The sequence below is a fragment of the Chrysemys picta genome, chromosome 1, assembly GCF_011386835.1.
Source record: "Chrysemys picta bellii isolate R12L10 chromosome 1, ASM1138683v2, whole genome shotgun sequence".
Lineage (NCBI taxonomy): Eukaryota > Metazoa > Chordata > Testudines > Emydidae > Chrysemys > Chrysemys picta.
This window is the reverse complement of record NC_088791.1, coordinates 81,929,379-81,990,326: the sequence shown is the minus strand read 5'-3', so window position 1 is coordinate 81,990,326 and position 60,948 is coordinate 81,929,379. Positions and strand designations below refer to the sequence as shown.

Here is a 60,948-nt window from a genome sequence, read left to right as displayed (position 1 = left end):
AGATCAGATCAGAAAATGAATGTGCCCTCCTGTATAGGAGTATTACCATAGTTAAGATTGCACATTTCCTGATTTTTGATTAACCATACAACCTAATTATTGCATGAACAGTTTTTGGGGGAGTTAATTTAAAAATATTCAGGGAAGCATTTTGTATATCAAAGGCTGCTGAATACTTTCAGTGAATTATATGCATTACTTGAGAAATAGCAGCTTATGTATTTAAAAACTTAGTAATGCTCAAGGGGGAGACACAAAGTCTCTAATTATATAATATACTATAAGAAATATAATTGAAAAGGTTCTGCAGCCTTTGATACATGTCGCTTGTCCCAATATTTTTCATTGCTTTCCACTATTTCACTGCCATAACAGTCACTGTGACAGTGATGCTAATCTATATTTATAGATCTAGACATTGGCTGTGGGGGGAGGTGGTAGGTGCTTTGTGTTGTGTTAAACCACTGATTTAAGTGACCAAATGTGGGTTCAGGGTCCAAGCCTCAGGTGCCCATCTTGGATCAACTTGGCTACTACATTGTAAAAACTCTTTTCCTTGTTATTTGTGTTGCTTATTTTGTCAGCATACCTTCATTCTAAACATTTCTCTTTTCAAACAGCATCCTGATCTTCCTAAATTGCAATTCAGGGGACGAAGGAGTATTGTTAGATACACATGACAACTTTCACACCTCAGCCATTTCAGCTGTAAGTCTGTTCCAATTAAGCCTTTATAGTACTCTTTATCAGCAGGAAACTTGTATTTTTATTAACTCTTGTTCAAATAGCAAAAGCAGCTCAAATGTTCAAAAAATGACTTTTTACCTTTATGGGTAGAGACCAACCCCAAGGCAATTGTTTCATGACGTCTGAGCATCTGAAAGTCAGGGGTTATAATGGAAAGTAGTTTGAATCTTAAGTGTAGTGATTGTCACTTCTCTGGCTATAATTCTTCCCGTGTCTTCAGACACACAGCCCCAGATTCAGTGGCGTGTCACATAAACTTGGAAGATAGCTTACACCTTCTTCTAGCCACCTTAGCATGTAAATTCCACAAACCTAGGCAGAAAGTAGTCCAGTCTCACCGTTATAAATTGGTGTAGTGCTATTGAAATCAATGGAGCTATGCTAATTTATACCACCTGAAAGACCTGACCCATTCATATGGCTGGATTCCCATATATTCTCACCCACTGATAAAACTTACACTTCACTGATGTGTGTGTGGGGTTGTCAGAGGAGACAGCTATACCAGCTCAAGGCTTCCCTTATGCAGAGGGAATTTCTGGCTGGGGAGGTGTGGCCAATTTCTGCTTCTTGGGTGCTGGTGTGGCATAAAGGGAATAGAGCAGGGTGGAGAATCTGGACAAGATTTGTGGATTGAGGGGGAGCAAACTGACCTTGCTAACCCCTCAAATTGCAGGGGGGACAGGGTGGCAGCCAATCACACCTCTTCCCTGGAAAAAGAGAGAGAGGTTTGCAAGGTGTTTGGGGCTTCCCCCCCCCCCCCCTCAGAAGATGTCTCTTGAAGGGTGTTCATGGGGCCTTTCAGGAGCCAAAGGGTTTTGGAGGTTCAAAAGTAGCTGAAACTGAGTGTCAAATTCTTCTAATTTTTCATTCTTGGGTTAATTGGAATCTAATACCTCATCAGAATTCAAAGCACATGAAACCGCAAGAGGCAGATGAAGAAAAGACATGGCCAAACCTATTGCAAAGCAAAATCAACTTTTGTATGGCTCTCTATTGACTTTAAATGGGACTTTGAATAGTGGTGTGAACTATCTGTTTGAACGGAATGCGTAAGTATCATAAGAAAACTTATGAAAAGCAGTCACTGTGCCTGCACAGGATCTGCTCCCCACCATTAAATAACACAGCTGGCTTAGCTTTTCATTTATAATACTTTCAACTGGAATTTTCTCTTAGAATCATTCATGCTCTACCATCCAGTGTTGTCCTTTTCCATTTTCCCCTCACCCTCCGTTTTCAGTGGAACTGAACTTAATGTGCCTCTTTCAGGTTTTGTTTTGGTTACACCTAGAAGGAGGCCAACTGGTTTTGAAGTCACCAGGACCTAAAGCGAACCCTTGTCTACCGTTCACACAAGCCTCAACCCTCTTCTGAGCTTTGAAAATGTTTAGATTACTTTTTTTCCCTGTGTGAGAGCTTTTATCCATCACTACACTTTCTGCTTTCAGCCAAACCACTGAGGGGAAGACATTAAAAAGAGAGGGCAGCTGCAAAGCAGCAGTTGCATAAGGGTCAAAACGGCATTGAAAGCGGAACCTCCTTTTGCTTCCCCAAAATACGTTCAGTCATGCAAAGGCAAATGTTTGGTAGTTTAAGGACTCGGTTTCTTTATTTTCTTGACCATCCCGCAGTAAAAGTGAGTTCATTGGGTCTCTCTGTAAAGGATCCAAAGGGCAAATAGTACCATTGATTTTGGACAAGTCTGTATGTCAACCAGGCTGTTGTTGGAATAATTTTGTCTTATTATGATGGTTCCAATAAAAGAAACCACTTGCACTTTCAGAGGGAGGAGGCTGTGCCACGTGAATCAGAAAGAAATCTCATGGATAGTGCCGCCAGTCCCCTGTATTTCCACAACCAAGCCAGTGAATGGCCAGCCTTGTTTGCAGTAATAATTCATAGCATGTAGCGCTTTACATCTTCAAAGCACCAGACAAACATTAACCAATCAATCGTTGCTACAGTCTTGTGAGGCAAAAGTTATCCTCCATACATGTAAAGAAACTAAGGGCTTGTCTACACTTAAAACGGTGCAGCTGTAGTGCTTCAGTGACGATACTACCTATGCCAATGGGCAGGGTTCTGTCATCGGGGTAGGAAATCTACCTCCCTGATAGGTGGTTGTTAGGCCAATGGGAGCATTCTCCTGTGACCTAGCGCCGTCTACAGCAGGGGTTAGGTCCATTTAATTGCATCACTCAGGGGTGTGGATTTTTCAAACCCAGGAGTGATATAGTTATATCGACCGAACGTCCTAGTGTAGACCAGGCCTAAGAAAAGGAGGTGAAGTTACTGGCTCCAGGCCATGCAGGGAGGCAAAGGCAGAGCTAAGGGGATTCTTCAGTTCCAGGTCTGTATCCAGCCCACTTGACTTTAAACATTTTTGGTACATGACAAGTCCTAATTTTCCAAGGACCTACCATGTTATCAGCTATTTATAAGAAACTGTAAATAAAATGTATTGGACATTATTTCTTACTAGGTTTTTTTTTCATTTCAATATTTGTAATCAGAACTGAAAGGACTGAAATTTATATTAAAAATAAGTTGGACTATATTGCTGTCACCAAGGATATGATACTAAAACTTACTTATTTGAGCTCTGGCTATATTCTCCATTCAGTATGTGACATACATCTTACCCATTCCCACCCTTGTGTGTTACACTCAGATGCTGTGTAGTGTCTAAAATTAGGCTGTTACCTTTGAGACAGGGACCATGTTATGCTTTCTTGATTTGCTCTGTAAAGTACGTAATACGTCTTTGGCACTGCATATAAATAATTTAAATCTGTTATTCTTTGTCTTGATGCCTTGGATGAAATCCTAAGCTCAGTGAAGTGAATGGTAAACATCTATTGATTTCAATAGGGTCTTATCTTTAATAGAATTGTTGCTAGGGGGACACTTTGCAAAAATACGCAGGTCCAAATCATAGCTGCTTTTTTATGTTTATCATAGATATACAAGGTGGGTGAGGTAATATCTTTTATTGGACCAACTTCTGTTGGTCCGAAAGATATTACTCACCCACCTTGTCTGTCTAATCACTGCTCTACAGCCAAAATGCTTCTGAGATAAATGTAGTCAAACTTTACTAATTCTGGGTCACTGAGAACGAAAATGATGCTTAAAATTGTTGATTGGCTCTAGTTTTCAAGATATACTATTGGGTCAGTATATACGACCCTTGACTTGGGAATGGCGGAGGATAAGTGAGTTATAAAGGGAAGGGATCTCAATTTAAACCAGAAATGACTAAAATACATCTTTGACTGGATCTATGAATAAATCTATGACTGGGTTTGGACAGTACTTGCTTTTTAGGCAAAACAATGAATGATGCAATCTGAAGCTGGTATTGCGTCATACATTCTATGAATTGCATCATGTTATTCCTAGAAGTCATGGATGATGGAATCATAACGAAGCTTACATCACTCTGCTGAACAAATTGCCCTATATCAGCTCTAGAAATCATACAGTGTCGTGCTCTCTTATTTGTCAGTGTTTGATTTTGCAAAGGGACACATTTCTGTTTAGCCAAAAGGAGCAGAGATGCCTCGTACTTGTGTGAACAGTGCAGATAACTTCTGCTATGTTTGTGGTGAAGTGACTTTTGCATCACAAAAGCACAGTATAACCACTATGGTTAAGAAAGCCTATCACCTTTATTTTGGCTGCAAAATTGGAGATCAGGACAAGAGGTGGGCCCCACACATATGCTGCAACACTTGTGCAACAAATCTTCGCCAGTGGTTGAACAGGGAAAGGAAATCTATGCCCTTTGCAGTGCCAATGATTTGGAGAGAGCCAACAGATCATACCAGCAATTGTTACTTCTGCATGGTGCCTCCAGTTGTGAAAGGTGTGTCAAAGAAGAAAAAGTGGACTGTGCATTATCCAAACATTCCATCAGCTATACGCCCAGTACCCCACGGAGAAGGACTGCCGGTTCCTGATGCACCAAAATCATTCTCACTTGAGTCAGACGAGGAAGAGGATGAAACTTCTGGTCCTAACCATCAATGTCACAGGACCCACATTTTCTCCCATCCTCCTCCTCTGAACCACACCTCATAACACAAGGTGAACTGAATGACCTTGTCAGGGATTTGGAACTACCCAAGAGTAAGGCAGAGCTGTTGGGCTCCAGACTACAGCAGTGGAATCTCCTGGCAGGTGATGTTAGGGTTTCCATGTTCCGTGACCGTCAAAAGGATCTTGTCCCATTCTTCTTCATGGAAGGTGATCTTGTAGCCTGCAACAACATCGATGGTGTGATGGCAGCCCTCAACATCATTCACGATCCAGATGAGTGGAGACTATTCATTGATTCGTCGAAGACAAGTCTTAAAGCTGTTTTACTGCATAATGGCAATGTTTTGCCATCAATTCCAGTTGGTCATGCAGTCCATATGAAGGAAACTTATAACAACATGAAACAACTTTTGAGGTGCATAAACTATGACCAACATCAGTGGCAGCTTTGTGGCGATTTGAAGGTTGTTGCTCTCTTGCTTGGTCTGCAGACTGGATACACAAAGTACTGCTGTTTTCTCTGCGAATGGGATAGTCGTGCAAGAGATTCCCACTACATCAAGAAAGATTGGCCATTCTGACAGTCATTGGAGCCTGGGAGGAAAAGTGTTCAGCATCCACCACTTGTTGAGTCAAGGAAGATTTTGTTACCACCCTTACACATCAAGCTGGGTCTGATGAAGAACTTTGTCAAGGCCATTGACAAAACACAAGCAGCTTTCAAGTACCTCGTGGAAAATTTCCAAGATTAACTGAAGCTAAGATAAAGGAAGGTGTCTTTGTTGGTCCTCAGATTCATGAACTTCTTCGAGATGATGCATTTGACCATGCACTGCGTGGCAAGGAAAAGACGGCATGGAAAGCCTTCCAGTTACTGGCAATAAATTTTCTCGGAAACAACAAGGCTGACAACTACAGGTTGTTGGTGGAAAACCTCCTCAAGGCATACAAAAGCCTTGGTTGCAACATGTCACTAAAGATACATTTTTTGCACTCTCGTCTAGATTTTTTTCCACCGAACTACAGAGCAGTGAGCGACGAGCACGGCGAGCGATTTCACCAGGACATTGCAACAATGGAGAAACGCTATCAGGGCAAATGGAGCCCATCAATGCTTACAGACTATTGCTGGACAGTGACAAGAGATGCTCCATTTAATGAATACAAGAGACAAGCCAAGAAGCGCCGAGTAGATACTGAATAGGACTAAACTATGTACATAATCGTTTTTTGCCTTTTGTTTCATAATAAATTTTATTTATATAACCCTTTTGCTGATTTTTAAAGTGTTACATAAACAGGACAGGTGAAATATTATCATGTAAAGCAACCATAAACACATGAAAAGACCTAGGTTTACAATTTATGATTAAAACTCTCCTATCTACACAATATACATAGACATAAAATGTAAAAACATAAATATCTTAGAAACAGTAGCCAATCAGTTGTTTTAATTGTCATATTTGAATTCAGCACATCAAAATACATAATAAATAGCACATTTTATCTCTGAAGCAGACGACGTCTCAAAAATTGTAGACCAATGTAACCTGGGTCCAACACATCTACAACCACACTGCATATCATAGAAATGGCAGTCTGGACTAACCATTCCACCTAGTACAATCAGAATGGTACTACTACCTGTTTCCTGCTGGCACTCCTCCAGTTGAGAGGCTCTGCTTTAGATCTACCAGCTGCCCTTTGTAGCTTTTCTATGTTTCACTCTGTATGTGAATTGGGCCTTTATTGCTTTTAGGGAGAGCTGCCTGGCACCTTGTACTCCCCCTTGACTACACAGCTGTCAGCATCTTTTAGCAGAGGCTTTTATTTGGATTTTCTACTAATTTATTTTGCTTTGATTGCTTTTCTTAGTGTAGCTGAGCAAAGCCAAACCCCTCTTCAGAAAACATCAGGTCAAAATAAGGATGAATAGGTCATATTCATAATATATTCCTTGAAATTCCAATCAATCCGACATCTACATTATCTGGTAAGTCTGATCTGTCCTGTGTTTTAAAAAAACAAAACCCCTCTGCTTCTGTTGATTCCCCATCAGGCAAGAAATCAAGACTCTAATTATCCTCCTCATGCACTGAAAGGATATGGGATGGCTGCAGCAAGAGAAATATTTTCCTCTACTTTTACAATCTGAAGGAAATGCAATCTAAGATTTTTTCCCTCTTCCTCCAGAAAAACATGGGAAAATTATCCACCAACAGAACTGGTAAAACAACACCAGTGTATGTTCTGGCTGGAACTGGCTCTCCAAATTTCCACAGGGAAAGGAATAAACACAGTTTAGATGTGTTACAAAACAAACCAGATTTTTGGTGAATAAACCATCTGACAGAATTTACATTCAGAGAGGGACACAGGTGTAGGTTCCCCCAGAAGCACCAGAGCAGGGATCAGTGCATGAGAAAGGAGGTAGAAAACAATGGTGGTTTTACACTGCATTTCTGCCTCTTGATCAGGAGGGATACTGTAGGCTGAGCCAACCCCAGTGCAAGTAGAGTAACCCAAAGTCTGTTTTAAAATGTATTGCAGCAGACAGTGGCCTGCCAAGGGACTTCACTGCTGGCCTGGATTGCCAGGGCCCATCAGGCCATAGGATATTACAGTTGTTAAATACTGTATTTGAAGATGTAGCAGTTAAAGGTTGATTTTTAAGTAACTATTCTCTGTAAATGTTTCTATGAGCTACGAAAATCGGGTTGTTTAAAAAACTTGGCACTTCTACCTTCTATCCAAGGATCTGAAAGCCCTTTATAACCCCCAATGAAAGAAGCTTCACTGTGTCTTTCTGAGATAGGTAGGTATCATTCCCCTTTTAGGAACAGGGAAATGTAGGCAGAGAGAGCTCGAGGCTTGCTGAGGGTCACTGAGGCAGTCTGAGACTGGGCCCTGGAATAAAGCCCTGATCTGCTGACTCCCAGTCCAGTGCCTTAATTGGATTTTCCCTTCTTACACTAGTTTTCTCTAACAAGAAATTGATGATAAAATCATGCTGCATGTAACAGATTAGTGTCATAGATTGCATCTGAATCTGCCAACCATATGGACCTAAGTACAAAGCCTGAATAGGCCCAGACTTTCACTTGAGTTTTCACATAATTTTTAACAATCAGGCTAAGGAATTATTTCATGGTAGATTTAGTATTCCAATATCTTTGAAATTAACCTCATTTTAGGGAGGGCCAGGGAAAGTAGCCCTTGCACACATGCACTTGTAGGGGTAGGGCACAAGGAGCCTTCCTTTTCCTTTCCCTTTCCCTTTCCCTTTATACCATCGGTGCAAGGGATGGGTTGTTCCCTTCTTGTACTCCAGGGCTCTAAATCACCAGAAAGGGGGCAGGGAAGAGACAGAACACAGCCCACACTCTCTTCTCTGCAGCGGCCCACAGCACTGGCCAGGAATGCTGAGGGAAGCAGGCTGCACCGTCATAATGGAATGCTGGGGAGCTTGAGGAGGGGCACGCATGAGGCCCAATCTCTCTGAGATCCCCTGGGTGCAGTGTGACCACACCACCCCCATAAGGAATAGGGTGACCACTGATGTTGGCTGGAAATAAGGGAAAACCATGTGAAAAATAAGGGACAACTCTTTATTTAAGGACATTCTAGGGAAACACCATTTCCTTTAGCATATCCTGTTTTCCCCCATAAGTGTATATTTCTACTGCTTTCAAGTGTACAATGAAATGTTTTAAAACTGAAAAGTACCATTTTATACAATGGAATACATCTTAAAATAAAGGGTGGGTGTTCACTCTAATTAGGGAGCACAATCAGACCCTAAAATTAAGATTAGCTGATGACTATGAATAGGCTAAACCAGAAAGTAGGGGCAAGCTGCTAGGTACCCATCACATTACAGGCAGTCTCCATGAGGGACCCTTTCTTTGAATTTACTGGCCCCAACCCCAAAGTTATTAACTCCTTGATGTGCTGCAAATCCTTTCTATTTCCCCAGGCATTTGGAGAGGGGATGGTGGAGGGTGTGAGCTTGATTGCTATGTCTTCTACATCAGTGGTTCTCAAGCAGGGGTATGTATAGATATTTGCCTAGTTTTACAACAGGCTACATAAAAAGCATTAGTGAAGTCAGTACAAGCTAAAATTTCATACGGACAATGACTTGTTTATACTGCTGTACATACTAGACACTGAAATGTAAGTACAATATTTATACTCCAATTGATTTTTTTATAATTATATGGTAAAAATGAGAAAATATGCAATTTTTCAGTAATAGTGTGCTGGGACACTTTTCTTATGTCTGATTTTGTAAGCAAGTAGTTTTTAAGTGAAGTGTAATTTGGGGGTACTCAAGACAAATCAGACTCCTGAAAGGGGTATAGTAGTCTGGAAAGGTTGAGAGCCACTGATCTACATAGCAGTCATAAGGGGTCTTGTTTTCAATAGATCTCTTTAGTGAGATGGGCAGTCCTTTGTGTACTACTCCGGAAAATTAAAGACCAGATTCACTGGTTTAAGCCAGGTTAATAGCTGCTTTGCATCATCTTAGTAGTACAAAGTGGCTGGAGTTTATCAGTGAATCTAACCCTAGTTGTACAAAGTCAATAAAGCCTGGGTGTGTCTGTGTCTTACATTTTAAAAAAATCTAAAGAAATAAATATAACATGAATGTTTATGGGGGTGAGCAGAGGGCAATGACAGACAATCTAACAGCTGTTTAGTGGACTATGTGAAATGAGTTCATGATCCCCATCTGGTTTCTAGTGGACCAGTGGACACAGTAACTACTACAGTCTGGCAAATAGAGCTGGATGGGAAACGTTTTTCCCATCCCATTAATATTTTAAGAACATAAGAACAGCCATACTGGGCCAGACTATCTAGCCTGGTATCCTGTCTTCCGACAGTGGCCAATGCCAGGTGCTTCAGAGGAAAAGAACAGACTAGATAATCATCAAGTGATCTATCCCCTGTCGTCCACTCCCAGCTTCTGGCAAACAGAGGCTAGGGATACCATCCCTTCCCATCCTAGCTAATAGCCATTGATGGATCTATCCTCCATGGACATATGTAGTTCTTTTTTGAACCCTGTTATAGTCTTGCCCTCACGACATCCTCTGGCAAGGAGTTCCACAGGTTGATTGTGAATTATATAAAGAGATCCTTCTTTTGTTTGTTTTAAACCTGCTGCCTATTAATTTTATTTGGTTGCCCCTAGTTCTTGTGTTATGGAGTAAATAACACTTCCTTATTTACTTTCTCTGCACCAGTCATGATTTTATAGACCTCTATAATAGCCCCCCTTAGTCGTCTCTTTTCCAAGTTGAAAAGTCCCTGTCTTTATTAATCTTTCCTCATATGGAAGCTGTTCCATACCCCTAATCAATTTGGTTGCCCTTTTCTGTACCTTTTCCAATTCCAATATATCTTTTTTTTTGAGATGGGCTGATGAGATCTGCACACAGTACTCAAGAAGTGCGTGTACCATCAGGGCCGGCTCCAGGCACCAGCCGAGCAAGCTCGTGCTTGGGGTGGCAGATTCTAAGGGGTGGCTTCCCTCTAATCCTTTTTTTTTTTTTGCTTTGCCGCTCTGGCCGCCCTGTAGGGGGCGGCGGCGTGGAGGAGGGGAGCACTCTGCTGGGAGCGGGCTGCGCACTCCGTCTGCCCCAGCCGGTTACAGGTCTGCAGCAAGCCCAGCAGGGCAGCCTGCGTCCTTCCCTGCCCGCTGACCGGAGCGGCGCGGAGCCCTCCCGGCAGGCGGTGTGGCGGGAGGGGCCGTGTGGTGAGTGCCCGGCTGAAGGAAGACCTGGCCACCCCCCTTCTCTCTCTCCCCACATTCCCTCCCCCTCCCCCACGCTGCCCGGGGCACATCTGCAGTGCCGGGAGTCCCCCCTGCACCCACGCTCCAGCCGCCCCATGGGATTTTTTTGCTTTTTTTTGCTTGGGGCGGCAAAAAAGCCAGAGCCGGCCCTGTGTACCATGGATTTATATAGCGGCAATATGATATTTTCTGTCTTATTATCTATCCCTTTCTTGCATTTATGAACATTGAGTTTCATCTGCCATTCATTTTGTTGCCCCATCACTCAGTTTTGTGAGATCCCTTTGTAACTCTTCGCAGTCTGCTTTCGACTTAACTATATTTAGTAGTTTTGTATCATCTGCAACTTTTGCCACCTCACTGTTTACCCCTTTTTCCAGATCATTTATAAATCTGTCGAACTGTACTGGTCCCAGTACAGACCACTGGGGGACACCACTATTTACCTCTCTCCATTCTGAAAATTGACCATTTATTCCTGCTCTTCATTTCCTATCTTTTAACCAGTTACTGATCCATGAGAGGACCTTCCCCCTTATCCCATGACAGCTTACTTTGCTTAAGAGCCTTTGGTGAGGGACCTTGTCAAAGGCTTTCTGAAAATCTAAGAACTCTATATCCACTGGATCACCCTTGTCCACATGCTTGTTGACTCCCTCAAATAATTCTATCAGATTGGTGAGGCATGATTTCCCTTTGCAAAAACCATGTTGACTCTCCCACAACAAATTAAGTTCATCAATGTGTCTGGTAATTCTGTTCTTTACCATAGTTTCAACCAATTTGCCTAATACTGCGACTAGACTTACTGGGATGTAATTGCCAGGATCACCTCTGGAGCCTTTTTAAAAGAGCCAATGGCCTGGCTATTAGGCTATTCACCTGAGTTCAAGTCTCTGCTCTAAATCCAGCAGAGCAGGGATTCAAATCTGGGTCTCCCACATCCCAGCTGAGTGCACTACCGCATGATTTTTAGCTCTTCTGGGGTTTTGGTCTCTGTCTCTGGTTTTGACCAGAGATTCTGTTTTGGAACTGAGAAACCTTTCCTGATGAAAGTTTTCTCAAACCCCATTAACAGTTTTGGTTTTAACGAATCAACATTTTCTGACAAAAGGTCAATATTTCAATGAATCTGACATTTTCTGTTGAAAAATTCCGAACCAGCTCTACAGGCAACCTTCTTGTCAGCCTCATCACAAAAATGATATGCCCCCTGAGTGGGGCACAGGTGGGGTACATGGTCTCTGTTTAAACAGACAAATTCAGTTTCTGGTGCTGTCAACCCAACACTTTTCATCATGTTTTAGTTTTCTTAAATCAGTTACACACTACAAAAATACACAATTAACTTTAGGTCTTAAAGTAAACATATATGAAATAAGCAGTAGAAATCCTGGACCACATTTTTGCTCTGTTACACTTGTAAAATCCCATGACTTGTAAAAGCAGGATTTGCCCACCATGTGTTAGTTATGTATAATAAATAATCTGGTTAATGAAAACACATTTTCCCATTATACATCTTTAGGAAATTTCAGATATAGAGCAGAATATTCATGAATAGTCACAGGTTCACCTTTAAAATGTGCCCTCAAAGCACATTGGAGTTGAAGCAGACAGGATTTTGATTTAGTTTAATCTTGAAGAAGGTATTTCCTGGCAATCTTTTCCTGTGCACTCTATACTTCCATACATGGAAATGCAGTTAGCATAAGTCCAGACTCCCTCGTGAAGGGCTAGTGTCATCTTTATCACAGGAGGTCAGCACCACCTCTTAATGAGAATGCTCACTGAATGTTCAATTATTCAGATGTTCATCGATATGATGAAATTACTTTTTATGCTGAGAATACTCTGCAGTATCTTCTCTCAGGAACCCACCTCGGTGAACACAGTAATGGTAGGGCACTAAAAGGAAGATTATACACTGAAATAAATGAAGTTAAATGACTGTTAGACATTTGCGCATAACACTATTTGCATGTGTGGTGCTTTACAGAAAGAATCAGATGGCAGATGACAGAACAAGGAGCAATGGTCTCAAGTTGCAGTGGGGGAGGTCCAGGTTGGATATCAGGAAAAACTATTTCACTAGGAGGGTGGTGAAACACTGGAATGCGTTACCTAGGGAGGTGGTGGAGTCTCCTTCCTTGGAGGTTTTTAAGGCCCGGCTTGACAAAGCCCTGGCTGGGATGATTTAGCTGGGAATTGGTCCTGCTTTGAGCAGGGGGTTGGACTAGATGACCTCTTGAGGTCCCTTCCAACTCTGATATTCTATGATTCTATGATTCTATGATCTGCTCAGAATCTTGTTCTTTAAAGTTCTTCACCTGTGTAGAAATGAATTCTGGTACAGAGCTGGGAAAATCACTTCAGTGGGCCTGGTGTTGTTTTGCTCTGGGCTAGGGACTCTGGGGTTTTATTAATGGGGTGCAGATGAGAAACACACACAGTTCAGTTTTGATGCATATTATACATGGTGCTAAGCTGACCCTTGACATTTGCAGTATCCGTACCTTAGTCCAGTATCTTACGTCAGATCACGAACACCACTTCAAAGACTTGTGGCTTTGCTTTAACTTTGAACAGAGCGGGTTGCAATTTTGGATCTGCATAGAGCATTCAAATCTGGATTTGTGAGCTTGATGTGTCATTTTTTCCCTCCGTGTCTCTCAGCAGTTATCTCGTTGTATCATCTTGTTATCCCATGGCAACGATGCAATTAAGAGCCTTGTGACCGGCTTTGGAGAGGGAAGAAAAAAAATCACTGCTGTTTCTGAAACTTCTGAAGGGCAACATGGAAACGCATTTGCTTCAGAATGTATTTATCGTTCTGTTATTTTTAAGCTAGTATTTTATAACTCTCCGTTAACACGTCAAAAATGTTACTGTTGCTCTAAGTTCTAAATTAGAATTGATGAACGTTTCCTCACCCCCAATATGTGTCCCACACTAGTCAAGATGAATCTTCATTTTCTTGATGTGTAAGGAATATATTCCTTCTCTCACACATTGGAAAACTAGTCCTTTCCTAAGGTAAGTGTTGAGTACTCCTGCTATGTAATGGAGGTGCCAGGAAGTATACAACAGGCAGCCTGCCAATACGTTATCCACCATTTATTCTCAGGGTGCCTGGCACCACAGCTAAAGCAGGGCAAGATTGTGATCTACCATGTGTAGGTGTGCATGAGAGTGGGGAAAGGACACAAAGAGCCTCTCCCTCTCCTAGCAACCCTGCACAGGGACAGTGCCTGGAGAACCTCCAAAATACATGATGTTAGATGCATGCACAGCAGCATTGCCTTCTCCAAGGCTTTATCTTGATACTGAAATAGGTGGTGGTGCCTCCCAGAACTTTAACCGGGAATTGTTTAACACAATATCCACTGCAGCCTTTTTTCCTAGTCAAGCTAAGGCGCACATGGGGGACGGAAGGACAAAGATAGAGGTGTGTCCATCCACTGCTTCCCTGCACTTGCTAGCAGAGCTGGCCCTAGATGGGGAGTGCGCCTTGCACTCTTTGAAAGGGTGCAACAACAGTCATGCTCCCCCTGGGTGCCTCAGCGCTTGGGTCAGGGCAGGAGAGGGTTCTGTGCTTGCCTCAGAGCTAATGCTGCCAAACACTTCTGCTGGGGTAATGAACCTCTATATAGCACCCCATTGAGTGCCTGTGTTTTAAAGGCATAATACCTTATAGTTGGTTGATAGTTGGCGAAATACTAGCCATATTCAGTTTAAAATATATAAATCTGCTGTTTCATTGCACTTGTGGGTTACCCATATTCCATGTCTTCTTCTAGCATTCTGCATCCGCTGCGCTATTTGGAGCTACAAATCTTAGAGGTTTAAGTTGTAGTTCTGGATGGAGGGAAATATCTCTCTAGATCTAGGAGTGAAATTCTTTTTATCCAATCCAGTAACATATATGCCTTCTGGTCCATATGAATTCTATGTCGAATTTATCCAGTATCTTCAAATAGTGTCTCATTGATAGGAATGAATAAACCAGTTTATTTAGATAAAATAACCGGCCTGCACCTTCCTCCAAAACTTGAACTGAGCACAAATCTCTTTTGAAGAGTTTGAAAAGTGTTTTCCACCCCCTCTCATATAACTGTTTTTCCTGATTTTGAGATGTAGGCTTGCAGCAGAAATACCTGAATTCTGCAACAAAGGTTATTCTTGTGGTGTTTCTGGCTAGGCTGCAATCCAGGACAACTAGAAAACTCGCATTAAGCTCCTGTTCTCAAGATATTTCCACACTGGTTTTCAAACCAAAGAATGTCTCTTATATGGCCACATTTCTGGATGTTTATCTGAATCAAGGTCCTGGGCATCTTGCTGTTTGGCCAATATAATTCAGAGTCCTACTAATTACATTTTCTTCAGCATAACATCTGCCATTGCATGCATGCTCAATGCCTATGGCAAATTAGCCAGTCCAAAGAATAGTGCTGGTATCATTCTGGCCCCTCCTTTTCCCTTCTACAAGCCCTTTAGTCTTTGTTCAGCACAATCAGTCTATGCCAGCACACCGTGGGAGTGTGACAAAGCAGAGTTGAGGCAGCGGTTCCAGCAGGAAATCACAGAGCTTGCTCTTCAATTTACTTACAGTAAATATAGGCGGAAGATTAATGTTGAGTAAGAGGTCAATGAGAGTAGTCAAAGATTTCAAATGTCTATCCCTTTTATCCCTCATGTTTGTTAACTTCGTTTTCTTTTCATCAAGGCTTCCATCAGTCTGTCTCCAACTGGCTTAGTTCCAGAAGAACACCCAGTCCTAGCCTCTGAAAGACATAATTTACAGCCTCACAAACTTACAATGAAAAAGACCTAGGGAAAATGTTGCCACCTAGGAGCAGTGATGTACTGGGGGAGTAAGTCCACAGCCCACTTGATGGTATTTATATGCATTATGCCTTTAAAAAAGTAAGTGGCACTGGAGACACATGCCAGAAGCAGCACTTGCTGCACCCTTGAAAAGATGTAAGACAGCAGAGACTTGCCAGAGCACAGGACTGTGGAGAAATATTTGTTTTAAAGTGTATTAAAGAATTTTTTTAAAGGAAAACTGAGAAAGACTCATCCAGACTTTGCAATCAGAGGTCAGTATATTCAACTCTACTAACCTGGGCACTGGAGAGCAGAAAGCAGTGGACAGCTTTGGAGAGGTGGGCACAAAGAGGGGTAAGTAGAAGGTGCAGTAGCTCTATGACTTGAGTGTCCCTGTCTCCATAATGACAGGTTTCAGAGTAGCAGCCGTGTTAGTCTGTATCCGCAAAAAGAACAGGAGTACCTGTGGCACCTTAGAGACTAACAAATTTATTAGAGCATAAGCTTTCGTGCATCCGAAGAAGTGGGCTGTAGTCCACGAAAGCTTATGCTCTAATAAATTTGTTAGTCTCTAAGGTGCCACAAGTACTCCTGTTCTTTTTCCTGTCTCCATAATCCTTCAGAAGTAGGGTGACCATATTTCCCTATACTGAATACAGGACACCTGGTAAAATTACTCATATTCAAGTGAGTTCAATGGCAATCAGTTGTACAAATGTTCAAATTAACAGCAAGTTGACTGAGCGCCTGTTAAAAAGAAATAGTGTGTAGCTGGATTCTTTTTATTTACCTTCTTACATATCACATGGGGAGGAGTGACACACACACCCCTTCCCCCTCCCCACCCACACACAGGGAGAGGACACACACACCCATACACCTCTCTCATACGGGGGGTGACTCCCTGCTCTCTGCCCACCATGCCTGGCTGGGCCCCCAGAATGCACCCGCCTTCCTGGTACCTGCCACGTCTTCCTGAGGCAACACATGGGCAGGGGGCATGCAGGGTCACATGCCCCCCCCCCCCCAATTTCTGCCAGGGCTCACACCAGCATGTGGCCAGCAGCAGCCTTTCGGCACTGTGCAGGAGGGAAGGGACAGGAGCTGCTTCCAGCTGCAGGGGAGAAGAAGGGGGAAAGGGATGACCTGGCCCTTGTCTTTGCCGAGCTCTTCTCTCTCTAACCCTGCTGCCTCCTGTGCCCTGGCTACAGCATGGACAGGAAGGGGTTAAGCCCTAAGGATGCATTGTGGACCAGAGCCCAGGGAACCTGACTGCAGGGGCTTCAGCAAACCCAGCCAGAGAGGTGGCTCAGTAGAGGAGGGTGCATAGGAGATGGAGCATCCCCGCGCTCCCTGAAGGCAGGACCCAGGGCAAAGGGGATGAAGAAGGTGCTAAGCCCATGTGTCTGCTGTGGAGCCTGTACGTTCAGGGTATGAACGGGCTGGAAATCACTTCCCCTGCTCCCACCCCTGCCACTCCAGAGCTTAGCTGAAGGGTGGAGAGGTTTCCTCGTGCCAGCGCTGTGCGGGGCTTTGGCACATGCAGGGCTTGGCTCCTCCTGGACAGTGTCCCAGGCCAGAGGGTCTTGGGTTTTCCCGGGGCACCAGCCCAGCCAGAGGCAGTGGGGGAAGGAAGGCGCCTGCTGGCCAGGCTGTTGGTGAGCTGAGCGCTCCGACCAGGGGCTGGTTCTCCACACAGCGCCTGGAGTGAGACATGCCCGCCGGGGGGGATATGGAGGAGCTGGGGAGGGCGAAGGGGCAAAGCACGAAGAGGACAGTAAGAGTGGGGACCATGTAAAGGGCTGATAGGTGGGCAGTAGAGGCGACATGTAACTGGCTGCCACTTGGCGCTTGCCCACACTCACCAGCCACCACAGCTCACAGCACACACCCAGTGCCAGCAAGAAATGGGACGGGGGGTGGGGCCTTGCTGGCCGAAAGCTGGCATGCAGCGGGGGCTGTGCTGATGGACTGGCAGGGGGAGTGACTGGCCGCGTGCACTACATCTTCGCCCCACCACCAGCCTTGCACACCCACCCCCATCAGCCACTGGACCCCCCACCTCCAACTCACCAGAAGTGGGTGGGTGGCTGGTGAGCAGGGACCCAGCCAGCAGCAGGACCAGCAGGACCTGATTGGGGGGGAGACAGAAAATATGGGACAATTTGCCCATTTTAAAGAAAAAGTCAGGGCACCTGCAGGAGGACTTAAATATGGGACTGTCCCTTTAAAAATGGGACATCTGGTCACCCTATTCAGAAGTCCCTGCACTCCATGCATGCAAAAATGGAGCTTTATAATGTGTGATGGAGTGTGCTGGGGGTAGAATGGGGCAGGGCTGGGAGAGTAGCCATGCCAATTTGATTTTATCTGAGCCCAATGTATATCCAGGTGCCAGCTAATGCTACTCAAATTGACCCTTACTCTCATTCTGCATCTGCAGGGAAGTTTGTGTGTGGGTGACCGGTGAGTCATTGTGAGCCTCCTGCTAGAGACTGGCACACTAATGCAGCTGCTTTTCCCTGCAGGACCCTGGAATCCTTGGGGCATGGAGGTTTTGCCCTTCTGCTTCTCCAAAGGGAACCTGCTGGTATTTCCGGGTCCCTCCCTGGGGATTTGCTCTAAGATGGTAAGATGTTCCTGAGCTAGAGAAAGAAAGAAGATCACATTTCTAAATTTGACAAATTCCCATTAAAATAAGGGGTAGTTTACATAGCAAGTAAAGAAATGGTCTTTTATTTATATTTTTATTTATTTATGTATGCTAAATCAGTTACTTTCCAGTAGTTTAATCAACAGTGCATGTAACTACCCCCTCCAAAGGGTGATAGTTTTTTTCTGTAGCAGATGAATGTAGATGCAACTACAGTTGCATTAAAAGCTTGGTTTGCAAAGGTGCTAAGCACCCTGCAACTCCTATATGCACCTTCAGCTTTTGAAAATAAGTCTGTATATTTAGATCCCTAAATATGCATGTAACTGGAAGCAGCCAGTTCTGAAAACCTTGGCCCTAAATCCCATGTGGGTATTTACTGAGAAGAAACATATGATTGCAAATTGAATTTCAGCTGGGTAGCAGCTCTTCTAGGAAGCCGTTATACCTGTGCTTGAAAGTCACAGAATAAACAGACTGCAATATAAACAGAGATGCAAAGACTACAAGCTTTGGCCTTAAGATTTATAAGGTGAATTTATAGCAATTGCCAACCATGTGCAGTTAAGAGTCGCCTCATATTGATAATTTTACTCAAGACACTCAAAGAATTACTGTATGTCAGATTTGTGTGTTACATGTATGTCAACATTCAAAAAACTTGTTATCCAGACAATAAAAGGGAGTTTTTTTCCTCCTGAGAAACAGGAAATCAAGCTCAAGTGGGACTGATTCCAAATACTGACCAATTTTATTCATACTCCAATTTCACCTTGACCTTTTCTGACTAATACAAAATAAAGCTGGCTACATGGAGGAGTTTATGCAGTGTTTATACTGTATCAGACATGCTGACTCGCATTGACTCAGACTTCTGCTGTTCCATTGACCCACATAATACAGTAGATTCTTTGAGAGGATCAGTAGATGTAGTGTGAAAGGTCACTGAGTCTCAATTACTGTATATGCCAAGAAGATGTAGCCAAAAGGAGGGGTGAATTCATGCTAATCAAAAAATTATATTGACAGATTCAAGAGGACAACTCAGAAAAAGAAAGAAGGGGCAAAAATCTGGGATTTCCTACAGGAAGACAAAAGTACTCAGGAAGCTCTATGTACTTCTTTTTTTAATAATAAAGGAATGTGTTTAAGGAACTAGTATTTTAAAATCCTTTGTGATCACTTGGGACCAGCCTGATCCATTTAGGGGACAAAAGCTACAAGAAAGTCAGAGCCTCCATCAGCTATTTTCCTTAGGTTAGCAGGGTTTGCACTATGTGGACTGCCCTGTGAGTTCATTCCCAAATACTATAGTTTCCCTAAGAACCAAGTCATTCTCCTGGGAGGTGCTGGATACTGTCCTAGGTTCACCACAGCCCAGCTCCCTTGGCCCTAGAGTCCCTTTACTCTTCAATGTTTCTCTCTTTCACAGTGTGGAACCTCCCTTAATTAGCTACCAATGCTGCATGTGTGTAACTTTAGGCATATGCGTAGGCCTATTGAAGTCAAGGGGACTATTCACATGCTTAAAGATACATGTGGTTGAGTTCCTTGATGATTCAGTTAGCAGTAACTTGCATCTGTTCTCTTTTAGGGCGACTTGGGGACATAACAGTACAAAGAATCAGCATCTCCACAAGGCCTACCCACTCTTCAGGCGCACATCTAAACGCCTGTGGAGCACCCGTGGAGGGGTTTCCTTAGGTTTTAGGGGGAAGGAATCAATATTGTGGATATTAATAATAAATACGATTTGTATAGAGTCAATCATGCACTTCTCTGTACTTGGGAAAAGCAAAAGGAGCAACTGACTAAATTGAGAGACAACACATTTGTAAACAATAAATGAAAACCATATTTTAATTCACTGTATTATTAATCTGTAACATTTGGTGCCACAGGATATATTTTAAGCAAATGGCTCAATAAGATTCAAAGAAAGATTAGACATTTTTTAAATAAATGATTTGCACTTATATGCACCCTTTTATATAAAGCTTTCCACATGTTTTATAAACAACAATTAAGCCCTCACAACCCTGTGAGGTAGCTAAGTATAAAAATAAGAAAGGAACAGCAGTTTAACTAACTAGAATAAAATTACAAGGGCTATTAATTCTCATGCTTCACATCATAAATTTACTTGCGAGGGCCAAGAATATTTTCCCCCTGTGGTACAATATTCTTTGTAAAGTTGTCTACGTTGATGACAGGGATTGTTCACCTTCATTTGAAGCATTGGTTATAGACCGTGGACAGTATCTAGTTAGCAGATTAAATTATATAATTAGTCTGTTCCGATATGATAGTTCTTCTCTTCCTAATCTAGTGTTTTAAGCAAGCAATAAATTCACTTGAAAACAAACAAACACACACACACCTTTAAAGAATGAACCACTGACTTGTCTTTAAGTAATAATAATTAAACTTTTCATCCATAGGTCTCAAAGGGTGAAATCCTGACTCCAATAAAGTCTTTGGCAGCTTTGTCATTAATTTCAATGGGGCCAGGATTTTGTTCAAAAGTGCTTTGCACGAGACGGTAATTATCACCCCCATTTTTTAACATAGGGGAAAACAGAGGTAAAGAGAATTGAAGAGACTTGTCCAAGGTCACGCAGCAGGTCAGTAGTAGAGTTAGGTATAGAATTTGGATCTCTGGACTTCCAGTTCAGTGCAATAAAGGCTAATGAATCAGTCAACCCCATTTCGGTCAAATAAAGTTCTTTGCATTCCTATACTCTGGCAGATATTGAATGAAATGCTACCTCCACAATACTCACTTTATTTTATTAAAGCATCAACAAAACACGGTAGTTGCTGATAGTGGTTCCATCTTCCATAACGTAGCAAGCATTTCCCTTACCATGAATGGAGGTTTTTCCCCATTTGGATACAATGCATTTTAATATATTAGATCAGAGGTTCTCAAACTGTGGTCCGCAAACCACCAGTGGTCCACAAGCTCCATTCAGGTGGTCCATGGATAGTTCCCTCTAAGGTGAGTGCCTGGGTGGCTGCACATGAGAGAATGAAGGGCCACCCACCTAATTAGTGGAGCTAGGCAGGCATGGTTCCACTAATTAGGTGCCTGGACTCTGGAGAAGATGCACATGTAAGGTGAGGTGGTGGTCTTGGGGGGAATATGGGGTAGGTGGGAGGGGGCAGAGGGGTGAGAAGTGGGAGTGGGGGGAATTTGGAACATGCAGGGCTGCGGCGGCCAGAGAAAGAGGCAACTTTCTCCAGCTCCAGGGCTGTGGCTGCCGTGGAGAGAACCCCCTCCTTCCCAGCCCCAGCTCAGGGGCTGCCGCGGCGGGGGAGAGCGGGAGAGATCCTCCCTCCTTTCCAGCCCAAGCTTGGTGGCTGCTATGGTGCGGGGGAGAGGGCACATCCATCACATTAGAAAGGTAAGACTACTGATATTAAAATATGCTTTTATTTGTAGAACAAAAAAACCATTAATTATTATTTTTTTATATAGCACTTTTATCCAAAGCGCTTTAGAATAGTTAGTAACAATACAAACAACAGTTGGAAACATCATTAAGTAGTCCGCCAAGACCTCAGCAATTTTCAAGTGGTCCGTGAAAAAAAAAGTTTGAGAAGCACTGTACTAGATCACATACACTATTTGATATATTGTTTCATTACCAAGTGTAAATAAATCAAGAGCTAAAATAATTTAACTTTGTAGGAAAGTGGCATGTTGCCTTGTGTTGAGCACTGGATCTGTAACTTAAACTTGAAAAGAAACCTGTCAAGGTATTTTTCACAATTTTTAAAATCCTGCTTCTTTCTCACAGTTGTTTTTAATAACCTTTTGGAAGCCTGAAATGGAAAGTTGTTCCCTTCCTAGAATTTTTTCTTTCTTTTTCATGCACGCACACTGGGCTATTGTAGTTCCTGGCATTGATACGCTTATAGAAGAGAACCGACTTGTTTATTTCAGGAAATAAAACACCACCATAGTATAAGTGTTAAGTGGATTTTTCAAACAAATGTACTGAAAGGGGAAAAAGGCAGGTGACCTTTTGGACCTATCAACTTTGACAGCATCCTTTTAATATGCCATGTTTTTCCTTTTGCTGCCCTAGGTTGCAGATTGAGTTAGAATTCTCTGTTGTGATGAGGAAAGCTTACAGGTTTGAGAAGCACTGAGTGTACATGTCAGGCTGGCACAAATTTTAAGTATCTCTTCTTACTCCTGCAGTGCCAGTGCACCAGCTCCATGAAATGGAACCCTACGGTTTCAATCCTCCCATGCAAGTGATGAGTCTGAACTCTTTCTGAACTTGGCATACGTTGAAGTCAGAAATAGTTCAGGAGGACAGAATTAAGGAATTAAAGAAGCAAAATTGTATAGCATCATGTCCCGGGTAATACTGCGTGCACTGCCATGCCAGTAAGGCCAAGTGTCAGCAGGTTCAAAGTTACCAAAGGCCTTTGATGGTTTAATTGTCTGATTCAGAAACCTTAAATACATGTTTTTGCTTTTCCTGAGGCTCAACAGGTTAGAGCTGTTGCCTCTTCTGTTAATGCTACATACCAGGCACTCAGCCCTATCACAATATCACACAATGTGCTGACAATGAATAACTTTAGCAGAACCCTTATACATGAGAATCTTTTTTTCCAGGCTACCAATGCTGGCAAGAACTCTGGAAAGGGAAAGGTCGATAGGTTTCAATGTTTGTTCACTCCTGAGACAAATGGCTCTTCTGATAATGTTACCACAGACCACTGGGGACTGACCTTAAACTGCCAAGCTCATTCCATTTAAGATATCAGTTGGATTAATGAGCATTCAGAGTCTGATCCCATGAGGTGTAAGGTGCCCTCAACTTCCCTGACGTCAGTGGGGGAGAAGGGCACTCAGGACAGTCCAATTCCCGGCTCTCTAGGAAGAATGACTCATATGTATGTTCAGAACATACCAATTTGCAGCACTAGTTGAAGACAGTAAAATTACAGGTTCCCTTTTATTTATAGAAGAATCTTGGCCTTTTGAATACAAACAAGCAGATTAAACATACAAAAATCCCCTGGCCAAATCAGATTTTAGCTTTTTCTCTGCCCTCGTACTTGCTTCATTAGAGTCTGAAATGTTAGTAGATTCTGTGGGGGATGATTAATGATACATGGTGGAAACCATTGAGCATTCCCCTCTCCTTTCCCACGTAAAGCTCTTGAATGTATTAAATCAATAATTCTAAAATTAGAAATGAATGTGTAAGGGATAAAAATGCAATTGTGGGGTGGAAAAGGGTCTTTAATCACTATATACATGTATATTTGCCAAATGTACAAGTATTTATCATTGAAACCTCCACTGATGAACTGTTCCCACACTCTAATAGGCTGTAGGAAGGATGTAATAGAGATTATAGGGTTCAATGCTGCAAAGTGCTGAGTGCCCTCAACTCTCATTGACAGCAGTGAGCAGTGAAGGTGCTTTACACTGGCAGAAGATGCTGAGACCCTCACAGTATCAGGACCTGTTAAGTTCACATTTTTAAAAAATATCATTTTCGAAGTCGCCCACCAACCTATTCAGAATCTCAGAGAAGAACAGACTGGTTATTCAAAATTTAATTAGGTAAATGGTAAATATAGCGGCTTGAATTATGAAAATTCTCTCAGCCGTTAAGAATTAACTACATAAATTTATTAAAGAAAAGATTTAGTGGGATGATTAATTTATATTGCATCAGAGTTCTTGTTTGCTGGTGCCCTTTTCCTTTTTGCTTGTGAGTGTTTAATGCAGGAGCCTGGCCTTTTGCTAGGGGCATTTGTAACTGTACCAAGTTATAAAGAGGGGAGGGTCTGTGAAAAAATGGAAAGAAAAATAGATTTGTCATTTATGTTTTGTGCTGCTTCCCATCTACATGTAAAATCAATAGCAAAGTCCTTAATGGATGGCATGGAGTCTCCAGCTCTTCTCCTGTTAAAACTCTGCTTAGCTATGGGTGTGGCGTGAGTGCGTGAGTGAGAGAGAGACAGCCACATGGCACCATACTAATATTTATTATCAGTACTGATATATTTAGCACCCAAACTGTGCTGGGCACTTTACAGAGAAGCAGAAGGATTGGGCCAGATTCCTGAGTCTGGCCCAATTGCACTTAGTGCAGGACTGAGGGAAGAACTGGCTCCAAGCTACCTTTCTGCTCTCCCAGTTCTGGGGCAGGCTAAGGGCTGAATTGGGCCTTGGTCCAATCCTTTGGCTGCTTTGACTGACAGCAAGTTACACTATGAGGGCCAGTCCCCTAGAGACCATTCCCCTGACTGAGGATCATGAGAGTGCAAAGTGCTTTGGCCATGCTCCTGACTGTTCCTAAACCAAGGTGGAGGACTGGGAGCAATGATGTGGAGCTGGCTACGGTGGCTTCACACTACTGGGACAGTCCTCTGTGCCAGGGGAATCTCTAGCTGCCTCATTAGGGCAACTTTCTGGCTGCTTTGCTCTGCCTGAATAGTGTAAAGCAGCCAAACGAGGGGCCAGGAATCTGGCCCATTGTCCCTGCCCCAATAAGCTTACAATGTAATTTTACAAAAGATGCAAGATAGAAGAAATAAATGATGGCCAGATGAGGGGAAGTGAGTACAAGGATGACAATAAGGTCATATGACAACTTAGATTTGTTTATGTATTATGCATCTTTGTTTTAATTAAATACAGAGAGCGTAGTTTACATTAGTTGTGGTTGATGCAGAATAGTGGTTTTCAACCCTTTTTCATTTGTGGACCCCTAAACAATTTCAAATGGAGGTGCAGACCCCTTTGAAAATCTTAGATATAGTTTGTAGACCTACAGGGGATTGAAAACCACAATCCTATGATAACGACAAACTTTCATGGACCCGTTAGATATAGTCTGCGGATGCCCAGGGGTCTGCGGACCACAGGTTGAAAACTATTGAACACGTCATGGGCCTGAAGCCACCTCCTACTGAAATTCAACCAATTGACTTCCACTTCAGTGGAAGTAGAATCAGGTCCTCTCTGTTTTTTCCCCAAAAAATAATACAGTGCATGAACAGATCCAAATCATTAAGTACCTGTATAATTTAAACATAGGCAGATCTGATTCAAATCCCATTGAAATCAGTAAAAACAACAAGGAGTCCGGTGGCACCTTAAAGACTAACAGATTTATTTGGGCAAAAGCTTTCGTAGGTAAAAAACCACTTCTTCAGATGCATGGAGTGAAAATTATGCAGGGATTATATAATGACACATGAAGAGAAGGGAGTTACCTCACAAGTGGAGAACCAGTGTTGACAGGGCCAATTCAATCAGGGTGGATGTAGTCCACTCCCAATAATAGATGAGGTGAGGCAAAGCTGCTTTCGTAATGAGCCAGCCACTCCCAGTCCCTATTCAAGCCCAAGTTAATGGTGTTAAATTTGCAAATTTGTTTTTTACCCACGAAAGCTTATGCCCAAATAAATCTGTTAGTCTTTAAGGTGCCACCGGATTCCTTGTTGTTTTTGTGGATACAGACTAACACGGTTACCCCCGATAATTGAAATCAGTGAGGTTCTCTCTATGGGCTCTAATGGGTGCTGAGTCCAGTTTTTTGAGAACAGATACTGTAGAATACTAGCCATTGTCACAACAAATGGCTTCGTTTTACTGAATCCCAGGCTCTTGTTTCTTTTGATAAACAGCTTATTTTGAAATGCCACCAAGGGTGGCAGTACCTGACAATGGTACAACTTAAGTAAGATAAATGGGGATAGTTAAATATTTGATTGACTGCAAACATGATAGCGCCTTTTTAGTTTAATCTCCTGCCTGGAAACATATTAAGCTGAGTAGGGTTGGCAAATGAACAATTCACAGAGCCAGTGTGCCCTCCCCCCCCATTGCCTTCTGTGATGATATAAGCAAATAGGCCACTGGTGCCTAGAAATAGTAGGAGAAAGACAGAAAGGGAAAGACAACAACATCTAAAACAGTATATATATATATATATATATATATAATGCTGATTATTTGTAAATTACTCTTTTGTTTATCTTCACCTGGACTAAAAAGGTGGCAGCTGTTCTGTTGAAGCAGTGAATGACAGGACAATTTTCAACAACCCCCCTCCACTCACACGAATGGAGAGCCTGACAGCTGTTTTAGGAAATACTGTCACTCAGGATTTAAATACTTTTACATAATCTGGAATGGAGTGGTGAATCCAAGCTTTTCACTGGTCAAGTAGCAGGTGGGGAATTTAAGCTTTTATAATAGGACCATAGGCTCTGCTCCCACAGGAATTTTCTTTTACTGTCTGTTGACTTATTATAAGATCTGAAATAAAGACTGTGGGATTAAAAAGGGGGCGACACAATTTGAAGGTCAGACTAGTGGAGATGGAAAGGAAAGTGGGTCTACTCAGCTGCAGCAGCAGCAGCAGCCGCCAGCAGGGAGTTCTGTAGAGCCTTGTTTTAAAGTCTGCAGTGAGGAAGAAAAACACTTGAGCTGTTAGAGCACCAACAGGTGCAAGCAAAGGAGAAGAAACAACAAAGTTCATTATGGGATTTTTTTAAATAGGTCTTTAAAAAAATTCTCTGTCCCTATTTTTTTTATAACGGACAATTTCATGCAATTTAAAAAACTTAAACTTGACTCCTAACATCTCATTAGATTCAATTATGTTCTATGACCTACCATGTCACCTGACTCTTAGATGAGATAGGGCATGTCCTCAGCTGGTGTAGCTCTATTGAAATCAAAGGGAGTTACGCTTATTTACCCAGCTGAGTATCTAATACAAATCTAAATCTAGTGAAAATGTCTCAATAACTGCATAAGAGAAATCATGATTTAGAAATCATAGCAGTAACTACACATGAAAGAGAATATTGAGTATACATTTTATATGCTTGGTATATTCCAGATGCCTCAGAATAACAGCTCACTGACAGCTCAGAAATGATGTCAGCCTTGATCTAATATAATAGTACTTAATAGTCTTGGGATTAAAGGAAAAGAACACATTAGATTGCTTCTGTTTAGTTGGCCATCTCCTTTGTTTGCATTCACTGTGACAACAACCTTCAGGTGAAGGTATGTTTACATGTCAAAGCTAATGAAACTTGATTCCAATAGATCTGCCCTTCATCCTTGCTCTTTCAACATATCACACTGGTTGTAGCTAGAATTAAATTGGGTTTTGCCTGTTTTTCAGACACATGGGTGATGAACTAGCTTTTACACAAAACAAACCTTCATTCACTGAGAACAGGTGCAAAATGTTCTTTTGTGTCAACAGTGGGGAGAGCAGTAACCCTTTCATAGATTCACTTACTTAGCTCTTTCTGCAATACAAGTCATGAGGAAAAGAGTCTGCAGATTTAAAAAACTGTTTTCAAGCAACTCTGCAATCTACTTCCTCCTAGTCACACTATGAAACTTCTTTTATTTTAGATTAATATCGCTAATCTGCTTTTGTGGCTCAAGTGATCAAGTAGCTAGTTCATAATAATTCCTGATCTCCCACGGTGTAGACTATATTATATATTTTTGTAATTTTCCTAGGAAATTCTTCTGATGATTACTGCTGCCTTGCAGAGGAACTGCAGGTACCTTCTTGCACCTGCTGCAGATGCTATCAGGTGTTCAGGAGATGAGAGGGCTGTCCACGGGGAAGCACACAACCCAACTGGCCACACCCTGTCATAGCTATGGAGTGCATTAGCTACCCTTCTCGTACTCGTACTCATGATATGCTAGTGACAGAAGCCCCAGCCCAATAAAGCATGTGCTTAAAGTTAAGTACATGAGTAGTCCCACTGAATTCAAATAAAGATGTAGGCTGAAACTTTCCAAAGGAATCTGGAAGGGACTAGAGGAAGTGAGAGACCTGCTGGCTGGAGACTTGAAGTCTGGAGCAGGCTTGCTAAAGGAACCAACCAAAGACACCTGCCACAGGGAGGGAACCTCAGGTTGTTGGTTCCATGTAAGAGCTGAAGCAAGTCTGTGTGAAGTCTGCCAGGGAATCAGCTCTGAGCAGGGTAGTGACACACTGAACCCCAGGGTGGGTTACCATCTAAAAACAGAAAAAAGGACTCTGTGAAGGAACTCTTTGGCTCACATATTCTTTGAGGTAAGAATCAGGCCCTAGGACAGATTTTTGGGCCTTTGAGTTTTACTTTTGAGTTTATTTCATCTGTATAAACCTAGACCACAATAAGCGGCGATTGCATGAGCAAGTGCGTAGAGTCTGTGTAAAAAGAGACCGAAGAGCAGTGTAGTGGAGAGGCACCCTGACCATGGGGGAACAGCTAACTCACTTACTTTTGATGCCCGATCAGGGATGGAATTGGCAGTCCTAGGCTTTTGTGCAAGGCCTGCTGAGCAATCCCATAAGGGTGTTCCCTACTAAGGGTCTCCCAGGGCCAATCCTAAACAAATTGACTAACTCCAAACACCCTGAATGTTCCTGACAACATTTGAGTGGGTTGTGGTTGCCACTGGCTGGGAGAGGAGCTTCTGGGCTACCTAGCTTGCCCCTTATCTAACTGGAGAGGTCCATGCTGCTTACTGGTCCATAAGTGAAAAGGAAGCCCAGTCCTATTCCACTCTGAAGGCTGCCATATTGGATTGACTTGGATTTTCCCCAGAGGTCTATTGGAGGAAGTTTCACTAGGAACTATTCCCAAAAGTGGGCTGCCCACTGGTCATCGTCTAATGGTTCCATGATTTGGCCATTCATTGGCTGACCCTGGAAACCAAGACCATGGGCAACCTTAGGGAGAGCATTGTTCTGGAACAAGTGTTTTAAAATTTTCCTTAGAGTAATACAAGCCTGGGTCTGTGAGTTCTACCCAGCATCTGTCTTAGAAACGGTGGAGAGGTTTTTGGAGGCAGAGGCCTTAAGTATTGGGAGGGTCCCCCTGGTAATTACAAAGTTGTTGGAGCTGGGCCAGGTTTTGGTGCCCCTGGAACAAGGAGGTACCTACAGTACAGGACCTACTTGAGGGACAGAACTCCTACCTTCCTGGAGATCTCCAGGGGCTGGCACTCTGAGATACCAGGCCCAAAGGCATCTTTGTTGACCATTCAAAAGGGCTTAATCATATGTTAGCATTATAGGCAGTCAGACTATATGCCATGAGAATGTGCCATGATGGAGTGTGATTCTCTCGGGTGTCACTTCATCCAACAGGGTAAGAACTCAAACCTGCTAATGAGGGAGGCCATGTGACCCTTCCTGGTTCCCTCAAGATAGGACTAGGTAGTAATGCATTCTGGCTGTGGCCAATGCTCCTGCACTGAGACTTCCTCCCTCAAACGTGACTGAATGGTTCAAATTTCCTGCATATGTGAGGCAGGACATACTTACCCAACTGCGTCTGTTCTCTTACAAGTAGCCAACCAGGTGAGGTGTCCCAGGGTGTGGGGAAGCAGAACAGCTTCTGTGGCCTGTAATCCTGGGTTGCGACTGGAAAAACCTCCCCTTGCTACTGAATAGAAACTCTGTGCCTCTGATCCCAGTCAACTCTCAAGACCGAGACCTTACCCACCCTGAACTACCATCCTCTAGATTAATACAGTGTGTAGCCCTGTGGGTCCCAGAATATTAGAGAGACAAGGTGAGTGAGGTAATATCTTTTATTGGACCAACTTCTGTTGGTGAGAGATACAAGCTTTTGAGTCACACAGAGCTTGTCTTCAGGTCTGGGGAAGGGTATTCCCAGTGTCACAGCAAAATGCAAGGTGGCTGCTGGGAGCACCTTTCCCAGACCTGAAGAGGAGCTCTGTGTGGCTCAAAAGCTTGTATCTCTCACCAACAGAAGTTGGTCCAATAAAAGATATTACCTCACCCACCTTGATCCTATAGATGATCTTTTCGATCTTATTATTACTCAGCATGAGGCTCAGACCCTCCGAGAGTGTTTCAGCCAGGTAGCCACGATCAATGGGGAAACCATCTCCACGCCCCTAACGATTTCCCCATTTTGAGTTATGCAACAAAAATTCTGTACTGGATGGAGAAACAACCTCACACGGAAGAGCCAGATTCCCAAACTGGCTCAGTGAGAACTGTTGAGACTAGCACCCTAGGTCCCAGTGTCTGGACATCTGGGTAAGGCAAAGACACTTGAAAGACTATTGGCCCGGTTCTTTTGGCTGGGTATGTTTTGGGAAGTAGCATATTTTATCTCTCTTGTCTGGATTGCCAGAAGGTAGCCCATAAGGGATGAGGCTGGGCGTCCTTAATTCCCCTCCCACTCTTAACAACCCTGTTAGAAACAGTGCAGATTGACACTGTAGAGAAGTGCTCCAGGCCACAAACTTACCCAGAGACCATTCCCTTGTGAAACATTTGCTTCTACCCTCAGGCAGAGGGTACTGCAGATCTTTTCCAGGGTAGGCATCCCCTCAGAAATTATCACTGATCAGGGGACAAACTTTAACAGATCTGGTTTCTCCCTTAGAGGTACGGTCACTCTGGACCTTGGTCTATCCTCCTCAGACCAATGGCCTAGTTAAATAGGCCCCTATGAGGTCATTTGGAAGATAGATCTGATCAATTGAGGTTTACTGCCCAGACTGTTGATGAGCAAAGCAGATCTATCATGTGAATCTGCTAAAGCCCTGGAGGGCCCAGGAAAACCTCTTCTTCCATCCATTCAGAAGAAGGAGATGAGGATTTTGGACCTCCGCTCACAGAACCTGTTGTGATAGCGGTTAAAGTGCTTCCCCCTTGGGGCTGAGTTGTCCACTGGCCAGACAGGGCAATTAGAGACTCTGATGTGGGTGTAGCAGGATGTATCTTCCCCATTTCCTGGACAAACCTCTAGTAACCCAACAGATTCATATACAACCTGGCACCCAGTTCAGTCAAAAGTTCTATCCAATCTCAAAGGGGTTTAAGTCCCAGTTAATTCAGGAAGTCCAGGAGACATTAAAACTAGTTGTGGCTGAGGAACTGAGAAATTCCTGGTGTAGTTTGATGGTCCTTCTCCCTATACAAGATGGGACCATGCAATTCTGCATTGACTTATGCCAAATCACTGTCAACTCTGACTTTGATGCAGGCCCAATGCCCCAAACTAATGACCTGGTGGATTTGGCTTAACCAAGCCCAATATATCTCTTTGTTAGACTTAACTAAAGACTATTGTCAGATCCTGCTCTCCCCTGATTCCCATGACAAGACAGCCTTCTCAACACCCATAGGCCTTTTTCAGTTTAATATGTCCTTTCAAAGACTAATGGACCAAGTGCTGCAGCCACATCAATCCTATGTGGCAGACTACCTGAATGACATGGTGGTCTACAGTCTGGATTGGCCAACCCATCTCAGGGACTTAGCCACAGTCCTTCAGTCCATATGGGAAGCCAGTGTAACTGCAACCCTAAAGGAAAGCACATTAGGGAAGCAGGAGACCACATATTTATGGTATCTGGTGGGGAATGGTAAAGGGTATGATCGGAAACTTGTACCCAGGTTTGCCTCTCTAGCTGCTCCCCTTATGGATCTCGTTTAAAAACAAAACAGGTCCTCTGCAGGTCACTTGGTCTCCCCAATGTGATGGGTTGTTCCAAGAAATTAAATGGTGTCTCTGTAACAAACCTGTACTGTGTAGCCCTGAATTCTGTCAAGAATTTATTTCACACACAGAGACCTCGCTCTGGGTCCAGGGAGCGACAATGTACCAGAAGTTCCATGGTCAGGAACATCCCATTCTGTAGACAATTGAGAAACTCCTGGGCCATGAAACCCATTACTCCTTTTCAAGGACTGAATATCTACCAATAGAGTGGGCGGTGAAAGCCCTGCACTATTTGGTTGGGACTCCCTTTCTTCTTGTCACTGGCCACACAGCGCTCTGATGGCTCCAGATGATAAATTCAAATGCTTTGGTTACCTGTTTGTACCTTGCCTTACAGCCCTTTTGTTTTTGTATACAGCCTCTCAGCAAGAACCACCAGAACGTGGATTTTCTGTCCAGGACAGATGAAGATGGTAAGTCATGCAGTGGGTTCCCTGACATGCTCACTCAAATTAAAAGCAAGGGAGTGAGGGAGCTGCCTACAGGAGATTTGAAGCTTGGAGCAGACCTGCTAAACCTGGCACGGGTAGAGAACCTCAAGCAGGAGGTTCCCTCTATGAAGCAGTTCTTGAGGTGGGGGTTGACTCTGGGAATTCTGTAAGGGGGTCAGCTCTGAGCAGGGTCACATCCTAAGAACTGATAAAAGCAGTCTGTGAAGGAATCCTTTTGTTCACCCAGACTATGAGGTAGGAGCCAGGCCCTGGGACAGATTTTGGGGACTTTGATGTTTATTTTTGAGTTTATTTTGTCTGAATAAACCCAAACCCCAATAAGGGTGGTGATTGGATAAGCAAGCATGTAGAGTCTGGATAAAAAGTTCTGGGAGAAGAAGAATAGAGTGCACAGCCCTGCAAGTCACAAGGGAGCGCATAAAACAGGGGTCAGCAACCTTTCAGAAGCGGTGTGCTGAGTCTTCATTTATTCACTCTAATTTAAGGTTTCGCGTGCCAGGAATAAATTTTAATGTTTTTTAGAAGGTCTCTTTCTATAAGACTATAATTTATAACTAAACTATTGTTGTACGTAAAGTAAATTAGGTTTTTAAAATGTTTAAGAAGCTTCATTTAAAATTAAATTAAAATGCAGTGCCCCCCGGACCGGTGGCCAGGATCCAGGCAGTGTGAGTGCCACTGAAAATCAGCTTGTGCGCTGCCTTTGGCACGCGTGCCATAGGTTGCCTACCCCTGGCATAGAATCATAGGACTGGAAGGGACCTTGAGAGGTCAGCTAGTCCAGTTCCCTGCAGGCAAGGCAGGACTAAGTATTATCTAGACTATTCCTGACAGGTGTTTGTCTAACCTACTCTTAAAAATCTCCAATTATGGAGATTCCACAACCTCCTTAGGCAATTTATACCAGTACTTAATCACCCTGACAGTTAGGAAGCTTTTCCTAATGTCCAACCTAAACCTCCCTTGCTGCAAGTTAAGTCCATTGCTTCTTGTCCTATCCTCAGAGGTTAAGAAGAACAATTTTTTTTCTCCCTCCTCCTTGTAACAACCTTTTATGTACTTGAAAATTGTTATCATGTCCGCTCTCAGCCTTCTCTTTTCCAGACTAAACAAATCCATTTTTTTCAATCTTCCCTCATAGGTCATGTTTTCTAGACCTCTAATAACTTTTGTTGCTCTTCTCTGGACTTTCTCCAGTTTGTCCACATCTTTCCTGAAACGTGGCACCCAGAACTAGATCCAATACTCCAGTTGAAACCTAATCAGTGCAGAGTAGAGCAGAAGAATTATTTCTCATATTTGTTTACAGAGAGTAGTTATGCACCCACCTTGTATTAGCTCCATCTAGGTTGCATTTCCCTACTTTGTTTATGAGAGGGTCATGTGAGACCATATCAAAAGTTTTATTAAAGTCAAGATATACCACATCTACTGCTGGAAGGGCGTAACTAGTGGGGTCCCGTAGTTATGCCCTTCCAGCATGACTATGAGCCACTGATAACTGGTTGGAAAACCATTCCCAGAGAATAGTTATGCACCCACCTTATATTAGCTTATATGATGAGCTGGACAAACAGCTTTCTGATAGCGATAGATATCAGGTTGGTTTGATGTGATTTGTTCTTGCAAATCCATGCTGACTGTTACTTATCACCTTATTATCTTCTAGATGTTTGCAAATCGACTGCTTAATTAGTTGCTCCATTATCTTTCTGGGTACTGAAGTTAAGCTGACTGGTCTGTAATTCACTAGGTTGTCCTTATTTACCTTTTTATAGATTGGCACTATATTTTTCCTTTTTCCAGTCACCTGGAATCTCTCCTGTCTTCCATGACTTTTCAAAGATAATCACTAATGACTGAGGAGATATGAGCCAGCTTCTTGAATATTCTAGGATGCATTTAATCAGGCCCTGTTGAGTTGAAGATATCTAACTTGTTCTTTCCCTATTTTAGCCTCTTTTGATCCTACCTCATTTTCGCTAGCATTCACTATGTTAGACGTCCAATCACCACCCACCTTCTTGGTGAAAACCGAAACAAAGAAGTCATTAAGCACCTCTGCCATTTCCACATTTTCTGTTGTTGTTCCCCCTCCCCCTCTCATTGCGTAATGGGGCTACCCTGTCCTTGGTCTTGCTCCTAATGCATTTGTAGAATGTTTTCTTGTTGCCCTTTGTCTCTAGCTAGTTTGATCTCATTTTATGCTTTGGTCTTACTAATTTTGTCCCTATAGACTTGTGTTACTTGTTTATATTCATCCTTTGTAATTTGACCTATCTTCCACTTTTTGTAGGACACTCTTTTGATTTTTAGATCATTGAAGATCTCCTGGTTAAGCCTGTGTGGTCTCTTGCCTATCTTTCCTATGCAGTGGGGTAGTTTGCTCTTGTGCCCTTAATAATGTCTCTTTGAAAAACTGACAACTGTCTTCAATTGTTTTTTCCCTTAGGCTTGCTTCCCATGGGATATTACCTACCAACTCCCTGGGTTTGCTAAAGTCTGCCTTCTTGAAATCCATTGTCTTTATTTTGCTGTTCTCCGTCCCACCATTCCTTAGAATCATGAACTCTACCATTTCATGATCACTTTCATCCAAGCTGCCTTCCACTTCCAAATTCTCAACCAGTTCCTCCCTATTTGTCAAAATCAAATCTACAACAGCCTCTCCCCTGATAGCTGTCTCCACCTTCTGAAATAAAAAAGTTTCCAATACATTCCAAGAACTTGTTGGATAATCTGTGCCCTGCTGTATTATTTTCCCAACAGATGTCTGAGTAGTTGAAGTCCCCCATCACCACCAAGTCCTGTGCTTTGGATGATTTTGTTAGTTGTTTTAAAAAAAGCCTCATCCACCTCTTCTTCCTGGTTAGGTGGTCTGTAGTAGACCCCCTACCATGACATCACTCTTGGTGTGTGGTGGTTTTTTTTTTTAACCCCTTTTATCCTTATCCAGAGACTTTCAACAAGTCTATCTCCTATTTCATCTCAAGCTGTACCCTTCTATATCAATATTCCAGTCATGTGAATTATCCCACCATGTCATAGTTGTTTACCAGCATTTTGAGTTCTTCCTGCTTATTCCCCATACTGCTTGCATTAGTATACAGACATCTAAGATACTGATTTGATTTCCCCCCCCCACCCCCAGTTCTGTCTTGTCTTGTCTCTCCTTTATCCCTGCTATAACAGCCCATGCTCCCCCCACAAATTCCGACCTTTCTCCCAAGTCTCCCTGTTTTTGACTCACCTGCCCCCTTCTAACTTAGTTTAAAGCCCTCCTCACTAGGTTAGCCAGTCTGTATCCAAATATGTCCTTCCCCTTCCTCAGTAGGTGGACCCCATCTGTGCTTAGCAATCTTCTTCCTGGAACAGCATCCCGTGGTCAAGGAAGCCGAAGCCCTTTTAGCAACACCATCTTCGCAGCCAGGCATTCACCTCCAGGATGCATCTGTCTCTGCCTGGGCCAGAAGGATCGACCAGACCACCACCTGCGCTCCCAGAGCCCTGTAGTCACTTCTGATCTGCAGAGGGTCATACCTTGTTGTATCATCAGTGCCCACATGGATGAGTAGCATGGAGTAGTAGTCAGAGGGCCGGATGATCCTCCACAATCCCTCCATAACATCTCGGATACGGACCCCTGGCAGGCAGCATACCTCCCAGGATGCTATGTCAGGGTGATAGATGGGTGCCTCTGTCCCCCTCAAAAGAGAGTCACCAACCACCACTACTCTGCATTTCCTCCTGGGAGTAGAGGCTGTGATCCTCCCAGCCTTGGGGGTACATGACTTCTTCTCCTCCTCCTCCACCTTTTGGGGGTGATTCCTCATTGCCAGGGCAGCATATCGGTTTTCCATCACCATAGGTGGGTGGGTTGGGAGTAGGCGTGGAGCAATGCCTGCCACCAGAAATAACCAGCAGCCAATGTCCTCCCTGTAACAGAGCCATATCCTCCTCCCTCAGTGGCGTGACAGCAGTCCTCTGTAGCTGGATAGCTTCCTCAGCCTTAGATGTCTCCATATTAATACTCTAGAGGAATTCCTTATGGGCATGGATGCTTCTCAGCCTAGCCGCCTCCTCCTGTAGCTCTCCCACCTGCTCCTGAGAGATTCCACAAGCAGGCACACTTCACACTGGATGGTCCCCTCCCCCAGCCTGGCTTTCTGTGAGTAGAAAATGCAGGCTACAGTCTCTGCAAGTCCACACCAGGATCTGTGTAGAGGCACCCATGGTTAAGCTGGCTGTCTGGCTACAGGTGGAGGAGACAGGAGCAGCGTTGGCACTGGCAATATGGCCTGTTTGCAATCCTCTGTTCACTAGCTCCGCTTGGTCACTTAGTCTCTGACTTTTAAGGCATTCTCTCCTAGGTCAATCCTGCCCCCTCATTAATCACACAGGGGGAGAGTGATCACAAGACTGATTGAGGCTGATCAGAGATGATCAGTTATGTCTGAAAATTGATTATTTATTTTTTGATGAAAGCTTCTTTCTTATTAGATACAATGAAACTTTTCTGCAGTGAATTACATTCCTTGCATTTAAGACCATTATAGATGATGTATTACTTCCTATTTAGGGTAAGGCAGAATAATGCAAAAATAGGACCAAGCACATTGTAGCTGCATACATACAATAGTTGGACAACTTAATGGAATTTACTAGTGGAGCAAGCAGTGAATTATTGGTTCTGAAAGAGCAAAATATTATTGTTATAGACTGACACTCATAAAATTCTGCTTGATACCTATAAAACTTCAATGTCTACTCTCAGCAGGAATTCTGTAGCATCTTTAAAGTCTGAGGGTCCTTTTAGATGACTGAAAAATCTTATTGAGAGCAATTCCAAGTCCTAAGCAATTGATCATACTACAAAGGTTTAAAATTAATGGACTCCCTTGTAGTCCAAGAGGATTATTGATTACTCTTACTGCAGCAATATGATTTCTTATGAAGTGCTTTGCTTTAGGGCACAACAAGAAGACAGGTACATGTGTTAATGTGCATATCAAAGTATGAATTAAATGATAGTACAATATGGTGTATGTCTGAGGGTACATCAGAATATGATGTAAATAGTGCTGGAAACTTTGGGAATAATACTTGCAACATGGATTTAAAAAGCATTGTCTGACAGTTGGAAACACTAACAAGTAAGAAATCCTCACACTTTTCTAGTATTAAAAAAAATTAATTAATTAAATAAATAAAGTCTTGCAAATTATCTTCATAGTCATTATTCACATTTGGCCAGGCCTTACCCAGACAAAATGCCCCTTAAAGTCCCGGGGAGTTTTGCCCAAGTAGGGCAATTTAAAGACTGTGTGATTTGACTTTTTGAATCCCATTATTCGAGGGGCCTCAGGAAAAACTGGGTATGTACTGAAGCAAATTTGCAGTTCAAACTCTAAGCGCTTCCAGATTTAGGGCTAAATTCTGTCTTTGGGTTAGAGGATGAGCATACAAATCTCATCCATCAATGAGAGCTGTGCAAGAGTATGTATGGGAGTAAAATGTATCCCATATAGAACATAGTTTTGACCTTTTTTTTTTTTTTTTTTTTTTTTCTGGATGCTGATTTGGTTTAAAAAATTAAAGTACTGAGATGAGAATAGAATAAACAATAAGGGTGGAATGGACTGTGGGCCCCTACCTTGGCTTTCTGCACCAAAGTGCCCCTCTGGACTCCCTGGGTATCATGAAGGTCTCTCTACTAACCTTGTAAGTGGGCTGTAGTCCACGAAAGCTTATGCTCTAATAAATTTGTTAGTCTCTAAGGTGCCACAAGTACTCCTGTTCTTTCTACTAACCTTGTATAGGTAGTATTCAGGATGCACCCGGGTGAGGCTTGGACCCATCGTTCTAGTGCTCCAGTGAAATTAATGTCTTGTACAAGTGGTGGGGAGGGACTGTAGCTGATGTTCTAGTGTTGTAGTTTTCAGCAGTTGTTTGTTGTAAATTTTGCTTTGTGATGGAAGCTGGAAAAACAACCAACATTTTAACAATAAGCAATAGCCAACTTTGATGAAATCCCACCTCTTAAAAGTGTTGTTAGTTTGAAAAGCACTAAAAATATCAAAAATTTCTTGCAATTTGTTGGGCTTGGTTTTTCAAATAGCTATAGGAAACATCTGTCAAATTTTAGTGCTTTGTCCTTGGAAGAATGTCAGAGCCTGGAAGAAGGTTACAAGGTTCTAAATTAACTGTTGTAAGAATTTATTTTAACATGGGGAGTTGACTATATGGGCTTAGATCCGGTGAGGGACTGAGTACCTCCTGCCAGGTTGTCATTTGAAAGCAGGACCATTTTTGAGTAAAAATCAGCACCCTTTACTCAAGATATGTCCTAATTTCAAATAGACAGGTTGTCTGTGAAATTAGGGCCATTTTCATGAATGTGAGGGAAGTAGGAAAACTTCTAAAATGAATTATAAAGAAATTTTCTTCTGCAAAATATAAGGTCCTGCTAAGATGGGTTTCATGGCCATTCATTTTCTGACAATATAGCAAAAAAGTATGTATCACTTGTAAAATATTATTTGAGCTATCTTTATTTTCCATAGCCATCAAACAGTACATTAATTTGTTTACTCCAATAAATATTTATCTATGCTTAGGCTCACACATGGCTTTTGTCATGTTTGACCTTTCTAGTTAATACATCTGTTTGCCAAATTATCTCTCGCTGTCAACAAATGTTATACACTAAATGGAAAGACATTAGGGTTAACTGTAATTAGGTAAATGGTTTAAGAGGAAACTCTTAGCATTTAAATTACATTCTTTATACATAACTTCAGAAGTATTCTACTGGAACTGTACAGTCTTGTTAAACAAAGACTGATTACAAGGATCTAAACTGGGATGAAGGGGCCCTTAAATTATTTCCCCCAAAACTACACTTTTTAGGACTTTATTTTAAAGAGAATTCTCATTATGCCAGAACAGAAATAAGTAATACAAACAAAATTGCACAAGAGCTATTATATAAGAAAAATAAGTGATGAAAATTATTATTAGGCAGTAATGTAAAGGAGTGTAATGGTGTGTCTGGAGCAGCACCCCCTTGGGGACCTTCCAAATGCTCCTTTGTGGCCAAAGGCCTTCCCAGGGTGGGGGAATAAGTCTCTGTGTTCACTGTCCACTGAGGTGGGTGCCAGCTAACTGTCCTGTCAGTTTTATTCCCTTTCTGGACTCAGTCTCAAAAACGTTCTACAAAGAAAACTCAGCTGTAATTCAACACTTGTCTGTCCCCTCTAGTCTTCTGGGAGCGGGATTGAGAGGGGCATCCTTGCCTGTTGTTCGGGCTTGGTTCTCAATCTCTTATTCGAGAGTGGCTAGCTCCTTGGGATCTCTCAGTTCTTCCCCAGTGCCTGCTCCTGCTGGCAGGCCTGTCTCTGCAAGTGAAGCTCCTTCAGACAGAGCTCCTTCCTGGCCAGTCAGCTCTGAGCCAGTCTCTCTCCTTTTTCCTTCTGGGCTTGGCATTGGCTGCAGGCATAGCAGGGAGGGGCTAGCTAGGCCCAAAGGCTCTCCTTAACCCCTTCTTTGCTGGTATGGGGCCTTTCTGACCCACCACAAGGAGAAAATTAATGAATAAGCTGAGCAATGGAAGAGGGATCATATGGGACAGTGCACTTAACATGAACCTCCCAACACATGTCTTCGCTTTAATACCCTGTAAAGGGCAAATAAATCCTTTTCAGGGAACACCTGGGAAAGGAAATGATCACAGTCCACCCGGTAACTTGGTGGTAGCGCTGCATGATGTGGTATGCAAGACGCACAGGTGCAATGCCAGGTTTCTCTCTCCTCACACTGAAGTGCAGATGTCACTCACTGTTCGGTGTGCTTTGTGTCCTCCTGTGAGCTCTAGCCATGTGAGTCTGTTACAGGCCCAGGTTGAGAGCTTGACTCTTTAGCTCAAGTGTGCTGTTAGCTCCTGAGGGCCTGGGTCCCAGTACTCAGGCCTTGGCTACACTCGAGGATTCACAACGCTGCCGCGGCAGCGCTGTGAAGCGCAAGTGTAGTCGCGCCACCAGCACTGCGAGAGCTCTCTCGCAGCGCTGCAAGTACTCCACCTCTCCGAGGGGAATAGCTTGCAGTGTTGCGAGCGAGCGTGCAGGCACTGATTACACTGCACTCGCTGTGCTCGGGGGGGGGGGGGGGGGTCACACCCCTGAGTGCAGCGCTGTGAATTGCCAGTGTAGCCAAGGCCTCCGTGTGCTCACCAAGATATCAGCAGTTAGAGGCCTACTGAGGAGATTAATACTTGATTTCCAGGAAAAGGTGACAACTGCTCCCTGTTTATATGTCAGGGGCTAGCTTCTGGATTATGATACAACGTTGATGCCAGCATAGTCTGCTGTCTTTAGGAGAGGAAGCACAGCAATTCTCCAGATTCCAGAAGTGACTGTTCATACACCAAAATACTTGGGGGACTGGATGATCTGGAGCAGGACACAGAACTGTTCATCTTTACAAGATTGGGTCAAATCCACACCAGGTAAGGAGTGACCAAAAATTGTTGTTGTACAGTTCTTAAGGACCTCAAACCCTGATTGTTTACCCTATTGTTGTTACTCCCGGATGGCTGGACCACAGCCCTAACCAACCAGATCACAGCTACCTTTAAACACAGGCCCTCCCTCTCAGCCATAGCTGCTAAGTTTTGTGGAGCTGCATGTCCTAACTTACTGCTGCTTGGGACCAACTATATTGTCCATAAATGTAAATTTATGGCACTTATGCAAATTATTTGCAAATAAGAAAATTAGTTCATTACATAATCTGCATAAAATAGCTGCCCAAAACTTGATAGCTACGGTTTTAAAGAAACTACTTATCCTCATAGCTACCGTGTGTGTGTGTGTGTAAAACACATTTTTACACCTCTGAGTGGTGCAAAAATCTTCTTGTAATACCCCACTTAATATCTGCTAGTTCAGTAATAACTTTGGGGGGGCTGATTCTTCTCTCACTCTTCTGTAAATCAAGAAAGTTTTGTATGTAATTTACAAGGGTTTTATAAAACTGGAAAAAAAACAAGAAATTCCATCATGTGGAACTATATTGTTCCCTACACATGTCATAACCAAGATCCACAACTCAGACCTCTGTCACTGGAGTTAATGGAGTAACTGATTGAAACAGAAGGCTGTTATCCTCTATATGGACCAGCCACTAGTGGGGGATGAGAGACACACTGCCAGTGGGTTTCACAATTATTTGCTAGGCACCAAAGGAATTTTGAGGTTGAGACTCAAAAATCCTGGGTTCTCTTCAAGGTTCTGGAAGGAAGTGTGATCTAGCAGCTACAGACCTTTCCTTCTCCACAAACCCTGCCTGCCCCTGCTCTAGCATTTAGCCCTGTAACCTGTATCTGTCTCCTGTGCCTATCACTCGCATAGTTTATCCCTGCTCCTCAGTCCTCTGCATTCTAGTCAGCCAGCTTTAGCCTTCTCCTGGACATTCTCAGCATGAGCACTGAGATCACAGGATAGATAGTCTCCATCCTCTCAGTGCCTGGTGCCACAGTGGATGCTGGCTGTAGAAAAAGCCATCACAGGCAAAGTCCCGATTAATTGTTTAGCCCAATTTGGATAGATTTTTCACAGGGAGGGGAAAAAGGCACGTCCCTGATACTGTGGTGACATTCCTGCTTGAAAGGATGGAGGGGTGAGAGCTTCTTAATGAAACAGCTGTAAGAATTTAACAAGGGCAAAACATTTTCCTAACTTCAGCAAAAACTGTTTAGATATCTCTCAGAAAGAGATGTTTCAAAAAAGTCAATCTGAGGTAGACCAGTCTGTACGGGACACTTCAGTCCAGATGGTTAAGTTTAGTGAAGTTATAAGCAGCTGAAAACTGTCTTTATAATAGAGTGTTTGTTTGGAAACCTTAACTATAGACATTGAGTCCAGCTCTGGATAAATAATGTGATGCTGTCTTCAGGATGTCTTCAGGAGTGGATATAAACTGTGGCAATACTTAATCAAAAAGACAGCACGCAAATTCTACACAGAAATATGTCCGAACAAATACAGCAAAAATAAAGTGTGAAGCATTGTTTTCCATGTACTGTTCTGTTTTTTCTTACAAAACTATTAACTTTCCATAATTGCATATTCATGATGTTAATTAAGGTTCAGAGCAAAAGTAACAGAGCAGAAAGAAGTATGCAGACCAGGTCATTGATTCCAGAAAGAGCATTTCTCTCACTTGTAGATTATATCAATTTTTCAGTGCGCTATCCAAGCGTGATGTGACCTAGCTGCGTGGGGGAAGCAGGGCACAGGAGTGGGATTCAGGAGGTCTGGGTTCCAACCCTAACTCTGACACTGAGTCATTGAGTGACCTTGAGTAAGTCATTAAGGTAAAGTGACCTTTAAGGGGATAGTGTGAACTCAAATATAACCCCTTCTGTCCGTAAATGTTTTACCTGTCTTTGTTATAAGTAAGACTTATGATGGTCGTAGCTGGGAAAAAAATTGCAGAGGGGAAAAAAAATCAATCTCCCTCTTCCCCCCTCCCCATAATTTGTTTGCTTTGTGCATTTGACAGCACTGTACTGATAAGACAAGTGATTATCTGCTTTGTGTGGTTGGTCAATTTCCCCTTGCTTTGTGTGGGTCTTTCAGACAGTCACATGAAGAAAGAAACATTCTTTCAAATGTTTGTGTAAGCACATACGCACTCTGTGTGTGTGTGTGTGTGTGTGTGTGTGTGTGTGTGAGATAGAGAGAACAGGGGAACTCAGGGGCAGGTTTAGCACCTGAAATTACTTTGGTTTAAAAAAAAAATGTTTTTTGAATTGATGATGTCCCTTTAATTCTGATTATTATTTTTTTGGTTGCCCAATTTGAGATACTTTAGGTATCAAAAATTGAAGCACTCAAAATTAAAGCCGCTTTTGAAAATGTGGAACTGAGTGTTTTTTCAGATTATAAAATGAGGGAAAGCTTATGCACCACATGGGAGTGCTCTGAGGCCGGTACTAGAATAAAGCTGTAAGAAACTCCGAAGTTTTGGTTTCTAGCCAGGGGCTTCATCAAATCTTTGTTTCAGTTTTACTTTTAAATTGGGAAGGACTAAGTTGTGGGGGTTTTTTGTTTTGTTTATTTTGCATGGTTTCAGTCAAAAACTATGCAAAAATCACACATCCCTCCTCTAACCCACTTCTCTGGCCTCAGTAGGGGAAACCACTGTAGGGAAGAAAGGAAGAAGCACTAAAGTCCCTCCTCAGAACCTCCACTGGTCTGTCTTTTGCTGCTCTCAGGGTGAGATGCAGGGACTTGTGGCCTGAAACTTGACACTATTGATTGATGTGTCACTCATTACTATTTTAAAAAGCAACAGAGGGTCCTGTGGCACCTTTGAGACTAACAGAAGTACTGGGAGCATAAGCTTTCGTGGGTAAGAACCTCACTTCTTCAGATGCAAGACCCTCTGTTGCTTTTTACAGATTCAGACTAACACGGCTACCCCTCTGATACATTACTATTTTAAACACCCATCAAACTGAGGGCCTGTCCACATTGCAGAGTTAACTCTAGTTATAGGGCTTAGTACATGCTACCACTTACGTTGGTATAGCTTAAGTCGCTCAGGAGTGTGAATAAGCCACTCCCCTGAGCAACATAAGTTACACTGATCTAAGCATCAGTGTGGACAGTGCTATGTCAGTAGGAGAACTTATCTTGCTCACATAGCTACTGCCTCTTGCAGAGGTTGAATCATCATGCCAATGGGAGAGCTCTTTCCTGTCAGCATACTGCATCTTCACCAGACACGTGACAGTGTCGCAGCTACAGCAGGGCAACTATGCCAATGTAGCACTTCTAGTGTAGACTGGCCCTTAATTTGCGTTGCTCCTAACTTGAGTCCTATCCACACAAAAAACCCTTAACCTAAGTGGCGGTGCACTTCGCATGAGTTGGGTGGCCCAGGGGGGAGTGTGTTTGTGTTGTGTGAGGGGAAATAGCACAATTCATTATTTGTTAACATGATCGCTCTGTGCAGCGGGAGTGTTATTTCACTATGTAGCCACTCTCACTTGTTAGCACAAGTTATATACACGTAACTTAACCTAAACTCTGCAGTGAAGTGCACCTATAGCAGTGATAAAGCCAAGTCTGAAGAAGGGGAAAAGTCTCCATAAAAAATTTACTGCCAGCCTCTTATAAAATAATAGGATATCTCCATTAATTTATTTAATCTCCTAGAACTGGAAGGGACCTTGAAAGGTCATCAAGTCCAGCCCCCTGCCTTCACTAGCAGGACCAAGTGGCCCCCTCAAGGATTGAACTCACCACCCTGGGTTTAGCAGGCCAATGCTCAAACCACTGAGCTATCCCCCCTTCCTCTCCTCTCGTGGTGGATTTTGAAATTCCACGTTATCTCCTACTTTTCTCATAATCTGGAGGTGCGAGACATGGCTTCACTATCGTTCAGCTCTTCAAAGGCATCTCTGTTCCATTATCAGGGGAAATCCCCACCCAAACCATATGACAACATACTGACTTTTGCTATTGGGATTTAAGGGCATGGTGTCCTTCACAAAGGGCAGCTTCTCACTGTTTCTCTGAATGCAAAACAGTCAGGGACTGCAGGAACTCATGCAACAGTGACAAATTTCAAATGATATTTAAACAACAATGTAACAGTGAGCTGTACCATATATTCACAGGGTCCAGTCCTGCTCCTTCAGTGGAGGCACAATAGGCCTACAATGCTGTAAATATCAAACACAGACTCCCGCCCCCCCCCCAATAGAGCATTCTGAATAGCAGGGCTTCAAGGGCTCACTCTGGGAACCCACAGAAGGTTTCATTCCTCCAAGCTGTATTCTTTCCCTCCTCTCTAGATGTACTATATTAAAATAATATTCTAGTGTGACACTAGAAAAATATCCCAGAATCCTGCAATACCATTATTGTCAGCTCCTGTGTTTGGGGCTCATAGTGTAAAGTATTGTGTATTTTATAAGAGCAAGGAATTTTACATTAGCTACAGTGAAATTGGCTGTGCATAGGAACCAAAACAGCTGCTCACACTAGAGAGAATCTTGCAGGACAAGAAGATCTAGTTGCAACAGAGTACAACTTATGGCCTACAATAGTTCCAGGGGTGCAGTATGCCCAGTGTGTATTCATGAAGTTCATAAACTCACTAGCTTACACCCTGCCACTCCTTCAGTTTACCAACAACTTTCCCTATTCATTCAAGCTCATCTGCACAGGGCCATGGGCTATAGTGTTCACCATGCACAGCCATTCCATACGTTTCTGCTGCATTATGTGCTTTCTGGGGTCCCTCTGCTCCCCAAGATTTCACACAAACCAATTAACAGACACAATAGCTAATCTCCCTGCAAAGCACTCAAAATGCAGCAGTGTTCTGTGGAAAGCCCCTTACTTTCCCAATCTGTGAAAGTCAGTCATCACATGCACAGGCTTGTTGTACTACAACATGAGTCATCACTGAGAGTTTTCTATCATACACATCAGAGCAGTGCAGATAAGGGGATTTTCCTCTCCTCCAACACAGTGTAGTAAAGTAATGGAAATATGTTAATCTTACAGGAACTATAGTGTTTAACTTATTTGCTTAAATGAACTTGGAACCTAACTAAAGGGGCAACCCTTGTTGATCTCAAGGAATCAGTTAACATGTAGTATCTGAGAAGGAAAGAGTGACTTCCTTGTCAAACGTTAACCACTCCAGTTGTGATCCTAGTTAAGCAGAACTGAATCTTATCTTATAAATACTGCAATGTCTAGAATTGCTGTAACTGAACTCTGAAAGAAGGTGCATAATCATTTGCACCAATAAACATTGGTAAACTGTTACCAGAAAGCAAAGAACCAAGGGGAAGGAATATATTTCTTCTCCTGTTGCACAAAAAGTTTCAACGTATGAGTCTCCATACAAAAACTGCCATACATTGGAGGTAAGGAACATAGAATGTGCAGCAATTTAGGGTAAACTAGAGAATAAACATTTTTCATCAGAAACTGCATATTTGTCTGACTTGAAATGTTTTGTGAAAATGGATGGGGACGGATTTAAAAAGAGAGAGTGGTGAGGCAGGCAATATGAGAACATGTTCTTTCCTGATATTGCCATTAATTCCTAGTTTGATCTGAGATAGCAACTCTGCAAGAACAACCTTTCTAGTGTTATGTGACCCAGGGACCCCTTGGTGCCAACTGGCAGAGAGCACAGGGGTTGGATAGGGTTTTACAGGGATCCCCTGGGTCAGACATTTGCATAATAGTTCACCAAAGGGTGGCATGTGAGATCTGTACCAAGAGCCATAGCCCATTGGTCATCATAATCACTGTGAAATGTATGTAGGGATAATATTTAAGGAGTTATGTATCTACATCTCCTGGTGACCTGCCTTATCTTGGAGATGTTCCTTTCAGGCAGGAGGTAACTGACACTTATCTCCCTGTCTGGCCACTTGTGTCTGGTGTATTACATGCCTAGATGTATACTGAGTTAGATGCCAATTGAGAGATTGTGAAATCTACAAGCGAGAAAATCTACAGGAAGAAACAAACAGCAGGAGGATTTTCTGTTTAGGAATAAACACAAAGGATTGGTCTGGTATATCTTGGAGTGCAAAAGGACACACTGAATCCTTCACCCAGAAGGCAAACTGACAGCAAGTCTGCTTCATGAAAAGAGGGTCAAAGCTAGCCTGGCTGTAAAGCACTATGCAGATTTTGGGTGATCAATACTTTATTGGACATGAGAATATCTTGTTAATTAAGTCTAGGCTGTAGAAAGCATGTTATGATTTTATCTTATATGTAACCATTTGTTTCCAATACTATTACTAGTTACTACTTGAATCACTATGCTCTGTAAATAAATTTATTCTTGATTTCACTATAAGCATATCTTAAGTGCTGTGTGTCAAGTGGCACAGTGGTCTGAGGTAAAACTGGTAAACTGGGGTGTACTGCTTTTTTGGAAGTGGCAGATCGGTAAATACTGTGAGTATACAGTGGGCCAGGGGCTGGACACTCCAGAGAGATGTTTGGAGGGCTTGTGGGCTGGGGTGGGCCAATTGCTAATCTGTAGAGTGACAGCAGGGCTGGCAAGGCCTGGAGGAGAGTACTTGTGTTGCCTGTGACCGGTGGAGTTGGGGAACTGAACCATGGCAGGCACAGACAAGAGTTCCTTATGCTAAGGGCAGGTAGTAGTGAGGAAGCGTCACATGATGATATTGATCAAAAGCAGAAGTGTGTTCTCTCTCTTTCTCTCTTTTAAAGAAATCTCAAAGTTTCATATTAGATTCAAGGGTTGCATAAAGATCCTGGCTGTTTCCTTACTTTAGGCAAAACACTTTGGATATCCCTAATTGTTACTTGAATTTTTCAGTGGTTACTGGGTAAATGACACTGCATTCTGCTCCATTAAATCAAATTAAATCAGTGGAAATATCTACCCTGGAAAGCAGGCAAACAGATCTCCTGAGTTTCTTTAATAATCTTTTGACAGATTTCTAATATGTTGTTTTTGAGTAGTTCTTTATTATAACAATCCACTGTCAGTTGAGGCTTGCATGTCAGGCATAATTCTGGGGATCAAGGACTACATGTTGTTGCAAGAGAAAATACTTTTGAATTAATTTTTGTCACTGAGGATGGCTCAATCTCATCACTTCATATTATTTTCCTATTTCTTTTACTTCCTTTTCTATGGTAACCTGATTCTCAGTTTCACCAGAATGAGTAAAGTGAAGAGTAGGGAACTCAGCTGAGAATCCTGGAAACTCGGATTACAAGATTTACAAGATACATCAAGCCTGAATCTACCTAGTTAAATAGCAGTATGGCTGTAACCCCTGTCAGTGTGATCAGACACATGGGAGTGGGAACTGGATGAAATGTATAAATTTTTGTATTGTGTGTTGCAAAAATTTTTGTAGTGAAACTCAATTATTTGGTAATTTGACAATCAACTTTCCCTCCCACTGCGTAAGCATAAAAATAGAAGTGCTAAACTGTATCTAACTTTTCCAACTAACCACCTCACTTTGGTGGTGTTTTTTTGTGATATTACATGGCAATTTTGAAGCATGTGTTGCAAAACTTAGTTGCATATTTGCTTGCCTGCTGATGAAACCCTCTGAGAAATGGCATATGGGCAAAATGGTTGTTTTCCCCCAGTTTTTCTCCTGGAATGGACACAAACAGAAGAAGGACTCTCATTTAAAACAAAGCTAATGAAGTTTTGTCAGGGAACAAAATTGACTGATAACAAGTGTTGTTAAAAAAAACAATGGAGTCTCTCCCTGTTCTCTTCTGGATCAAGAACACACATGCTGAAAAAAGTAATCTCTGTTTGCTGCTATATTGACTTGTTTTTTGCCTGCCTTTCTCCACTTGCCAGGCACACACACACTAGTATAGTTTGTGAATATTTAAAGGCCATCTTTATTTACAGTATGATACTCCAACATCATATCTTCTTGTTACTGGGTACTGGTTTTCTGGCATACACTAGTTTAAATCCTAGAGGTACCATTTTCTTTTAAATTGAATTTAGTATTTTATTTTTTTACTTTTATTGATGCTGGAAGTGATGGGATGTTGGGTGACTGGATGATAAGGAAAACTCCAGATTGATACAACTTCAAGACCAGTGTGCAATCAGTCCCTGTTGATAGATTCTGTGCTGGGATTTCTTTGCTAGAAGAGGCAAATGTATTGACTGTTTACTTCCCAAGAAAGAATATGTGCAAGCTAATTCTGTGTGACTAAGATCCTTGAAATGGGTTTGCAGACAAAGAATAATCATTTTAAGAAAACAACCAAAAAGGCAGAGGTCCTGATTCTCCTCTTACTTACATCAGGGTAGCTCCCTGGACTCCTGATTTTCGCTAGGATTGGTGACAGGAGAATCAACCTCAGAATGTTCAGAGAATATTAGATGTATTCAAAGACTAGCCATTGTAGTTTTTGCTTGGTCCTCTGGGCGTTTTGTTTTTTTGATACTGAGACGTAACAATAGCAATTTTATTTATTATTTTATTATTCAGAGATGTATTGTTGTTAGTCTCTGTCACTTGTTCCTTAGCAACTAATAGCCCTAAAAGTTAAGTATAGCCCTCTGCCAGCTAATACAGAAAGAAGCCAATATTTTTGGCTGGAAGCAGAACATTCTATTGTATGAGCAATTGCCCTTTCCCCCTTACAGACTGTCTCTTTCTTTATGTAATAGAAAACAGCTGACTGATTCCTTCAACCCAGTATATTGGCCAAAGTGCTACCTTCCCAGTAAATTCTATGATGATCTTCATAGAAAGAAGCTACACATGAGTCATTTCACACTCCCCAGGCTCTTTATCCAGATAGTATGAAAGTTCAGTCATGCAAGCAAACCTTTATCTTTCCATTAAGTTAAGTGGTGTATCTGTTTGAGAAGATATATTTGGTGCAATACTTGATTGTACACTGCTAAGCAGCACAGTGAGGTGCTTCTAAACTGTGGCACATCCAACTGCAGTCTATCTAGCAGATGCTATGCCAATGAACTGGGATAAGTATGGTTTATCATCAGGTCAGGTTTGAAGTCTACAGTTCCATGATAAATGAGATACATTTACTTCACTAATGCCAATTACTTCGACTCGATTTCAGTCCTGTTGTTTGTTAATTCTTTTACTTCCTTATTGCTCAAGTACCCATTCTTGCTCCAGCCTTTATGAACTGAACATTTAATCTAGTTATAAACACAGAGAGCAAACAACTTTCTTTGGCTTTTCCTGCATTCCCAAAACATCTAATTCATTGTTGGCAAGTTTATAAAGACTGAGGCAAAGCTGGTGATTAGAGATAATAAAATAGAATTCTCCCAATCCTTAACTTCTGATCTGACAAATGGGCCCTAGCAAAAACTGGGTTTTCAAGTTATAACAAACAGAATAATTCACACATAGCTGCAAGGTGTATTTGTACAGTCTCTTTAGCGATCATTCTCTTTCTTTTATGCCCTACACAAAGTGGGATTTCACAGGGTTTTAACCCAAATACTGCCTTTTAATTTGGACAATTTGAATCCATCTGGGCGAGACATTTTTATGCAAAAAGACCAGTTAGTTCAAGAAGGCCATGAAGCTCACCATCTTTATACTTGGACATGGCTGACATCACAGAGCATACTTTATACAGATGCCTTTTTTTCTCCCGTTAGGCTGATCTGCTTTTGGCGATCAGTTCCTTTCGCGAAAAGTATTTGCACTACTGCCCTTTACCCTGCTGACAGAATTCAGAAATATGGCTAATATAGACAATCAAGGCTAATCCTTTTTTTTCACCCTTCTTCTTTTCTTTTAACATCTTCACCTAAACTAATAACACAACTCTAGGATAGGATCCCATTGTGTATAAAGCTCTCAAGAGTGAATTATTGATAGCTATAGATTTCATGGGGGCTATATTGCAATACCATCCGTTTATAATAGACACTGAGCAGTAATGGGAAACCCTTAACAAACATAGTTCATGTCCCATAAGACCCATATTTGATTCCTCTCTCTCTCTCTCATTCCTCTCTTTTCATTGATTTTAACCTAGAGCATCTTTGCCAGTGGCTAACATTTGCTGGAAGGTTACTGCTCTTGCTAGTGTTTTGTAGAGTAAAGGCTACTGAAGAGAATTAACTTGATTAGAAATAAAATAAAGGAGAAGCTAGAGAAGTTTACAAACAAATGTCCCAAAGCTGTTCGAAGATGAGAGATCTTGTGCATAGTTACAGGTCTTACAGCTGACCTCTGCGGTCTTCACTAATTATTATTGAATCTGGTTGGACTGTAACTCTAACCTTTTCTTGTGACTAGGTTAGGCTCTACAGGCCAAACTAAATGTCAGCTTCCTCTTTTTGTTTCCTAGGGAATTCCCCTCCCATTTCAAGATTGAACGGAGACTTCTTTAACTGCTCAGAGATATGGCTGAGTAATAGAAGGCTTTCAAACCTGGGATTTTCCCCCTTTCACTTCCCACTCTCCATAAAAATCAGATCATTTTCAACTTTAGAAAATGATTTATCATAATATGGCCCATTCTGGGAAACTGAGGGGTGCTGATAAAACTCAGCAGCACTACACAGTATCAGGGCATATATCAGGGGTCAGCAACCTTTCAGAAGTGGTGTGCCGAGCCTTCATTTATTCACTCTAATTTAAGGTTTCGCGTGCCAGTAATACATTTTAACATTTTTAGAAGGTCTCTTTCTATAAGTCTATAATATATAACTAAACTATTGTTGTATGTAAAGTAAATAATGTTTTTTAAATGTTTAAGAAGCTTCATTTAAAATTAAATTAAAATGCAGAGCCCCCCAGACTGGTGGCCAGGACCCGGGCAGTGTGAGTGCCACTGAAAATCAGCTCGCATGCCGCCTTTGGCACGTGTGCCATAGGTTGCCTACCTCTGGCATATATGTTCACAATATAGTCTTATCACTTTGCCCATCAAAGACCTTCAAAAAAACCAGGAGTACTTGTGGCACCTTAGAGACTAACAAATTTATTAGAGCATAAGCTTTCGTGGACTACAGCCCACTTCTTCGGATCCGAAGCTTATGCTCTAATAAATTTGTTAGTCTCTAAGGTGCCACAAGTACTCCTGTTCTTTTTGCGGATACAGACTAACATGGCTGCTACTCAAAGACCTTCAGTTACCTTCTGCAGCAAAAGTGGCAGCTGTCTAAAGTATGTCTACACTGCACATTAAGGCCAGGATCTGACTCAGGTCTGAGCTGTAGCTCACCTTTTGTCTACACACAAATCAGTTTGACTCAGGCCCTAGAACCCTGCTAGGCGTGGGGGTCAGAGCTGAGTCCCTCTGCAACCCAAGTCCAAGCCCTGTCATTTTGCAGTGTCAACACAGCTCAAGCCACAGACCCAAGTCAGAATGTCTGTGTAGTTCACTATGTATGCCTTAGCATGACTGTGAGATCTGGGTCCAGCAAATATAAGCCCAGGTTTACAATGCAGTCTGGAGGTTCAAGCCTGGGCTTGGAAACACAGAGTCTACAAGCCCGGGTCCCACAGACCTAGGTTTACAATGCACTGTAGACATACTCGTAAAAGCTTATAGCAATACTGTATAATATTTTAGGATGGAAAGTGGAGAATACTACTGTGATGGGGTGGGTCACAGAAACCCCCTTGGGACTGCCACTTGATGTGCTGAGACTACCTCTAAGCCCATTTTCCTTGATAGCTTGGGACTTCAGTACCCTGCCTGGTTGTGCCAGACACGCTAGCCTGTTACAAACACAGACCCAGGTATGAACCACGTCCCCCAGAATCTGCAGGCTTAACTGAAAACAGTTTAAGAAGTGCTTCTGTCTCCAACACCCAGATACCCAGTTCCCAATGGGATCCGAACTCCAAATAAATCCATTTTACTCTGTATAAAGCTTATACAGGGTAAACTTATACATTTTTCGCCCTCTATAACACTGATAGAGAGATAGCACAGCTGTTTGCTCCCCCCAGGTAATAATACTTGCTCTGGGTTAATTAATAAATAAAAAGTAATTTTTTTAAATATAAAAAGTAGGATTTAAGTGGTTCCAAGTAATAACAGACAGAACGAAGTAAATTACCAAGCAAAATAAAACAAAAACATGCAAGTCTAAGCCTAATACAGTAGGAAACTAAATGCAGGTAAATCTCACCCTCAGAGATATTCCAATAAACTTCTTTGACAGACTAGACTCCTTCCTAGTCTGGATCCAGCAATCACTCATACCCCTGTAGTTACTGTCCTTTGTTCCAGTTTCTTTCAGGCATCTCTTTGGGGTGGAGAGACTATCTCTTGAGTCAGCTAAAGACAAAATGGAGAGGTTTCCAAGGGCTTATATAGTTATTCCCTTGTGGGTGGAAACCCCTCTGTTCTCCTGTGTAAAATCCTCTCAACAAGATGGAGTTTTGCAGTCACCTAGGCAAGTCACACGTCTATGAATGATTCAGCTTTTTGCAGGCCGACGCCATTGTTTACAGGTTACTTTGAATGTTCCCAGGAAAGCTTAGATGTGGATTGGTGTCTCCCATAGTTCATTGTTAGATAAGTACTCCCAATCACTTAAATAACCCCTTCACACTATGTTGACCAAATCTGCCTTATGTGCTTCCTACAGCAAACACTGTAAACACAAGCATAGAGCCAACGCTCATAACTTCAGATATAAAAATGATATATACAGACAGACAGCATAATCATAACCAGCAAATTACAACCTTCCCATAGATAACCCACTTGGCCTCCTCTGTACAAGTCCTGGTGCAACCATAGGACCCTGGTTGCAACAATGATCTATACTGTCATAGTTCCTGTCAATAACGTCACATCCTCCTCCTGAATTTACTGCCAGAGACTTGGACACTGTCCATGGTGGAGGCAGTATACCTAAAACTCCTCTTTTCTGGACAGGGCATCTGCTACCCAGTTCTCCTTTCCTTTAATATGCATGTCAAATTCCTGCAGGACCAGGCTCCAGCATAGCAGTTTGGAGTTGTCGTGGAAAAAGTCACCCACGCATTGATTTTAGTTCACAGACTCAAGCCTGAGGGCAGTTTATTGCAATACATACCAACGCGTTGGGGTAGCAGTCCGAAAACTACCACCCCTAGCACAGCATGCAGGCTGCTTTTATTCCTTCAAACCGCAAGCATAGTACAAATAATACGTCATTTGTGAGTAATAAGTGTTGGGGTCTGTCCCCTTTTTCGGTACCTTCCTCATTAATTTTCCGAGAATTGGGTGCCTATTGGGTGGGGGGTTTCTTGGTGGTTTCCGCCATGGGTGGTACTTGGCACCAGTTGGAATGCTTTTCTCGTCAAGGTACATATTATTTTTCCCGGGTTTTACAGTTAAGGGCATAGGGGTTTATCACAGGACGCCCAAAGAAGATATATGATTGGCTAGTTTGGCAGTTAGTTGGAACTACAGGAGAAGTTGGGCTTTACTAGAAGCAATTTCTTCATATAAGCGGTTATTATGTTTTATAAACAAGCGGTTATTATGTTGCTGATGCCTTTCGCATTGCTCCCTCCCCTTCCCTCCTCTGGTCATAACCCTTGACCATATTTGGCAGGGAATTGTACAGCTTAGTCTTGTTCAGGCCCTGGCCTGTACTGCCTTTTGTAAGGACAGTCAGTATATCGAGCCTCTGTCAGAGGGCCTGATTTTGGGCCTTCAGAAAAGTCACTTTGGCTGTCAAAAAGAAGGCTACCCAGTTCTTTTTCCTCACAGAGTTTATGCCCTTAGTCCGGTGAAGCCATACCTAAGGTGAATGGTGAGTTAGAATCCTGAACCTCCTATTGAAGAGGTAAGGCCTTAGTTGTTTGACGGCCCACACAATGGCATAGCCCTCCTTCTCTATGACAGAGTAATTCTGTTCAGCAGGGGACAGCTTTTTGCTTAGGAAGGCAATGGGATGCTTCTTGCTGTCTTCCCCTGTCTGCATCAGCCCAGCACCCAACCCTGTGTCTGATGCAGCAGTACACAATTCAAAAGGCTTATCAAAGTCAGGGCTGAATACCACAGACTCCGCCGACAAGAGTGCTTTTACCTTGTTGAAGCCTTTCTGGAACGCCTCTGACCAAATTATCTTATTAGGTTGATGCTTTTTACATAAGTCTGTGGGGATACAATGTCACTGATCCCCTCCACAAACCTCCTATGAAGACTGTTTCACTCCACACACCTTCCATAGCTCATTGAACAACTGCGACATAAAATTTGCCCCCTGATCAGACAAAATCTCCTTAGGGAAGCCCACTCTGCTGAATATGGTAAGCAGGGCTCTTGCAAATGTCTCAGTTTCTATGTTAGACAGCGCGATTGCCTCAGGATACCAAGTGGCGAAGTCTACTACCACTAAGATATACTTGTTCCCCCTCCGAGTGGGGCGCGGCATAGGACCCACTATGTCCATTGCCACCCTTTGGAATGCCTCCTGAATGACAGGCAAGGGATGCAGTGGAGCTTTATGGGGTCCCACCTGTTTCTTCCTCTCCTGACACACCGCACAAGACCTCCAATGATCCCTCACATCATTCTGTATGTCTGGCCAGTAGAAATTCCTCCTCAGCCTGTCATAAGTCCTCCGTACCTCCAAGTGACCAGCAAAGAGACTGTCATATGCTACCAGCACTAATTCTCCCCGGTGTTGGCTAGGTTCAACCCACTCCTTATAGGGTTGACCGGGGTCTCGGTTTTTCCCTACAGGGGCCTCCCTATATAGTTTCCCATCCTCTTCAAAAAACTTTCCCCCCCTCCCTTCCTGGAGTTCCCTCCAAGATACACATTTTTATGCTCTCAAGGGAGGGGGTCAGCCCTTTGTTTAGCTGCAAATTCTTGACAGACAACCCTTGAGATAGCACCCCCATCCCTAGGCACTGACTGCATCTCCCCCACCCCTCAGAGCCTGTTGTCTTCAGCTGGGCAGAGGCCTGGCTCTGCCTCTCCCATACTTGGAAGCACCCCACCTCCCTGCACTGTTGTGTCAATGGGACCCTCCCCCACCTCCTCTGTGAGTTCCAAGGTCCCCGCCCTGTTTCTGGGGATTCCCTCCAAGTCACTCACCCCCATGTTCCCTGGGGCAGGATGTGTTAGCTGTTCAGCTGCATCAAACCTACAGTCATCAGCTGGAACAGCCTCCTCACCGACAGGCAGTGCTCTCTCCTCCCACTCTAGGAGCCTCTCATTGCCTTTCTTCATGCTGTGAGTTACCACACTAACAGTCCTAGTTTTGCTGAAAAAATCATTTCCCAGCAATACGTCAGTGGAGATGTCCTCGAGCATCTCCACCAGTAAATCACCTTCCATACCTTCCCATTCCACATGAACCTTTGCCAGGGATACAGGGAACCTTTGCGGCCCCACCCCCTTAATGTGGGCTGTCTGTCCCATCAAAACACTAGCATCTGGAACCACACTTGGTCGAACCAGAGAGAACTGAGCCATGGTATCCCTCCACCCCAGACACTCCATACCATCAATCTTGATAACCTTGATGTGCTCCTTGTCGGCTTCACTAGGCCCCATGTCCAGCAAGCTGGCGTGATGAGAGGTAGGAGGTAGGAATGCCCTCTGGGGCCTCAAGGCTGAGGGCAACCGAGCTAACATGGGACAATGGAGGTTTACTCTCCTTTAATTTGGGACAGCTGCTTTTCAGATGCCCTTGGGAATTGCAGTGAAAGCACCCCTGGTTGTCCAGGAGTCCTGAGGCGAGTACCAGGGGAATGCGGAGGTGAACGCCCAGCCTCCTTTTTCCCGGGGGTAAAACGGTGATTCTGCTTTCCACTAACCCTGTACCCCTCTGCCAGTGGTTTATGTTTAAATTCAGCTTGTGGCTGCTCAAAAGAGTCTGCAAACTCAGCCAATCCACCCACTGCATCCACCTTTTTGTCCCACAAATACTGTTTTACATCATCAATGCACATATTCAGGAATTGTTCCTGAGTAACCAAATCACACATTCCTTCAAAGCTTGTAATGCCTTTCCCCCTGACCCACTTATCTAACAAATCTCTCATTTCATTTACATAAACCACATTACTCAATCCAGATCCCCTCTTAAGACTCCTGAATTATCCCTGTAAATTTCAGGTGTAATTTGAAACTGTTTCAAAACCAGTTCCTTAAATTTACCATAGTTTGAAGCATCAACAATAGGCATCTTATTGAATATGTCCAGAGCTCTTCCAGTCAATTTTGCCATCAACATAGTCATTTTTTGATCATCAGGAATTGCATGGAGGGTGCACAGTCTGTCAAAGGTGATGAAATATTCAGAAATATCACTGGACTCATCATACTGCGGACATAATCGTTCCCATTTGTGGATTTTTGGGGAAGTGGAGCCAGCTGCTGGAGGGTTTTGTCTCTTCCACTCCATAACAGTCAGTTCATGCTTCTAGGCCTTAATCTGGGCCTGTATTTCTCTGTCTTTTAACTCCAGAGCTAGCCACTTCTCTCTCTCCTTCTCCTGCCTTTTTTGGTCAGCCTCCAGCTGCCTGAGTTCCATGGCTCTTTTGTGAGCAGCTTCTTCCCTGGCTGCCTGTGCCTCCATAGCCCTTCTTTGTGCAGTCTCCTCCCTGGCTGCCTCTACTTCTTTGAGCTTCAATTGAAACTCACAATCCTTTGCCTTCTCTTCTGCTTCCAGTCTGGCCAGCTCTAGTTTTGTAGCTGCCTTACTGTTAGTCATTTTCCTACTTTCTTGTGCTTATTTCCCTCACCCGAAATAAACAAACAGAAAATAACAAACCAGTAACCACTTTGTCTGTTCTCCAGCCACCACACCCCAAACTCACCCAGCCTGTCACAACTACCATGTGCAATTGAAGTAGGGGAGCTTCTGATATTCAGAATGTAACTACCTAAACTGAATTTGGTGTGCACATTGGAGTTAACGTCACAGCTCTTGCAAAAAGTGCCAGGAGAATTTCTGAACTTCAGTAGCTAAAATCATAGTTCTATGTGTGGTATCAAATTTACTAGTCATCATCTCTGGCCTGTATGTAGATTAATAAAGGCCAGCTGGGACTAATTTGATCAATTAGTCTGACCTCCTGCATAACACAGGCCATAGAACTTCTCCATTTGAACTAGAGTCTGTATTTTTGAAAAACATCCAATCTTGAATTTAAAATTGGCAGTGATGGAGAATTCACCACAACTCCTGGTAAACTATTCCAGTGGTTAATCACCCTCAGTGTTAAATTCAGACTGGAATTAAGCTGTACATCAGCTTCCAGCCATAGGATCATGTCATACCTTTATCTGCTAGACAGGAGAGCCCTCAAATATTTGTTCCCCATGTAGGTACTTATAGACTGTGATCAAGTCACCCCTAAACCTTCTCTTTGTTAAGCTATATAGACTGAGCTCCTTGAGTCAATCACTCTAAGGCATGTTTTCCAATCCTTTAATCATTCTCATGACTCGTCTCTGAACCCTCTCCAATTTATCAACATGCTTCTTGAATTGTGGATGCCAGAATGAACATAGTTTTCCAGCAGTGGTCACACCAGTGCCATATACAGAGGTAAGATAATCTCTTTACTCCTACTCAATATTTCTCTGTTTATGCATCCACGGATCACATTAGATCTTTTGGCTAAAGTACCACACGAGGAGCTCATATAAAGCTGGTTATCCACTACGACCCCCAAAACTTTCAGAGTCTCTTCTTCCCAGGATAAAATCCCCAATCCTGTATATATGGCCTACATTCTTTGTTCCTACATGTATGAGCTTACATTTGGCCATATTAAAATGCATATTGTTTCCTTGTGTCCAGTTTACTGAGCAATCCAGATCTCACTGTATCAATGACCTGTCCTCTTCATCATTTACCACTCCCCCAGTCTTTGTGTCTTCTGCAAACTTTATTAGTGATGATATTATGTTTTCTTCCTTGTCACATAATGTAGGGCCAAGAACTGATCCCTAGGGAAGCCATTAAAAACACACCCTCTAGATCAGGGGTCTCAAACTCAATTTACCTTAGGGCCAGTGCCAGTCCTCAAATCCTCCCAGCGGGCCAATAATGTCACTGAAGATGGTGTTCAGAAAAGAAAATGTTTATATTGTATTTTTTATTTTGAATTTCTTGGAAATAATAAAACTGTTACACAACTTTATACAAGTCTTCGCCTGCTGGAGAGTTTTTAGTGTTGCCAGACACCTGGCAAGGCTTCAGTTATGTCAGTTTGTTGATGTTTGGCCTCAGCGACTGAGCAGTTGAAACCTTAAGGATTGCAGCAAGGTGTGCATCAGAGAGTTGTGTTCGCTATTTTGACTTGTTTATATTCATTGTGGAAAAAGTGATGCTGCCTCCATGGCTGACTCTGCCTGGCAACTAATGATGGCATCTCTGTCCCTCTCCCCCAGCCAATGTGAGCTGCGGGGGGTGGCGCCTACAGTAGACATTGCTGGCAGCGGAGCTGCATGCGTCTCTCCTCCCCAGGCAGTAGTGGGGAGGTTCTCGGGCTGCAGATGGCCCGTGGGCCGGGACCTTGAGACCCCCTGCACTAGATGATGCATTTCCCATTTACAGTTACCATTTGAGACCTATATAGCACCTAGCAAGAAGAGAGAATTATATTCTCCTGCCAGCTTCCTCTGATTCCCTGCAGGGAGAAAGGATCCCGTGTGTTGGGTAGTGCCGTGTGTGTTGCATCATTTGGCCTCAAAGTAAATAATTTGATGCTCATTTCAAAGTGGGGGCTTTGACAAATCCCTTTCAGAACCCAATGTGTGAGGATACTCGCTTACAGAGACTGAAGAGTTAAAAAAAAAATAGGATGGTTACTTGTAATGTAAAATCCATAATAGGAAAACCCACTATACTAAGGTCCTTGTTTCAGCACACAGGGATGCAAAATATGTAGCTTTGGCAGACTTCAATTTTATTTTTTTATAATTTTGAAGAATAATATCAATGTTTATTTGTAAGCCTTTTCAATTTTTTAAATCATTTGGAATTTTCGCAGTTGCGGGATATTGTGGGAAGGTCAGACAACAATTATTTAAGCTAGTAGACATTCTGATTCAAAACGTTAAATCTTAAAATATCACATGTCAAAATATACAAAGTAAATATCCTTAAATCAAACTCAAACAAGTTCCCAATCAGCACTCTTCTTACTTTGCCTGCCCGTAAATTTTGATTATTTTTGATGGAGATATTTTTGTTGGTTTGTGTGTGTACAGAGCAGTCGAAGTTTACTAACATTTACTGAAAAAAATCTAATCTTCATAAGCTTAAAAATATGCCCAAAAAAAAAAGAGGACAGACAGAAGATGGGATCGTGGTCTCACCCACCTCTGTAACAGGTTGTGGAGTGAGGCCAGCACACAGGGAAAAACAACTGCTTCATCATTAGGAAGAATGAACCAGATTGTAGATCCCTTCTTTCAAAGAGCAGCATGGGGAAAGACTTGCCTGCCTCAAGCACAATCTCTCTGGTCTTCCCTCTGGGATGATGCAGCTCTATGCTGTGCCCTGCACAAGTCTGTGACCTAACTGCTATGATCCAGCCCTCATAGTTCAACTTAAGAGGAGAAAAGAAAAAGGGAAAAACTAAGAAGAATGCCACTCTGCTCATGCTTGAATATTGTGGGCTGTGTTTTCTCTACTTGATGCACATGTTTTTTGTATCCCTACTGCAAATGTAAGTTTGGCACAGGCAGCACGGAGACCAGGTGCATTTGCTCTATGGGAGCCTTGTGCTAGCCAAAAATATTGAAAAATAGATTTGCTTCTGTCATTGGGGCTGTCATTGAGTCAGTCAATAGTGCTTTTATCTACATAAAGGACCTATAATTAAAACAATGAATTAATCATAACCCAGGCATGTGGTCAAGAAGGCTAATCTTTCAATGTCAGACGCAAGATTTTTTGCCATTTACATATACACACTGAGTACAGAAAGTACTGTAGCTGGCTATTGCAGTAAGGCTACAGAAAGAAATAGGTACAGTGCTTGTAACTGCACCCATACAACTTAGCTCCCCACCCCCATTCAAGACCCCTACATGCTTATTTGTGGGTTTCATTCCCTGAGATGGGGGCTGCATTCATTAAGAAAAATCAAAATACTCATGCTTTAATGCATACTAGGACTGTGCTGCAGAGAGCGCCTACTTCCAAATTCATAGGGCAAATGTGTAGGATGAGGAGCAGTGACAGAGAGCAGGGTGAAAGGTTAGTGAGCTGAGTTACGATTCAGTTATGAACAAGAGCTAGCTAGCACGGAGTAGTTTTAATAAGGGGCTGTGAAGGTATTCCAGCTCTGACAGACTTGAACTGAAATCTGC

General features: G+C 42.8%; 2 long non-coding RNA genes across 3 annotated transcripts; both read left to right on the top strand.

Annotated features, from left to right (window-relative positions):
* The first annotated feature begins 618 nt into the window (after nt 1-618).
* LOC101935388 (uncharacterized) lies at nt 619-19,238 on the top strand. The gene is made up of 4 exons (XR_254616.5): nt 619-708; nt 13,274-15,784; nt 17,959-18,059; nt 19,113-19,238. It is a non-coding gene; the product is annotated as an uncharacterized LOC101935388 (long non-coding RNA).
* Nucleotides 19,239-27,628: 8,390 nt separating this feature from the next.
* LOC135974110 (uncharacterized) lies at nt 27,629-42,844 on the top strand. Of its 2 annotated transcripts, none has more exons than XR_010591256.1 (4): nt 27,629-28,186; nt 32,002-32,056; nt 40,468-40,598; nt 42,003-42,844. It is a non-coding gene; the product is annotated as an uncharacterized LOC135974110 (long non-coding RNA). The 2 variants fall into 2 exon arrangements; XR_010591257.1 differs by having other exon boundaries at nt 40,411-40,598.
* The last annotated feature ends 18,104 nt before the right edge of the window (nt 42,845-60,948 follow it).